The 65,186-nt window shown below is 48.8% G+C and overlaps 3 protein-coding genes across 4 annotated transcripts; 1 reads left to right on the plus strand and 2 right to left on the minus strand.

Annotated features, from left to right (window-relative positions):
* Positions 1-17,547: 17,547 nt before the first annotated feature.
* RAB25 (RAB25, member RAS oncogene family) lies at positions 17,548-28,807 on the minus strand. Of its 2 annotated transcripts, none has more exons than XM_083167480.1 (5): positions 28,496-28,807; positions 23,834-24,029; positions 22,872-23,068; positions 22,592-22,672; positions 17,548-18,032 (listed from the first exon to the last, which is right to left on the minus strand). In XM_083167480.1, exons 1-5 carry the CDS (start codon positions 28,533-28,535, stop codon positions 17,896-17,898), a joined length of 651 nt encoding a protein of 216 aa, XP_083023606.1. In that variant the 5' UTR covers positions 28,536-28,807; the 3' UTR covers positions 17,548-17,895. The 2 variants fall into 2 exon arrangements, with proteins under 2 accessions (XP_083023606.1, XP_083023605.1); XM_083167479.1 differs by lacking the exon at positions 28,496-28,807 and adding an exon at positions 26,256-26,755.
* Positions 28,808-37,972: 9,165 nt separating this feature from the next.
* LAMTOR2 (late endosomal/lysosomal adaptor, MAPK and MTOR activator 2) lies at positions 37,973-42,684 on the minus strand. Its single transcript, XM_083167122.1, has 4 exons — positions 42,457-42,684; positions 40,044-40,206; positions 39,547-39,636; positions 37,973-38,666 (listed from the first exon to the last, which is right to left on the minus strand). The coding sequence occupies exons 1-4, from the start codon at positions 42,522-42,524 to the stop codon at positions 38,610-38,612; spliced, it is 378 nt and encodes a 125-aa protein (XP_083023248.1). The 5' UTR covers positions 42,525-42,684; the 3' UTR covers positions 37,973-38,609.
* A 339-nt stretch (positions 42,685-43,023) lies between these two features.
* Positions 43,024-57,563, plus strand: UBQLN4 (ubiquilin 4). Its single transcript, XM_083167121.1, is given in 12 exon segments — positions 43,024-43,133; positions 43,136-43,218; positions 48,370-48,521; positions 49,353-49,576; positions 49,653-49,915; positions 51,598-51,756; positions 53,170-53,392; positions 53,922-54,061; positions 54,666-54,749; positions 55,306-55,421; positions 55,948-56,119; positions 56,894-57,563. Coding segments are annotated over 12 exon segments (1,821 nt in total). The 5' UTR covers positions 43,024-43,081; the 3' UTR covers positions 57,047-57,563.
* Positions 57,564-65,186: the final 7,623 nt, after the last annotated feature.

Here is a 65,186-nt window from a genome sequence, read left to right on the forward strand (position 1 = left end):
CCGCAGGGAAGAAAGTCTGACTGATCGTCTAGTAAAGGCTACATGTCTAGAAACCAAGGACTCTGTGCCAGGATTCTCTTGTAGAACTTGGCTTGCGCCCAAGGACATACAGTATCATGAGTCGCCACGTGCACTCGCTGGGAACAAAAGGAGGTGACAACTGCCGAAAGAACAGAGGTGTGACTGGCGTGCCTCACGGCTGTACCTTACCATTCCATGTGACAGGTAAGTGTGTGATTGGTCTGTAATCAGTCCAATCAGCTTCTACCATCATTTTATAGAATGTACTTCCTACACGTGGTGTGGTGTAGCAACAACATTCTGAATGTCAGCATTATGTCAATTCAATTGTTGGGTGCCGGTCTTTTCAGCTTGCTACCCCCAAGGGTCTTAAAGATGGGAAAAGTCACCGTGTTTGGGTGCCAAATGTGACTTTTTCTTGCCATGTCCTTTAGTTTTGTCACCTAAACCCGATCTTAACTGGGAGATATGTGTGATCAATTTCACCATGTGAATATTGCTCCAGGATCTCCCATCGCTTTAGATATAAAATCAGGCGCGATAAAACATTTGAATTCCCCCCCCCCCCCCCTATGAATCTTACGACACTACACTGAAAGTCAACATGGCAACTACATAACGATTAATGCAAGCTACAAGAAATGCACGACTGTAACCTAAATCAACCAATCAGATAGTCGGTTGCATTTTTTTCACTCACACAACATTCCATTTGCTCCAATCGCTGAAGGTCCTTTTACCGTTTCTCTGCAGGCTGCTGTGTTGCACAGTGGCTCCCGCCAGCGTGACACTGTGGCCCGTGGGTGGCACAGCAGGACTGTGCCCGAAATACGGGACTGTCTTGCTGAAATAAGGATGGTTGGGTGGTACAGAATGGAAAACATAGCTGCTGTGAAGTGGTCTCACTGTAAGTAAGCGCTCTGGTGAACTGAAGAAGTGTATCTTTACTGGCTGCAGGCAGACTGCCATTGAATAATGACTGCAGAGAAGCACTTCCTGTATAATATGCAGCTGGGGTAGCCAACTCCAGTCCTTGAGCACTACCAACAGTTAATGTTTTCCAGATCTCCTCACAGAATCACAAGTGAAGTAATTAGCTCCACCTGTGGATCTTTTAAAATGTGTCAGTGAGTAATGAGTGCACCTGTGCAGCAGCTAGGTTGTCTGGAAAATGTGAACTGTTGGTAGCTCTTGTTGGCTATTATTTATTTATTAACAGTTTCTTATATAGCGCAGCATATTCCGTTGCACTTTACATAGGGGACAGTGATACAACAAACAGACATATTTACAGTCAAAAGGTAGGAGGGCCCTGCTCGCAAGCTTACAGTCTGTAGGGAAATAGACATTGATACATCAGGATAGATACTGTATTCTTTATTGCATCGATTCCACCAGAACGCAAGGTTCTATGACTGTTTCTGGAATTTGATAAGCTTGCCTGAAGAGATGAGTTTTTAGGGAACGCTTATAGGTTTGGAGACTGGAGGAGAGTCTTATTGTGCTTGGGAGGGCATTCCACAGAGTGGGTGCAGCCCGACGAAAGTCCTGCAGTCGGTATTGGGAGCGAGTAATGAGTGTGGATGAGAGACGCAGATCTTGGGATGAGCGTAGAGGTCGGGTTGGAAGATATTTTGAGTTAAAAAAAGATATGTATGTTGGTGTAGTTTGGTTTATGGTTTTGTGTATAAGTTATACCCCTTTTATACCAAAACCCGGGTCGCTGGGTGCAACCCGGCGTTTGTTACCTTTTACACTGGAGCTCCCTCCCACCCGGCGCAGGCGGTTTCTGAGCCGCCGCTTGGAGATCGCCGCCCCGAGACCCAGACCGCTGAGGTGGGGGCAAGCCCAGTACTAAGGTAATCTGCTGGGTAGCAACCGTGCACCCCTTGTCCGGGAAGTGAATGGATACCGCACACAGGCATCCATTCACCTCCTCCACTGCCACCGCTGCTGTCTGCAGAGTATAACAGACAGCAGCGCAGGCTGTGTGTGCCCCCTGTCCAAGCTGCGGTCCGCAGGTTGTACGTCCCCGATTGATGTAAACGGGAGCTGGGTCAGATGACTCGGCGTACCTGTTTACACTGCCCTCTACCCAGGTCCTAGCTGAGTTCAGGACCTGGGTAAAAGTCCTGTGTAAAGGGACACGGCGTGACCCATTTACACTGCCGCTGACCCGCCGATGACCCAGGTTTTTGTGGCGGTGTAAAAGGGGTATAAGTAAGTGTGGCTACCCCTGGTATACAGCATACATCTGCAACTGGAGCTCTGTGTGTAAATGTCAGTCGTGCAGTAAATGTATTTACATGGCTACGAAACTGAATGCTGTATGAAAAGACACCGCATTTATGCATTTGGAGACGTGTCTGAGTCCGTGCGCATAAAACAAGTTATGTAAGTCTACAGCAGGGGTGGCCAAACCAGTCCTCGAGATCAACAGTTCACGTTTTACAGACCACCCAGCTGGTGCACAGGTGCAGTCATTACTATCTGTCACATTTCTCAGACCACCTAGCTGGTGCACAGGTGCAGTCATTACTATCTGTCACATTTCTCAGACCACCTAGCTGGTGCACAGGTGCAGTCATTACTATCTGTCACATTACCAGACCACCTAGCTGGTGCACATGTGCAGTCATTACTATCTGTCACATTACCAGACTCCCTAGCTGGTGCACATGTGTAGTCATTACTATCTGTCACATTACCAGACCCCCTAGCTGGTGCACATGTGCAGTCATTACTATCTGTCACATTACCAGACCCCCTAGCTGGTGCACATGTGTAGTCATTACTAACTGTCACATATCCCAGACCACCTAGCTGGTGCACATGTGCAGTCATTACTATCTGTCACATTACCAGACCACCTAGCTGGTGCACATGTGCAGTCATTACTATCTGTCACATTACCAGACCACCTAGCTGGTGCACAGGTGCAGTCATCACTATCTGTCACATTTCCCAGACCACCTAGCTGGTGCACATGTGCAGTCATTACTATCTGTCACATTACCAGACCCCCTAGCTGGTGCACATGTGCAGTCATTACTATCTGTCACATTACCAGACCCCCTAGCTGGTGCACATGTGTAGTCATTACTAACTGTCATGGTTCCCGGACCACCTAGCTGGTGCACATGTGCAGTCATCACTATGTGTCACATTTCCCAGACCCCCTAGCTGGTGCACAGGTGCAGTCATCACTATCTGTCACATTTCCCAGACCACCTAGCTGGTGCACATGTGCAGTCATTACTATCTGTCACATTACCAGACCCCCTAGCTGGTGCACATGTGCAGTCATTACTATCTGTCACATTACCAGACCCCCTAGCTGGTGCACATGTGTAGTCATTACTAACTGTCATGGTTCCCGGACCACCTAGCTGGTGCACATGTGCAGTCATCACTATGTGTCACATTTCCCAGACCCCCTAGCTGGTGCACATGTGCAGTCATTACTATCTGTCACATTACCAGACCCCCTAGCTGGTGCACAGGTGCAGTCATTACTATCTGTCACATTACCAGACCCCCTAGCTGGTGCACATGTGCAGTCATTACTATCTGTCACATTGCCAGACCCCCTAGCTGGTGCACAGGTGCAGTCATTACTATCTGTCACATATCCCAGACCACCTAGCTGGTGCACATGTGCAGTCATTACTATCTGTCATATTACCAGACCACCTAGCTGGTGCACATGTGCAGTCATTACTATCTGTCACAATACCAGACCCCCTAGCTGGTGCACATGTGTAGTCATTACTAACTGTCATGGTTTCCGGACCACCTAGCTGGTGCACATGTGCAGTCATCACTATCTGTCACATTTCCCAGACCACCTAGCTGGTGCACAGGTGCAGTCATCACTAACTGTCACATTTCCCAGACCACCTAGCTGGTGCACATGTGCAGTCATTACTATCTGTCACATTACCAGACCCCCTAGCTGGTGCACATGTGCAGTCATTACTATCTGTCACATTACCAGACCCCCTAGCTGGTGCACATGTGCAGTCATTACTATCTGTCACATTACCAGACCCCCTAGCTGGTGCACATGTGCAGTCATTACTATCTGTCACAATACCAGACCCCCTAGCTGGTGCACATGTGTAGTCATTACTAACTGTCATGGTTCCCGGACCACCTAGCTGGTGCACATGTGCAGTCATCACTATGTGTCACATTTCCCAGACCCCCTAGCTGGTGCACAGGTGCAGTCATCACTATCTGTCACATTTCCCAGACCACCTAGCTGGTGCACATGTGCAGTCATTACTATCTGTCACATTACCAGACCCCCTAGCTGGTGCACATGTGCAGTCATTACTATCTGTCACATTACCAGACCCCCTAGCTGGTGCACATGTGTAGTCATTACTAACTGTCATGGTTCCCGGACCACCTAGCTGGTGCACATGTGCAGTCATCACTATGTGTCACATTTCCCAGACCCCCTAGCTGGTGCACATGTGCAGTCATTACTATCTGTCACATTACCAGACCCCCTAGCTGGTGCACAGGTGCAGTCATTACTATCTGTCACATTACCAGACCCCCTAGCTGGTGCACATGTGCAGTCATTACTATCTGTCACATTGCCAGACCCCCTAGCTGGTGCACAGGTGCAGTCATTACTATCTGTCACATATCCCAGACCACCTAGCTGGTGCACATGTGCAGTCATTACTATCTGTCATATTACCAGACCACCTAGCTGGTGCACATGTGCAGTCATTACTATCTGTCACAATACCAGACCCCCTAGCTGGTGCACATGTGTAGTCATTACTAACTGTCATGGTTTCCGGACCACCTAGCTGGTGCACATGTGCAGTCATCACTATCTGTCACATTTCCCAGACCACCTAGCTGGTGCACAGGTGCAGTCATCACTAACTGTCACATTTCCCAGACCACCTAGCTGGTGCACATGTGCAGTCATTACTATCTGTCACATTACCAGACCCCCTAGCTGGTGCACATGTGCAGTCATTACTATCTGTCACATTACCAGACCCCCTAGCTGGTGCACATGTGCAGTCATTACTATCTGTCACATTACCAGACCCCCTAGCTGGTGCACATGTGCAGTCATTACTATCTGTCACAATACCAGACCCCCTAGCTGGTGCACATGTGTAGTCATTACTAACTGTCATGGTTTCCGGACCACCTAGCTGGTGCACATGTGCAGTCATCACTATCTGTCACATTTCACAGACCACCTAGCTGGTGCACAGGTGCAGTCATTACTATCTGTCACATTACCAGACCCCCTAGCTGGTGCACATGTGCAGTCATTACTATCTGTCACATTACCAGACCCCCTAGCTGGTGCACAGGTGCAGTCATTACTATCTGTCACATTACCAGACCCCCTAGCTGGTGCACATGTGCAGTCATTACTATCTGTCACATTACCAGACCCCCTAGCTGGTGCACATGTGCAGTCATCACTATCTGTCACATTTCCCAGACCACCTAGCTGGTGCACATGTGTAGTCATTACTATCTGTCACATTACCAGACCCCCTAGCTGGTGCACATGTGCAGTCATTACTATCTGTCACAATACCAGACCCCCTAGCTGGTGCACATGTGTAGTCATTACTAACTGTCATGGTTTCCGGACCACCTAGCTGGTGCACATGTGCAGTCATCACTATCTGTCACATTTCCCAGACCACCTAGCTGGTGCACAGGTGCAGTCATCACTAACTGTCACATTTCCCAGACCACCTAGCTGGTGCACATGTGCAGTCATTACTATCTGTCACATTACCAGACCCCCTAGCTGGTGCACATGTGCAGTCATTACTATCTGTCACATTACCAGACCCCCTAGCTGGTGCACATGTGCAGTCATTACTATCTGTCACATTACCAGACCCCCTAGCTGGTGCACATGTGCAGTCATTACTATCTGTCACAATACCAGACCCCCTAGCTGGTGCACATGTGTAGTCATTACTAACTGTCATGGTTTCCGGACCACCTAGCTGGTGCACATGTGCAGTCATCACTATCTGTCACATTTCCCAGACCACCTAGCTGGTGCACAGGTGCAGTCATTACTATCTGTCACATTACCAGACCCCCTAGCTGGTGCACATGTGCAGTCATTACTATCTGTCACATTACCAGACCCCCTAGCTGGTGCACAGGTGCAGTCATTACTATCTGTCACATTACCAGACCCCCTAGCTGGTGCACATGTGCAGTCATTACTATCTGTCACATTACCAGACCCCCTAGCTGGTGCACATGTGCAGTCATCACTATCTGTCACATTTCCCAGACCACCTAGCTGGTGCAAAGGTGCAGTCATTACTATCTGTCACATTATCAGACCACCTAGCTGGTGCACATGTGCAGTCATTACTATCTGTCACATTACCAGACCCCCTAGCTGGTGCACATGTGCAGTCATTACTATCTGTCACATTACCAGACCCCCTAGCTGGTGCACATGTGCAGTCATTACTATCTGTCACATTACCAGACCCCCTAGCTGGTGCACATGTGCAGTCATTACTATCTGTCACATTACCAGACCCCCTAGCTGGTGCACATGTGCAGTCATTACTATCTGTCACATTTCCCAGACCACCTAGCTGGTGCACATGTGCAGTCATTACTATCTGTCACATTACCAGACCCCCTAGCTGGTGCACATGTGCAGTCATTACTATCTGTCACATTACCAGACCCCCTAGCTGGTGCACATGTGCAGTCATTACTATCTGTCACATTACCAGACCCCCTAGCTGGTGCACATGTGCAGTCATTACTATCTGTCACATTACCAGACCACCTAGCTGGTGCACATGTGCAGTCATTACTATCTGTCACATTACCAGACCCCCTAGCTGGTGCACATGTGCAGTCATTAATATCTATCACATTACCAGACCACCTAGCTGGTGCACATGTGTAGTCATTACTGTCACATTACCAGACCCCTAGCTGTTGTACAGGTGCAGTCATTACTAACTGTCACATTTTCAAACCTGCTGCATTCATTCCACAGGTGGCCTGAAAAACATGAACCATTGGTAGATCTCAAGGAGCGGTTTGGTCACCCTTGGTTGACATTGGCAAAGATCGTTGAAAAGAAAACGGTGGACGTGACGGTGTTCCACGTGAGTTTTTCTCGATTTGTTTCCGTTTTGTAGACTTTTCATACTTTAACATCCACGCAAACGGTGAAGTGAAGCGAGCCATGCAAGGGTACGCACTGCACTTATTGGGGTCCATGCCGACAAGTGTCAACATTGGAAAAAAAGTGCAATAGTCATGTCAACCTTTTGTCAATATCCACTTAGCGCATGTTAGCGGTATGCAGTCCCTGTGTCAACAATGTCTAGGTCGACAGTCACTAGGTCGACCACTAATGGTTGTCTGGATGTCAGTGACTAGGTCGGCACCTAAGAATGGTGGACATACCCTATGTCGACTGTGCAGGGTAAATACTGTTTGCTTTATTTTTACACTGTCATTTAGATTTTAGTGTGAACACCCCCCACCCAAATCTAACTCTCTCTGCACCTGTTTCATCTGCCCCAACTGCAGTGCAGCATGGTTTTGCCCATTTGAGTACAAATTTGCCCCGCGATTAGGTCTGAATTGGGCCCCAGGTGTGGGTGGTTCAGGACCTAATCAAATTATTTATGGTCAGTGTGATAGGTAAAACCCGAGCTGGTGATGGCCAATCATACAATATGTGGTCAGACGGCCAACCCTGTCCCCAGCACATAACTGACAGAGAAGCACCATTGACTTTATCTATAGACTGTGTCGTGTTAGTGGCGATGTCTCCATTATCCAGTGATCCTGCGCTATTGTCTCCAGGCTGTGTACATTATATTGCTGCATGCTGGCTGCCTCCCAGTGGTGGCCTAGGACAGAAGCCGGGCGTGGTGCAGCGTGTGCAGATCACAGAGAGCAGGTGGCGGGTTGTTCTGCTCATATGTTTATGTGTACTCTGTATAATCACATGGCGTGGTACACACAGACTGCTGTATGTAAATATCTGTTTATGTGCTCAGAAAACATGGCACGCATGCTAGATTCTCACGCACTATAACCTGCATATAAGGTGCTGTCACACTATAACCTGCATATAAGGTGCTGTCACACTATAACCTGCATATAAGGTGCTGTCACACCATAACCTGTATATAAGGTGCTCTCACACTATAACCTGCATATAAGGTGCTCTCACACTATAACCTGCATATAAGGTGCTCTCACGCACTATAACCTGCATATAAGGTGCTCTCACACTAAAACCTGCATATAAGGTGCTGTCACACCATAACCTGTATATAAGGTGCTCTTACACTATAACCTGCATATAAGGTGCTCTCACACTATAACCTGCATATAAGGTGCTCTCACGCACTATAACCTGCATATAAGGTGCTCTCACACTATAACCTGCATATAAGGTGCTCTCACGCACTATGACCTGCATATAAGGTGCTCTCACACTATAACCTGCATATAAGGTGCTCTCACACTATAACCTGCATATAAGGTGCTCTCACCCCGTAACCTGCATATAAGGTGCTCTCCCACCGTAACCTGCATATAAGGTGCCCTCACACTATAACCTGCATATAAGGTGCCCTCACATTAAAACCTGCATATAAGGTGCCCTCACACTATAACCTGCATATAAGGTGCCCTCACACTATAACCTGCATATAAGGTGCCCTTACACTATAACCTGCATATAAGGTGCTCTCACACTATAACCTGCATATAAGGTGCTCTCACACTATAACCTGCATATAAGGTGCTCTCACACTATAACCTGCATATAAGGTGCCCTCACACTATAACCTGCATATAAGGTGCCCTCACACTATAACCTGCATATAAGGTGCCCTCACACTATAACCTGCATATAAGGTGCCCTCACACTATAACCTGCATATAAGGTGCTCTCACACTATAACCTGCATATAAGGCGCTCTCACACTATAACCTGCATATAAGGTGCTCTCACACTATAACCTGCATATAAGGTGCTCTCACACCATAACCTGCATATAAGGCGCTCTCACACTATAAGGTGCTCTCACACTATAACCTGCATATAAGGTGCTCTCACCTCATAACCTTCATATAAGGTGCCCTCACACTATAACCTGAATATAAGGTGCTGTCACACTATAACCTGCATATAAGGCGCTCTCACACTATAACCTGCATATAAATTGCTCTCACATTATAACCTGCATATAAGGTGCCCTCACACTATAACCTGCATATAAGGTGCCCTCACACTATAACCTGCATATAAGGTGCCCTCACACTATAACCTGCATATAAGGTGCTCTCACACTATAACCTGCATATAAGGTGCTCTCACACTATAACCTGCATATAAGGTGCTCTCACACTATAACCTGTATATAAGGTGCTCTCACACTATAACCTGCATATAAGGTGCTCTCACACCATAACCTGCATATAAGGTGCTCTCACACCATAACCTGCATATAAGGTGCCCTCACACTATAACCTGCATATAAGGTGCCCTCACACTATAACCTGCATATAAGGTGCCCTCACACTATAACCTGCATATAAGGTGCCCTCACACTATAACCTGCATATAAGGTGCCCTCACACTATAACCTGCATATAAGGTGCCCTTACACTATAACCTGCATATAAGGTGCCCTTACACTATAACCTGCATATAAGGTGCCCTTACACTATAACCTGCATATAAGGTGCTCTCACACTATAACCTGCATATAAGGCGCTCTCACACTATAACCTGCATATAAGGTGCTGTCACACTATAACCTGTATATAAGGTGCTCTCACACTATAACCTGCATATAAGGTGCTCTCACACTATAACCTGCATATAAGTTGCTCTCACACTATAACCTGCATATAAGGTGCCCTCACACTATAACCTGAATATAAGATGCTGTCACACTATAACCTGTATATAAGGTGCTCTCACACTATAACCTGCATATAAATTGCTCTCACACTATAACCTTCATATAAGGTGCCCTCACACTATAACCTGCATATAAGGTGCTCTCACACTATAACCTGTATATAAGGTGCTCTCACACTATAACCAGCATATAAGGTGCTCTCACACTATAACCTGCATATAAGGTGCTCTCACACCATAACCTGCATATAAGGCGCTCTCACACTATAAGGTGCTCTCACACTATAACCTGCATATAAGGTGCTCTCACACTATAACCTGCATATAAGGTGCCCTCACACTATAACCTGAATATAAGGTGCTGTCACACTATAACCTGCATATAAGGCGCTCTCACACTATAACCTGCATATAAATTGCTCTCACACTATAACCTGCCTATAAGGTGCTCTCACACTATAACCTGCATATAAGGTGCTCTCACACTATAACCTGCATATAAGATGCTCTCACACTATAACCTGTATATAAGGTGCTCTCACACTATAACCTGTATATAAGGTGCTCTCACACTATAACCTGTATATAAGGTGCTCTCACACTATAACCTGCATATAAGGCGCTCTCACACTATAACCTGCATATAAGGCGCTCTCACACTATAACCTGCATATAAATTGCTCTCACACTATAACCTGAATATAAGGTGCTCTCACACTATAACCTGCATATAAGGTGCTCTCACCCCGTAACCTGCATATAAGGTGCCCTCACACTATAACCTGCATATAAGGTGCTCTCACACTATAACCTGCATATAAGGCGCTCTCACACTATAACCTGTATATAAGGTGCTCTCACACTATAACCTGTATATAAGGTGCTCTCACACTATAACCTGCATATAAGGTGCTCTCACACTATAACCTGCATATAAGATGCTCTCACACTATAACCTGTATATAAGGTGCTCTCACACTATAACCTGCATATAAGGTGCTCTCACACTATAACCTGCATATAAGGTGCTCTCACACTATAACCTGCATATAAGATGCTCTCACACTATAACCTGTATATAAGGTGCTCTCACACTATAACCTGTATATAAGGTGCTCTCACACTATAACCTGCATATAAGGTGCTCTCACACTATAACCTGCATATAAGGTGCTCTCATACCATAACCTGCACATAAGGGGAAAGAAGAAAAAACAACAACACATATTTTGCACTAGTTGTTGGCAGTTTCTGATCTGTAGTATAACCCTGCGTCTTCCATTGCAGGTGTGGAAACAGGGACCAAACGCCGTCTCACACGCGCACTAGCTATTGGTGAACTACGAGTCGTAGAGATACCGCCGCAGGTAGATCACCTGGAGGACCCGTTCTGGCAAGGTCAGTCCTACTCTGGTTGCTGTGCCCGCATGTTCTCTCCTGGTGTCTTTCATAGACAGGATTGATCGGATTATGTTATCCAACCATGATCAAATCGCTGGCGACGCATGCGGACTGAGGTCTCTTTCATCTGTTTAAAATGCAGTTGTCCATTTCTATTGGAGCAGATGTAAAACGCATCAGATGAATCTTCACCCCATTATAGTTTGCTGTAATGCTGGGTACACACCAGCACCATGCAGCTCGTGAGCCCCGAAAAGAAAATGCACCTGATGTGATCGCGATCCGATCGCGACTCGCACCCACTACAATGGATGTTTCTAAGGTCCTACCTGCTGCAGGTAGGATCTCAGAAAAGACCTAACGACCTATGGGGCCGCGCATCAGAACGGCAGTGAAGTGGCCCAAAACATGGCCAATTTACATACAATCGGTCGAGATTGTATCTAAATTGGCTCATTTTGGGCCAAATCGTCTTGGTGTGTGCCCCACATTAGTCTGCAATACAGAACAAAACAAAAAAGTATAAACCTGTACACCAGTAATGACCAACAGGGGTCCACATTATATATCGGACAATGAGTTTGCAGTGTAAAATAAAGCAGTCAGTATTTACCCTGCACTGAAAACAAAATAACTCACCCAAATCTAATGCTGGGTACACACCAAAACGATTTTGGCACAATCCCATCAATCTGGATCCAATTCAGACTGATTGAATGCAGATTTGGTCAAAATCGTTTGGTTGGATCTGAATTGGATCTGAATCCGATCCTACCTGCTGCAGGTAGGATCTGTAAAAGATCCATTCATCTGAATACAGAGGGGATCGGATCGTATGCAAATCGTATGCAAATCGTACGATCCAATTTGCATACGATTTGCATCCAATCCAAATCGTTTTGGTGTGTACCCAGCAACTCTCTCTGCACATGTTACATCTGCCCCATCTGCAGTACAGCATGGTTTTGACAGTTTTGAGAATACATTTGCCCTGCGATCAGGTGTGATAGAGAACTCTAGGATGAGGCCTGAATTAGCCCCAATATACGTGGTAAATGGTAGGAAAATTGTAGTGCGTGTTAAATGAACATGTAGGGGGTGCACTGGTGTCACTGTGCAGGGGGTGTCCCTAATGGTACAGGGGCGGAATGGGGGGGGGGGTTGGCAGCCGTAATGGTACTGGGGGGGTCAGTCCCGGGCCCCGCGATTCCTAGTGGTGGCCCTGTATGCAGCAATAGGTGCATCCTAATGTTTTCTCTTCTTAATCACAGTCAAGGGTATTGTCAGTGGGGGTATCTGTAGTAATTGGAGTCTTACAAAAAGATCGTCCCCTGTGTATTGATTATTATAAAACGATATAGCCATAGTATCAGTATTAGCCCACTGGGAGCCAGGGTACAGACAGAGGTAGGATGGCAGGCCACTGCCCCCTAGTGGACAGTACTAAAGTAAGTTCATATGACTGGATGTAGTCTGTGTATTTAAATGGTGGGAATCCTGTGTTTTCATTTGTTATTAGATAAAAGGCGTCAAATGATTCCGTGAGTGAGGTTTATTCATTTCACTTTTTATTTTGTATTCATGTTAAACTTTATTTTATCCTATATACTCTGCTGCCGGCCCCCCTATTTTCCTGGGTTGGCATTGGCATACCTCCCAACAGTCCCGATTATCAGGGCCTGTCCCGCTGTCCCTCCCGCGGCCTGCAGTGTCCCACGGTGTGGGGGGGGGGGGGGCTGTTGGGAGTCCCCCCTGTCGGCTGCTAAGCAGCTGGGAATAAACGCTGTGCGCATGCGCACAGCGTCTATTCCCGCAGCCAGGGGGCTGGAGGCATGGCTAGAGGCTCACAGAGCCTCTGGGTCATGCCCCCATAGCGGCAAAATGGGGGCGTGGCCTCGCAGGAGAGCCGCGAGTATAGGCCACGCTACGGCGCGCAGCAGCTGCGTCCCGCCTCCAGCTCATCGAAAGTTGGGAGGTATGCATTGGGAACAACCCGGGACTAGGGCTGGTGTGAAAGGGTCCCGGGATCGATGTCCCAGGAGTTCAACCCTGCTAGCTAGCAGGGTTGCTCCCGGGACCTTCCCAGGATACAGGCCAGTGTGAAAGCTACTGACCTGGTTTCCCGGATTCTACTCCCCAGGTGACTGCTGGTGATGAAGCTGGTGGGTCCTGGGGACAAAGCTGGGATACAAAGCTGGTGGGTGCTGGGGACAAAGCTGGGAGACGGCAGGTGCTGAGGACAAAGCTGGTGGGTGCTGGGGACAAAGCTGGGAGACGGCAGGTGCTGAGGACAAAGCTGGTGGGTGCTGGGGACAAAGCTGGGAGAAGGTGGCAGCCAGGGTGCCGGACACAGGGCATCCTTTCCATGTTAGGGTGGGACTGGTGCCATTCTGGGAGGTCAGGCCTGTGGGGGGCAGGTGCCAGTACGGCCAATCATAAGGTGCATGATCCCTGGACTATATTCCTGGGTAAGTCCCTGCATTTTTTGGTGTGAAAGGGTTATAAGTGTGAACCCAGTGCTAGTAACCTGTTATTATATAGGATGTCCTGGTCTCAAGGGAGCAATGCGGGTGGTGTGAGAATGTGGGTAACTGTCTGATGCTGAGCCTGGACCTGGTGCTCATTTTTGGAATGGTCCTGCCAGCAGTGTCCCACTGTGTGTGTTGGGGGGGGGGGCAGTTTGGAGTTCGCCCTGCTACCTGCTGCGTACGACGCCTATTCCGGCAAACAGATGGTCTGGGGGCCTGGCCGTGCGCCCACAGCAGCGAAAAACCCTTGTTGCTAGGCCACGCCCCTAAAATTTTGGGAGTGCGCAGTCGTCCCTCCTTCTGTGCATTCAAAGTTGGGAGGTAAGCTTTGAAATCCATGGCACTTAGCACAGTACACAGTTCAAATTCAATGGGGAGCTACCAACTGCCATTACTAACTCATTCACTGGCAGTTGGTGTTTCTCCCCTTTTTGAACTGTGATTCAGCCCCTCCCCCTCTGGAGACGCCACTGCCTGGGTGCTGTTTACAGAGCGACATAACTGAATGAAATCTGCTGTATTTCTGTAGGTTTTCTGCCAGTGGAACAAAGACAGAAAAACACAATGTGTCATGTATCTCGTCACATGCAGGACTGCAGCAGCCTCTGTAGGCTAGGGATGCTAATCCCGGGGTATTTTTTCAATCCCGGGATTGAAAAATGCTCGATACCGGGATTGAAAAAAAAAAAGTGCGCCTGACCACCCAATCAAGCCGCCCCGCACATTTACTTACAATGTCGTGCGTCCGGGAGTGGGGCGGACAGCAGCAGTGCAGGGGATGCCTGGTGAGGAGAGCGGCGATGTGCGACCGGGAGGAGAGCTGCGATGCTGCATGCCAGGTCAGGGCAGCAGCAGAGGGCGTGGGCAGAGCGGCGATGTGGGAGTGTGACCGTGTGTCCTGCGCAGCGTGACCATTTACTGAGGGTGCTCAGATACTGCCCGGCATTAGACTAATCCCGAAATCCCAGGATTGGATACTCCAATCCCGGGATTGAAATCCTGTACATTTTGGGGCCAAATCCCAGGATCTCGCCGATCCCAGGATTGGCCACCCTACTACTAACCCAGGGCTAAGGCCCATACACACTAGATCAGTGCTTCCCACACTGTGTGCTGCAGGGCTCTTCCAGGGGTGGTCCAGTACTGATTGAAATTGTTTATATTTATTATAATTAGCAAAATCAGTGCTGGTGGCTACCAATGATAGAATATGTAGACAAGCAGAAGTGAATCTTCTCCCTCACCACATAACTGAACCTATGGATGACATCAAAACACAATGTACTTCATTTAATAGTTTAATGGCTTTCTGAGCAATATTGTGATATTGCCTAGTGTGTACACTGCCTGTCGTTAACAATCCGGACGATGGAGGTCCTCGTTAACGACGGCCATGCTGCAGTGTCAGCACAGCCGTAACTCCCCCCACCGCCCCCCTGCCATCGCTCACCTCGGAGCCGGCATCGGCAAGTGTGTATGGGTCTTAGAACAGTAGTGATGCAAAGATCTCACCAGCTGGAGATATCTGCTAATCTGCAGCCTGGAGGTCCCTGAGAGCAGGATTCTATAACTCATGATGTCGGCGGCCAATTAAAATGCAGCACTGGCTGGTGAGCCAATCAGAGCTCGCTCACCGGCAGCCGCTCTGATTGGCTGCTGGTACGTGTGTTCTGATTGGCTCAAAAGGCAGTGCAGCATTTTAATTGGCCACCGGCTTCCTGGGTTGAATAAGCCTACTCCCCGGGGCCTGCTTTTTTTTAGCGCACTGAGCGCAGCGCAGCGGAGGCAGTCGGGGGGGTTGCGGTGGGCAAAATTAGCTGCCGGGGCCCGGGAAAGCTGTACCCATAGCAACCCCCTGTTGGCGGCCCTGGTTGTGTATAATTGCGATTAGAACAGTGTACTCTGGTGAATATGGAGATACATGTTATGAGCCTGATTCATTGGTGGTTGTAAATAAGACAGCCGCTGCACAACATACATATTGGCTATGGAAAATTGCGCTAATGCTACAGAGGTCTTAAAGATAGAGAAGCCCCTCTCACCCACTGCTGCATCCAAAGGCAATGATTCACCATCGGATCATCATCATCAGACAGCCATCGGTCATCTGAGTAAGCCTAAGCTTACTCAGTACCCCCACCACAAACGGACCTCAGCACGGACAGGAAATGGGGCTCACACATCACAGACAGGCCTGTGAAGCATAATCCCCGATAAATTGGGATTTATTCCCGATTCCATGTGATTTCGCCAAATCGCCGGTCCATTTTCGTTCGGCCGCCAATTGTATGCTGTGATAATGACCATCGGTTGAAAATACATTGGGCCTGATAGGATATAATTCAAAGTATCAAAATAAAAATGGAAAGAAGCTTTTGAAAAAAGCAACGATAATAAACCGGAAAACTTCTTATTTTTCAACAATAAAATAGTTTTTTGTTTTTTTATTATTGAAACAAGTAGGTTGTAACGTAATTATATTTCAGGAAACATAATAAAAATCAGTGCAAATGTTTTATATACTGAGAGCCTGAAATGTGCAGTAAGAATGGATGCACTTACAGTGATATTTAAGTTTCGCATACATCGAGAGCAACCCTATCCAGTGTCTATCTTCATGGAAGCTCTCAATAGGAGTAGTTGCATATAGTAAACACAAGAGGTCACTAGAGAGAGACAACTTACAGCAATAGAGAACAGTTGAGAATACTTCCGGGTCAGGCTCATGTATGAAACAAAACGTTCATATACGAAAATTTAAAGGAAATCTTCCCCAAAAAATGCAGTAATATAAGCATGCGTATAGGTAGAATTAATAGGGACATTTCTTTTTATATGCCATAAATCAATTGGTTTGTAGAGATTCTCCTGCAGCTTTTTCTGATTTCATATGCTTGTCAGCTAGTTAGTCATCGGGGAGTGAATCCTGTTGTCGTCGTGCTGCGATCTTTGCATTAAATACTACACAGGTTCTCAAACTCGGTCCTCAGGACCCCACACACCCGTGCACCTGCCAGGTAACCTGAAAAACGTGAATTGCGTGATATCCTTAGGACCGAGTTTGAGAACCACTGAAATACTATATCCATTAGACTGACAAATGCAGGTCCTCGTTCTCTTCTTATGAATCATCAAATATGGCACATATCCTTTATTGGGTATATTACACGCCCTATTAAATGTCACCCTTGTTATAGATCGCCGAACGGGGTCACCCTGGTATTAAGTTAATAACACTTCTGTTCCAGAATGATATTAAAGGTCTGTTCACTGAGGTCCCCTTTTACCCCAACTCCTCTGTTGTTCCCTGATGAGGTCTCCGTGACGGAACGCGTTGGTGACCTCCAGTATCCTGTCTAGTCTATTGAGGGTGTTCGTACAAAAGGTCCGCTGCTGTGTCTTTGGACACAGCAGCGGACATCAGAAGCCGAAGCGTCTATGTACAACGTTCATCTCTCAGGGCCTAAAATTGTTATACATGCATGCTGTAAATGGAAAAGAAGTGTGTGTGTGTATATATATATATATATATATATATTTGTATAGATTTGCAGATAATTCTTGAATGAGGTGTCAGTGGTGGGAGTACCCTTATTTTTATTCAGACTGAACTGAACTGACTCTATGACCTTTGCGGTTGCATTAAAAACAGCGATACAGCGATGCAAACGATTTATGTATATGGCTAAGGTTTAGTCCTTTCTGGGCAACCAGTCAACCAAACCAATTGTACGTTCATCTTTCAAATTTGCTCTTATCAGTAGAGTTGATGGTGGAGTTGCCAGTCCTAATTGGTAGACCACCTAATCCCAAGCGTCCATTAACTTAATAAATGGTTTCAAATTGGTGAAAGACCACCTGGCGTATGATTATAGGGATTTGGCATCCGCACCTGATCCTCCATCTCTCCATCCTCATGAAAGACCACAATGATGGTTTTATGTGGTCTGCTTGTCCTCAGTCCTCTCTTAGGCTTTTTTAGGAGTAGATGGTTCCCCCTTACGTTTAGATGTTCTGACAGCAGGATCTCTTGGTTTCTGTAGTTGGGGCTTGCGACTGACCAGCGGGAGCTTCTCCGGAGATGACCACGGTGTTGTCCTTTGGGCTCACTCCTTTGTTCTTCAGGATCCTCTTGTGGATTTCTACAAAGAAGGAAGGGATTGGGGGGGGTAACTTCAGTGATGTTTTGATCTATCGGGTGACAACTGACCAGTCTTACATGGGGCATGAGTCTATAGAGAACATAGAGAGATGGGGAGACACAGATAAGATGTGCTGTATGCACAGGCTTATGGGAATTTGGTGGTGGTGCAGAATTTATTTTTGAAGTAAACAATTGTTTTTCGTTGTTGTTGTTGTTGTTGTACTGGTGGCATTCTAGGCTCCTGTGTCCCTACCTCTAACCCACTACTTATCCTATGTGCCCATAGATTACACAATGTGGTACTGGTGGAATTTATTTATTTCAGGGTTACCAACCCTCCCGGAATCTGGGGGACCCCCCTGAGCCCCCCGAATCGCGGCATGTAAATGCCGCAATCCACGGGTCTCAGAGGAGGGGGCGGAGCTAAAATGGCACAATCGTGTCATTTTAGCCCCGCCCCCTCCACGGAGATCAGTCATTTCGCCTATTTCCCGTAATGGGGCGGGGCTTAATGATGTCACAGTCAAGCCCCGCCCCCGGGTAAGGAAAGACTCCTCTCCGGGCTTCTCCCGGAGAGGAGCATTTAAAAGTCGGCAACCCTGATTTATTTACAGTTTCTTATATAGCGCAGCAGATTCCGTTGCGCTTTACAATAGTAGACAGTGATAAAACTGGGTAACAACAGACAGACTTGGAGGTAGGAGGGCCCTGCTGCAAGCTTACAATCTATAGGGATGTTGGAGGGAAACACAAGGACAGGCACCAGTAATAGCATAGCAGCCCCACCAAGTTACATGTCCAGAAGGGAAGCTATATAATACATAAGTGCCTCAGAGGGTTATGCGTGTAGAACTTAAATATGAATTTAAATAAATAAACTGATGTCATTCTAGGCTCCTGTGTCCCCACCTCTAACCCGCTACTTGTCCTATGTACCCATAGATTACACATTGTGGAACTGGTGGCATTCTAGGCTCCTGTGTCCCCACCTCTAACCTGCTACTTGTCCTATGTGCCATAGATTACACATTGTGGAACGGGTGGCATTCTAGGCTCCTGTGTCCCCACCTCTAACCCGCTACTTGTCCTATGTGCCCATAGATTACACATTGTGGTACTAGTGGCATTCTAGGCTCCTGTGTCCCCACCTCTAACCCGCTACTTGTCCTATGTACCATAGATTACACATTGTGGAACGGGTGGCATTCTAGGCTCCTGTGTCCCTACCTCTAACCCGCTACTTGTCCTATGGGCCCATAGATTACACATTGTGGTACTGGTGACATTCAATGCTCCTGTGTCCCCACCTCTAACCCGCTACTTGTCCTATATACCCATAGATTACACATTGTGGAACTGGTGGCATTCTAGGCTCCTGTGTCCCCACCTCTAACCCGCTACTTGTCCTAAGTGCCCATAGATTACACATTGTGGAACTGGTGGCATTCTAGGCTCCTGTGCCCCACCTCTAACCCGCTACTTGTCCTAAGTGCCCATAGATTACACATTGTGGTACTGGTGGCATTCTAGGCTCCTGTGTCCCCATCTCTAACCCGCTACTTGTCCTATGTGCCCATAGATTACACATTGTGGTACTGGTGGCATTCTAGGCTCCTGTGTCCCCACCTCTAACCCGCTACTTGTCCTAAGTGCCCATAGATTACACATTGTGGTACTGGTGACATTCTAGGCTCCTTTGTCCCCACCTCTAACCCGCTACTTGTCCTATGTGCCCATAGATTACACATTGTGGTACTAGTGGCATTCTAGGCTCCTGTGTCCCCACCTCTAACCCGCTACTTGTCCTATGTGCCCATAGATTACACATTGTGGAACTGGTGACATTCTAGGCTCCTGTGTCCCCACCTCTAAACTGCTACTTGTCCTATGTGCCCAAAGATTACACATTGTGGTACTGGTGGCATTCTAGGCTCCTGTGTCCCCACCTCTAACCCGCTACTTGTCGTATGTACCCATAGATTACACATTGTGGTACTGGTGACATTCTAGGCTCCTGTGTCCCCACCTCTAACCCACTACTTGTCCTATGTACCCATAGATTACACATTGTGGTACTGGTGACATTCTAGGCTCCTGTGTCCCCACCTCTAACCCGCTTCTTGTCCTATGTACCCAGAGATTACACATTGTGGTACGGGTGGCATTCTAGGCTCCTGTGTCCCGACCTCTAACCCGCTACTTGTCCTATGTGCCCATAGATTACACATTGTGGAACTGGTGGCATTCAAGGCTCCTGTGTCCCCACCTCTAACCCGTTACTTGTCCTATGTGCCCATAGATTACACATTGTGGTACGGGTGGCATTCTAGGCTCCTGTGTCCCCACCTCTAACCCGCTACTTGTCCTAAGTGCCCATAGATTACACATTGTGGTACTGGTGACATTCTAGGCTCCTGTGTCCCCACCTCTAACTCGCTTCTTGTCCTAAGTGCCCATAGATTACACATTGTGGTACTCGTGGCATTCTAGGCTCCTGTGTCCCCACCTCTAACCCGCTACTTGTCCTATGTGCCCATAGATTACACATTGTGGAACTGGTGACATTCTAGGCTCCTGTGTCCCCACCTCTAAACTGCTACTTGTCCTATGTGCCCAAAGATTACACATTGTGGTACTGGTGGCATTCTAGGCTCCTGTGTCCCCACCTCTAACCCGCTACTTGTCGTATGTACCCATAGATTACACATTGTGGTACTGGTGACATTCTAGGCTCCTGTGTCCCCACCTCTTACCCGATACTTGTCCTATGTACCCATAGATTACACATTGTGGTACTGGTGACATTCTAGGCTCCTGTGTCCCCACCTCTAACCCGCTTCTTGTCCTATGTACCCAGAGATTACACATTGTGGTACGGGTGGCATTCTAGGCTCCTGTGTCCCCACCTCTAACCCGCTACTTGTCCTATGTGCCCATAGATTACACATTGTGGAACTGGTGGCATTCTAGGCTCCTGTGTCCCCACCTCTAACCCGCTACTTGTCCTATGTGCCCATAGATTACACATTGTGGTACGGGTGGCATTCTAGGCTCCTGTGTCCCCACCTCTAACCCGCTACTTGTCCTAAGTGCCCATAGATTACACATTGTGGTACTGGTGACATTCTAGGCTCCTGTGTCCCCACCTCTAACTCGCTTCTTGTCTTAAGTGCCCATAGATTACACATTGTGGTACTCGTGGCATTCTAGGCTCCTGTGTCCCCACCTCTAACCCGCTACTTGTCCTATGTGCCCATAGATTACACATTGTGGAACTGGTGACATTCTAGGCTCCTGTGTCCCCACCTCTAACCCGCTACTTGTCCTATGTGCCCATAGATTACACATTGTGGAACTGGTGGCATTCTAGGCTCCTGTGTCCCCACCTCTAACCCGCTACTTGTCCTATGTACCATAGATTACACATTGTGGTACTAGTGGCATTCTAGGCTCCTGTGTCCCCACCTCTAACCCGCTACTTGTCCTATGTGCCCATAGATTACACATTGTGGAACTGGTGGCATTCTAGGCTCCTGTGTCCCCACCTCTATCCCACTACTTGTCCTATGTACCCATAGATTACACATTGTGGTACTGATGGCATTCTAGGCTCCTGTGCCCCACCTCTAACCCGCTACTTGTCCTATGTACCATAGATTACACATTGTGGTACGGTGGCATTCTAGGCTCCTGAGTCCCCACCTCTAACCCGCTACTTGTCCTATGTGCCCATAGATTACACATTGTGGAACTGGTGGCATTCTAGGCTCCTGTGTCCCCACCTCTAACCCGCTACTTGTCCTAAGTGCCCATAGATTACACATTGTGGAACTGGTGGCATTCTAGGCTCCTGTGTCCCCACCTCTAACCCGCTACTTGTCCTAAGTGCCCATAGATTACACATTGTGGTACTGATGGCATTCTAGGCTCCTGTGTCCCCACCTCTAACCCGCTACTTGTCCTATGTGCCCATAGATTACACATTGTGGAACTGGTGGCATTCTAGGCTCCTGTGTCCCCACCTCTAACCCGCTACTTGTCCTAAGTGCCCATAGATTACACATTGTGGAACTGGTGGCATTCTAGGCTCCTGTGTCCCCACCTCTAACCCGCTACTTGTCCTAAGTGCCCATAGATTACACATTGTGGTACTGGTGGCATTCTAGGCTCCTGTGTCCCCACCTATAACCCGCTACTTGTCCTATGTGCCCATAGATTACACATTGTGGTACGGATGGCATTCTAGGCTCCTGTGTCCCCACCTCTAACCCGCTACTTGTCCTATGTGCCCATAGATTACACATTGTGGTACGGATGGCATTCTAGGCTCCTGTGTCCCCACCTCTAACCCGCTTACTTGTCCTATGTGCCCATAGATTACACATTGTGGAACTGGTGGCATTCTAGGCTCCTGTGCCCCACCTCTAACCCGCTACTTGTTCTATGTGCCCATAGATTACACATTGTGGTACGGGTGGCATTCTAGGCTCCTGTGTCCCTACCTCTAACCCGCTACTTGTCCTATGGGCCCATAGATTACAAATTCTATTTTCTCACCTCTGAGAACCGTTTCGAACGCCAGCTCCACGTTGGTCGAGTCTAGCGCAGACGTTTCCATAAACAACAGTCCATTATTTTCTGTGATACATGGGAAAAGATGATTATTAAACCTCAGTATTTCTGTCCTAAAGTATTTTGATATTGTACAAAGACAAAATCTAAATCTGATCACATGATATTTTAGAACCAGTTAGTATATCCCCAATAAGTCTGTATACAGGCCATGGCGGGCAGCAGCTTTGGGTGGCCCCATGTTTCAGTGCCCTCAGCTGGTTACCTGCATACATCTTGGCTTCCTCGGTCGGAACCTCTCGGGCTTCATCCGTCAGGTCAGTTTTGTTTCCAATCAGCATAACGACAATGCTGGCATCGGCGTGGTCGTACAGCTCCTTCAGCCACCGGTCCACGCTGTCATAGGACTGGTGCTTCGTGATGTCATACACCAAGAGAGCACCAACAGCCCCCCTGTAGTAACTGAGAACAAGACCCCAAGTTACGACACCTCTCCGCAGAGGACACGTCACCTACAAACACTGGAAGCTGCAATTGTGGTTTGAGACAATAATAATCACAATGCAGGCTGACAATTCTAGTTTATCGCTAGCAGGGCATGCACGGACTTGTAGTTCCACAACAGGTAGCAGGCCACATAATGTGATCCTTTATGGACATTATAACATTGCCTAATTTATGATGCATACTTGCATCCTTGCCCGAAGAGTCCTGCAAGGATACTTCAGGGGATGGAGCCAGGCTGTCTTGTCTCTAAGCCCCACCCCATCAGTGCAAAATGCAATGATTTGTGTGTCCAAGCAGAGGAGGTGGGGCTAAATGATGCGGGGGTGGGGAGGTGCGGAGGGGAAGGGTGTCAGGACCACCCATTTCGATTGACAGAAGGGTAAATCTTGCGTAGCTCCAATAGAAACAAACCAAGCACTCAAGTTTGTTCATGATACCGACCCCTAGAGAAAGAGGTGGGGACCTCGGGTAGTTTGGCCCACCAGGGATTACCACAGTGCACCGGTGGGCCAGTCCATCCTCCATTGAGCCCTAATACCTCGTTAGAACACACCGGTGGTATTATCACTATTGTGTTAGAAATGTGACCTTTATCATATTGCTCTCACAGGGGAACCTAATTAGATTCTAAGGGGGCAATTTACTAAAAGGGGAGTTCTTCTATTTCACCCGGGATGTTACTAGTTTAGAACCAGACATATATTTATCGATGTTACTTACGCAGATGTAATGGCTCGATAGCGCTCTAGTCCGGCCGTGTCCCAAATCTGTGCCTTCACCGTGTGACCGTCCAGCGTCAGCGTGCGGGTGGAGAACTCCACACCTATCGTGGTACGGCTGTCATGGTTGAACTCGTTCCTGGTAAATCGGGAGAGGAGGTTGGTTTTACCCACCCCGGATTCTCCAATCTCCACCACTGTGGGCAGATGGTAAAACCAATGAGTAAATAATGATATATCAAATCCAACAGAGACAGCACTATAGTATACCTGTGGTATACCTCCCAACCTGTCCGAAAGGTGTAACTGGAAGCATTAGAATTTATCTGTGATTATTTCTATATGCGACCAGCAGGTGGCGCCGCAACTGGATACACATTTAAGAGAGCAGGTGTACAGGACTCATTGTGCTGTTACCCTTAGCAACCAGATTCTAGTGCTCATGTATATTGTACATTAGAAAATGAAAGCAAGCTTCCGATCGGATGGTGTGGTTACTTTACAACCTTTTTCTGGAATATTAATCACAACTAAAGTCTTGTTGTCTAGACTACACCAATTATTTGCACATTCCCATGCAGTACAGCAATTTCATTGGTTTATTTTGCAATGACTGATGACAATTATGTTATTTATCAAGCAGATAAAGAATTGCATTGTGTGCAAAGGAAAAGGAGGCAGTGATTGAGTCACCTGTGGTTACTCATTAATAACCACGGATTCTGTAGCAATCTCTGGCCCCACCTGAGTCTGAATCTTACAGGTAATAAGGAATCTGTTCCATTCCCTATAGAGGTTACTTCCCACACTAGTATAGCTTGTGCAATGCACCCTCCTTATCACCAGCAACCCGGGTCCGACCCGGGTAAAACCCTCCTGGGTCCGATTGCCTGGTTGCTGGACCCAGGCAGGGACGCCGACAGGGGGGTGCTGTTGGTACAGCTGTCCCGGCCCCAGGAACGGCCCAGGCAGCTCATTTTGCCCACAGCAACCCTCCGCTGTACTGCCTGCGCTGGTCTCGGTCCGCAGCAGGTCCCGAAGCACAGGCTTCTTCGATGCAAGACGCTGGCAGCCAATTAAAATGCTGCAACAGCTTTTGAGCCAATCATAGTTCGTGTACCGTTAGCCAATCAGAGCAGCTGCCGGTATACAAGCTCTGATTGGCTCACCAGCCGGTGCTGCATTTTAATTGGCCGCCGGCGTCCTGCATTGAAGAAACTTGTGCTTCGGGACCTGCTGAGTCGGGCAGTAAGTGAAGGGGGGGGGAGATGGGAGCGCACTGGCAGCTCATCCGCCATGGGCAACTTCACGGTGCCCGGCATGGCTGCTTCTGTCCTGGGGGAGATAAGACTACTGGAAATCAGTCCCAGGCCCCAAAATTGTTAGTGGCATCCCTGAACCCAGGACTAATTAAATGGCCCTTTCACACCACACAGTGACCCGGGTCGGACCCTGGCTATTTGTGCGGTGTGGAAGGGGTATTAATCATCAGTTTCCAGGCTGGCATAGTCTGTGGGATGGACATTTGTCTTGTGGGTACCATGGGAGACCCGGGGAAGGACAAGTTAGCCAAACGTCGCCAATTGCCATCCCTGATAAATCATCGATTTACCAATGGGTAAATTCACTCAAGCTTGTAAATATGAAAAGAGGTGATGTTGTCTATTGCAACCAATCAGAATTTGTCTCTTATTATGGTACTCTTTTCCTAGCATGGCGCCCATCGCATTGTATACCATAAGACTAAATATGGTATGCGACGCGATGTTGTACAATAAAAAATTGTATGGCATTGTATGCCATACAATGGCATACAATGCGATTGTATACGATTTTTTTATTGTACAACCACCCAGATGGGTCCTTACAATGTTAAATGCCCCCCCACCATCAACGCCAACCCGAAACGTGGCGAGCACAGCGAGCCCGCGAGGGGCGGCGGTATGCGTCCTTCGATCTTTTCATACCACCACTATCCACGTCGGCTTGGAGCTGATTTTATAGAGTGTGGCGAGCGCAGCGAGCCACCGAGCCCGAAGCGTCGCGAGCGGACGTGGAATACATGTAAAGTAATACGCATCCCCTCGTGGGGCTCGCTGCACTCGCCACACTATCTGAAATCAACTCCACACCGACGTGGATAGTGGGGGTATGAAAAGGTCGGAGGACGCGTACCGCCGCCCCTCGCGGGCTCGCTGTGCTCGCCACGCTTCGGGTTCGCGTTGATAGTGGGGGTGGCGTGGGGGTGCATTTAACATTGTAAGCACCCATTAGGGTGCTTATACAATAAAAAAATTGCATTGCATCGTATGTGGCTATATGGCATGAGATGCGATGGCATAAGATGCCATAGGGTGAAAAAATTGGGCGCTGTGCTAGGAAACAAGTACCCTTATTATTTTTAAAGGCTTAAGTAAATTTACCACAAAGCAGTGGGCGGAGATAAAGGACCACCCAATCGGCTCCTGCCATGTGGTTATTGTATTCAGTCCTCAAACGCGGATGAGCCGGAGATGAAGCGGTCCGCCACAGTAACTTTATCTGCACTTATATTTACAGGACCGGTTTTATAGGTAAAGGTGCGTTGATGGGTAAATAGATTTCGTCAGCAAACTCCTGATAAGGATCACAGTTTTGGGGCAGGGTAGAAAGGTCACGTCCGTCCTCCTATACTGGGACAAAGCGCGCTGTGCACATCGACCAAGCTTACGTGGGAGACCAGCTTCTACTGCAGACCTGGCACTGCCGGGCAGGTATCTGGCCTCCCAGTACAAACAGTCTCAGGTTAGATCTGGGAATGGAAGTCAAAGATCAAACACTGTATTTACCTGCAGGGACAGAAGGGCTGGGTCAGGTGTGACCAGTAATCTGCGTCTGTACGCTGCGCTCACCCCTAGACAGGCCTCACACCTTCTTTTCTTTTTACCAACCTGAATAACTTGATCCAATTTACTGAACATGAGGCCTAATTTGGGTTCGTAAGAGTTGTACAGCCGCAAGGAAGTGTGCGTACGATTCGTGCTGTAGGACATAGACGCCGCCTGTTTGCACTGGCCAGATCCGAGTGCTACTTTGCCATTCGCCATTGCCATTGGCACCAGTCACCATGCGCAGTAGTGTATGGCCATCCGATCCCCCACGAATCACCCGGGACCTATTTGTGTTAGTCTATCTGCGACTATGCAAATGTGGCTACAAACACCTTCCCCATTGCACATCCATTCGGACAAATGTGCAAGGACTTTTAGCATCCGTCCCGTCCTTATGTGTCACTATCGGTCGCTCCATCTAAACTTGCAGCATCCCTGTGACCGCTGCAGTGTCTTCTACTGACCAGGGTGTTGTATACTTGCAGATGGGCATCCAGGACACGCCCCTGACACTCCCACAGCGCACCCACTGAATTTACCATTTTTGTGGGCATTTAAATTCTATCCACCTCCCCAGCCTGGACACTCTGCGTAGTGCGTGGGCTGGAATGCTCCCAAAAATCGCTTGCTGCCCCCCCCTCCTCACAGGGCTGGAATCTGTGTTGGGCACAATAACTGGGTGGACGGAGCAGCGTGAATGTTAGTTATGTTATCTAGAGGCAGGGGTGGAGCTGCCTGTACAAGTTGCCGCACTCTTACGCCATAACACCATGTGTGGGTGCACAGCCACGTTTGCTCTGTGCGGCAGATGCTTTGCACAACCAGAGCACCGTGATTTTGCATCATTACAACCACATGCTACTGCTTGGTGATGCACAACCTTCAGCCACCATGCAGTAGTGGAAGCCCATAGCAACATGTATCATGCCGACATACCCAACGGTGCTTGATGACGCAATGCACAATCATTACACAACAGTGGGTTTGATATTCACCGCCAGGCCTGGGGCCAGATTCTCTAAGCTTCAGAAGTGATAAAATGGAGAGTGATAAACAGCCAGCCAATCAGCTCCTATCTGACATTTTTCAAACACAGTGTGTGGCATGGAAGGCAGGAGCTGATTGGCTGGCTGTTTATCACTCTCCATTTTATCACTTTTGAAGCTTAGAGAATCTGGCCCCTGATCACAATCTCCGTGCTACTCTGCATAGCTGTGTTAGGCCTGGTTTCCACACCACACACACAAATCATATCAGCCATGTTGCTAGGGTGTCTCCTTTCAGCTTGTCACAAAAGCCCTATATGGTGCGCTTTTCAGGTGTTGTGGAACTACAAATCCCAGCATGCCGCAGCTCTAAGCTCCAGGTGCTGTGAGAGGCAGAGGAGTGGCAAGGTGTTTGGGCAGTGGCCCATGCAGAATGTAAAAGTCTGCCTGCACCCACCCATGACATCTTGGCTCCGTAGCAATGTCCTCTGATGCAGGACAGACACTCAGGATCTCAGCCTCTGCTACTCTATGGCTGTGGATGAATCCAGCATACTCTGTATTGGAGTTGTGTGCCCAAGGTACTACATAATGCCGTCTCCTAGTCCTGGTATACACAAGACTTTAGGCCATGGTCACCATGAACGTACGGGATTAAGGCATCTGTTTTGACCTGGGTCCTAACTTCTCTACACCCAGATTAACCAATGGTTTAAAACTGGAGACTTCAGATCCTTCCCCGTAGCCCTCAGCTGCAGTGAGAGGGTTAACAGCAGGTGCTCTACGTGGGATGGCAGACGGCCTTACCTTTGAACACCAGGTTATAATCCTCTTCTTCCGATTTCATGGCTGTTCCTGCACATCAAACCCTTGTCCGAGTATTGTCCCTTCTGCCGCGACGACCGGTCACTTGGTTTATCCACGGGGTGTCGTATGGTCCCCCTTCTGCGCTCGGTCACCAGCACCCTCGCTCAGAGTTTGCTACAGGTGTTGGAGGGGATTCCTCGCATACCTGGGGCACTGAGCGAAGGGCTGGTGGAGGGAGGTCCTGCTGGGGACGTGAGTCAGTGGGCGTGCTGGTGGCTGCCTTTAATAAGGTGTCACCTTTCAGGCTGAACAGGTAATGCTAAATCCTCTGGGCTTGTAATTACCTGAGCGGAGCTGCCGCCCCTACATTAACCACATCCCTGCTGGATCCTACAGCAACAATACAGGACTGCGGGGTGGAGCATTTCAGTCCGACAGAAAACACTACTTGTGGACTGTCAGGATCCGAGGTATAATCACAGGGTAAAAGAGTGCAGCCACCGCGTCTATACACAATGGACCTTATTCTGGTTCACACTCAGTTCGCAGCGCTGCGTGTGATTTTAAGCTCGCCTGCCATTCGCACGGCGTATTCGCCCACCCCCGGCAGCCACGTCACTGCCTCATTTCTCAGGGAATGCCCAGCGTTCTCATGGGAACATCAATGGGCGTTCCCATGGCGCAATTATACGCCGCCACCCCACACCCACCACCCGCACTGTGGGTGCGAATGGGACAGTGAACTTGCAGTTCGTAGCGCCCGTTTCACCCGATGTATATGCGTATATGTAAATGCGTATATGCGCAGGCGCAAAACATCGCTCCTTTGCGTAGAAGACTGATTCTGAGAAAGGAGCAAATAAACATAAAAAAGTCATTTTAACCTTGGTGTAACTGTGCAAATGTGCAGCTGATAAAAGTTTGTTCTCGCTTGTAAATGTCAGTAAATAACAACAAAGCAGACAGTGTTTTTATTTTCTGCATGCAAAAAAATGCAATAGCGCCCGCTACATTGCAATATGGTGTATTCCAGGAACAACTACCCGGCATTTGCTCTGCTCTTAAATTTACTCCTAAATTGGCATTATTTAAATGAATCAGATATTAAATAAAAAAAACATTATGAATAAAGGTTTCGGGGATGTGGACGGATGTGAGTCCGGATAATGGCAGAACTTTCAAGTGGTGGTGGTATATATTGTTCCACCTCCATTCTCTAGGCCTAAAGCTGAGTTTTAATATACTGTACCGCACGGTAGTGCTCCATGTGACTGCCAAGCAATACAGACAGCATCCCAGTTTCTTATAATAATCTGTGCTCCCTTTAAACTCTGATCATCAATTCTGCTTGGATATTATGCAGAAGAACCTGTTGGCAGAGGCAATGGGGAGAGGCAGAGAATAATAGCCAGAGGCTGATGGGAAGAGGGGGACGGGAGAGTCTGAGGCTGATGGGAAGAGGGGGACGGAGAGTCTGAGGCTGATGGGAAGAGGGGGACGGGAGAGTCTGAGGCTGATGGGAAGAGGGGGACGGGAGAGTCTGAGGCTGATGGGAAGAGGGGGATGGGAGAGTCTGAGGCTGATGGGAAGAGGGGGACGGGAGAGTCTGAGGCTGATGGGAAGAGGGGGACGGGAGAGCCTGAGGCTGATGGGAAGAGGGGGACGGGAGAGCCTGAGGCTGATGGGAAGAGGGGGACGGGAGAGTCTGAGGCTGATGGGAAGAGGGGGACGGGAGAGTCTGAGGCTGATGGGAAGAGGGGAACGGGAGAGACAGAGAATCAGGGCCGGATTAACAATGGGCCTGATGGAGCTACAGCTCCAGGCCCACTCTCCAAATAGGTCCTAGCTGAGGGCTAGGGCTTTCCAACAAGCCCAGCCCTGCGTCGCTAGCCCCCCAGGATACGGAGATACCGCCAGGCAAAGCTGGAACGTTTTCCCCATAGGATAACCTGCTAATTCCGACCCCGCCCGGTTCCAACGGCTGCCAGTTCCCCTCCGGAATCACAGAAGCTCGAGTTTGAGCTCAGTCAAACCAAGTCGCCGGGCCTTCAATCTGATACCAGGCTGGTCCATATGGGTTAATTTTTTTCCAGAGATATTGCTGGTAAACTGAAAGCGATTCATTTCTGAAATGTAATTTAATGGCTGTTCATTCATTTGAAGCCCACTCAAAAGTTCTTCAATATGATACTGGTCTCATGTAAATGGGTCAGTTGGTTCGAAGATATAGCTGGTTGGTTAAAAAGGGGGGTGCTTTTCTCTCCCCCTCACACCAGAAAATGCAGGGACTAGGCTGGTGTAAAAGGAGTCAACCCGGGAATGTCCCTGCATGATCCTGGGTCCATATTCCCTGGTAAATCCCTGTATTTTCTGGTGTGAAAGGGGTATTATTATTTCAAATACTTAGCCGGGACCTGCAGTGCTCTGAATACAGCCGGGTAGCCTCCCTCTCTCTGTCCGGCTGTCAATGGCTGTCATTTTTGCTCGGCGGCTGTCCCCCAGTTACCGCGAGTTGGCAATGAGCTTGTAATCCCACATGGCAACGAGCATGGAACCCTTAGCAATGAGCATGGAACCCCTGGCAACGAGCATGTAGTTCAGCAGCACTTATGTAGCATAATTTTTAATAGGCATTATGGTGTTTGGCATAATACGGCATGAACATTTTGGTGTGTGGCTTAACATGAAATGGGCATTGGTTGTAAATTTATAATGCGGACCTTTGGCCGCACAGTGCCCCTGTTTATGAAGCATATTCTGCATTATTGCTCAATCCGTTTGGTATACTGTAATGTGTATTTTGGCTCATTCCATGTTGCATAATGTGTAAGAGACAAGTACAGTATAAGGGGGTTACTATTGTGTTGCATGATTTGTATAAGGGGTATATGGTGTGGTAAAGTTAGTTGACCACCTAAAAGGTGCTTAAATGTTGTCTACCAAGTTTTGGCTTTCAGTATTTTTTTTATGACTGGAGTGCCGCCTCACCCCGCAAGTATCTTAGGACATCAGCATCCTGCGGGTGCACATTTGGAGTGCACCCGCCAATATATCTCCCTGCATTTTTCTTATGCCAGCCCCCTGCCTTTTCCAGGCATATATAATTAGTTGAAAGTATATACACAAATACAGACACACCCATGAGAAGACCACCCAACCAGAACACTGGTCACGCCCCCCACATTATTAGGTGCTGGCCACAACCCCTATTATTGCACATAATAGGCCCTTGATCATTTTCAGCTCCAGGCCCATTTATACCTTAATCTGGCATTGCAGAGAATGATAGCCAGAGTCTGATGGGAAGAGGGGGGACAGTTGAGGCTGAGGGTAATTGGGAGAGGCAGAAAATGATAGCTAGAGGCTGATGGAAGAGGGGGATGGTAGTGGCCGAGGGTGATGGGGAGAGACAGAGAATGATAGCCAGAGGCTGATGGGAAGGGAAGGGGGGGGGGGGGGAGCAGAGAATGAAGGATAGAGATGAGAAGAGGCAGAGGATGAAGGGAAGAGGAGAAAAGTTGATGCTGAGGGTGATTGGGAGAGGCAGAGAATAATAGTCAGAGGCTGTTGGGAGAGGGGGGGTGGTAGAAGCTGAGGGTGATGGGAAGGGTAGCGAATAATAGCCAGAGGGCTGATGGAAAGGGGGGATGGGAGAGTCTGAGGCTGTTTGGAAGAGGGGAACGGGAGAGACAGAGAATGATAGCCAGAGTCTGATGGGAAAAGGGGGACAGTTGAGGTTGAGGGTAATTGGGAGAGGCAGAAAATGATTGTCAGAGGCTGATGGTAGAGGCAGAGGGTGATGGGGAGAGGCAGAGAATGATAGCCAGAGGCTGATGGGAAGGGTGGGGGGGGGGGGGCAGAGAATGAGGGATAGAGATGAGAAGAGGCAGAGGATGAAGGGTAGAGGAGAAAAGTTGAAGCTGAGGGTGATTGGGAGAGGCAGAGAATAATAGTCAGAGGCTGTTGGGAGAGGGGGGGGGGTGGTAGAAGCTGAGGGTAATGGGGAAGGGTAGTGAATAATAGCCAGAGGCTGATGAAAAGGGGAGGGCAGAGGGAGATTGGGAGAGACAGAGAATGATAGCCAGAGGCTGATGGGAAGAGGGGGACGGGAGAGGGAGAGGATGATAAACAGAGCCTGATGGGAAAAGGGGGAAGGGAGAGGCAGAGGGTGATTGGGAGAGGCAGAGAATGATAGAAGAGGTTATTGGGCAGAGGGAGATGGAGAGAGGCAATGAGAACAATACTACACTGGTATTATCGGGTGGCAAGTCTCTGTCTATGAGCCCAGTTCTGACACCCAATGTGTCAGTGAGTAATGAGTGCACCTGTGCTACTGCCACGTGACCTGGGAAATGTGTCAGTGAGTAATGAGTACACATGTGCTCCTGCACGTGACCTGGGAAATGTGTCAGTGAGTAATGAGTACACCTGTGCTCCCACTGTGTGACCTGGGGCATGTGTCAGTAAGTAATGAGTACACCTGTGCACCTGCTGGGTAACTTGGGAAATGTGTCAGTGAGTAATGAGTACACCTGTGCTACTGCCACGTGACCTGGGAAATGTGTCAGTGAGTAATGAGTACACCTGTGCTACTGCCACGTGACCTGGGAAATGTGTCAGTGAGTAATGAGTACACCTGTGCTCCTGCCACGTAACCTGGGAAAGTGAACCCTAGCAGCCCAGCCGGGGAGAATCACTAGGGTTCATTTGCAGTCCAGTCAGCAAAAGAATGTGTTTGTCAAGATGATGCCTTCCACTACCTGGGCTCAGCACAAATAATTCATTAACATGCAGTATCCGGTGTGACAGTAAACATCCTGTGGGGGCCCTGCCTCAGTACCACAATATATAATAATATACACAAAGTGCACGACATCAATAATACAAATACATTTATACAGGTGCCGGATGATGTCGTGATTCCAACTTACAGGGGCTATTCTCCCTCGTCGGAGTCTACGACCCCCATAGAGGGAAAATAGTGGTTCTGCTCACAGCCAGATGAAGGGGGGGGGGGGGGGGGGGAGTGTGCTGGGGGGCATGCACAGGGGATACTGTACACTGGACCACCCCTCTGTCCAGGGGCCCCAGGGTGTGCTAGAGCACACTGACTTCACTAACCCTCCCTCTTGTGTAGCAGCACAATAAGGCAGCCAGAATGCGATCAGGACAGTGTGCAGTGCAGGCAGAGAGAGTAAGATTTACCACTAGGTAACCCAGGCAGGCGCTTAGGGCTAGGTGGGTCCCAGGGGGCCTGGCGGTGACCGCTGCCGGGGATGGAGCAGAGCTGCAAAGTTAATTGAATGTGGTGGCCACGCCCCTGCAGGCTGTCAGCGCACTTGGTTGATTGGACAGCTGCTGCCGGGAGCCTGATAAATAAATAAGTAGAATCTTGTTGCTCTGGGCAACATCCCATCTTCAATAGAAATCCTACTGTCCCCACGTGTTATTAGTACAGAGGAGCTCTTGCATGTGACAAGATAAATGAGAGATTATTATAGGTTAAGTCGTCTTTGTTCCGCTACAGGAAAACGTTATAAAAAATCATTGTGTCTCAACTAGGTGGCACTATAAACAGCACCCAGCCAATGTATGATTACCATCACCTGTGCTGTAACACCTTTCTTATTAATTACATAGTACAACACAAGTGGCGGCAATCATATATTACCAGGGAAGTCCGGGTAGAGATGATTTGGTATCTCCTGGAAAGGGGCATGTTGGGAGGTAAGTACAATCTAATCTCTTATATATTTGGCTACATCTGTCACTCAAAGTGTGTGAGTGTGTCTCTAACGCTGGGTGGAGCCTCTGACTCACATGACTGACTCACATGACAGAGAACCAGCCCAGTGAGCCCACAGTGCCAGACACCCTCTGCCTCCCCATGTTGCCCAGGAACCTACTCCACAGCCACCAGTGGAGCGCCCCCCCCCCCCCCCGCGATTCACAAACCCCCCGCGTGCCCGCCCCACCTCCCCTCCAGCGATTCATGGCACCCCTCCCTGCGACACCCCCCCCCTCCCGCGATTCGCGACACCCCCCCCCCCCCACCACCACACCCCCTTCCAAATCATATGCTCTCTATGTAACACATTTCACCTATAACTCAAGTTGCAATACAGGCATCTTACATACAATTCTAACCATATTTCTCATATACAAACGTTCACAAATTAAGGGGGCGCAGCCTCTTACGCCGGTGTGAAGAGCGCCCATAGGGCGCGATAAATCACCTAGTATACAATAATAGTCTGCTAATCAAGGCGTTCCTGATTACATGGCTCTGTTTAACCAATAAGACCAAGGGCGGTCTGCACGCCAGTCCTGTATTCTAGCACAGGTTAATTAACACTACTGCACCACATTCAGCCTCTTGGATTACTTGCAAGGTCAATGGATTTGTTTCTTGTGCGGAGCAAACTGTTTACATACAGATTTTATTGGTGCATTTGGTATTTTTGCAGTTGATATTGTTAGTTTTCTCTATTTGTACATTGATGTTGGTAATATATTGATATTAATATTGTTATTCTAGCATTATCTGGTATTGTTCATTAATCTTTCATATATACACTGAATACACCCCTGTTATATATGTTTTTGGCTACTGGGTAACAGCAGCTTGGTCCGGGTCTCGTATTGATCACTGTGAATATCTCCTGTTCTGAAACTTGGCTTAAGCTACTTATACATCAGCTTATTACACCTTTAAACTGGGACATTCATGGATTACACCGGTTCTGTGGGCTGATTACAACCAGGTGACATGCAGGCATGAAGTCAGCCAGCCCCAGAACGTGTGTACCGTCTAATAGGCCAGATGTACCAAGCTTCAAAAGGAGATAGAGTGGAGAGTGATAAACTACCAGCCAATCAGCCCCTAACTGCCATATTGCTGTTTAAAAATTAGTTAGCAGCTGATTGGTGCTTTTATCACTCTCCACTTTATCGCTTTTTGAAGCTTGATACATCTGGACCTCCTGTGGGTGGTTAGGGTATGGGATGCCAGCAGTCAGAACACAGACAGTGGCATCCCAATGTGCATAATCTGGAACATGCTAGGTACTGTAAGTATTCTAACCCTCCTTCCCTACCCACCCCATCACCTAACCCTAACAGTACCCCCTTAATGCCTTACTCCCACAGTATCGCAATAGTTGACCCCACCCATAGTGACACCACTGTAAACAGGCAACCAAAACATTGAGCGATGACAGTGATTCGCACAAATCTTAAGCTGTGTACACACTGGTAGATATATCTGCAGATCATCGGTTTGCAATTATATCTACAATGGATTATCCATACATGTTGCCCAATCTGTCGGGATTGACATCACAAATGAAGGGGGGGGGGGGGGGGGGGTATTGCGTGTGTCAGTTCTTGTATCCTAGATCTGCATCGCAGGATCTCACCCAGACGGGCAGAGCTGTTGCAGATATATTTAGGACATTGGGCCAGATGCACTAGTTTTAAAGTGGAGAGTGATAAACCACCAGCCAATCAGATCCTACCTACCATGTCACAGACTGTGTTTGAAAAATGTCAGACAGGAGCTGATTGGTTGGTGGTTTATCACTCTCCATTTTCTCACTTTTGAAGCTTAGCGCATCTGGCCCATAATGTTTAGGTAGATATGTTTTAATGTAACCAAGTATTCCAGTTTTTGCTTTGACAGTATTTCCCCTGCTATCCCATCCTCTCCCCTGAGGGCCTGGATTATATCATGGAATAGCTAGGAGACTACGCAAGCAGCCTGTGAACACATCTCTTATAGATCCAGTGCACTGGCGCAGGCTGTAATTGACACCCGCAGCCTGCCGTTAGCACAATCCCTCAGCACTTTGATTTCCACCAGTAGGAACGCAGCTTAACACATTTCAGGGGATCTGATCAGCAAATAGACAGACCCACAAGTACCTTCCATGTGCAGTTGTTGAACTACACATCCCAGAATGCTCTGCTTCAGTTTTGCTATTTGGCCATGCTAAATCTGATGCAGAGCATGCTGGTATGTTTAGTTCAACAACAGCTGGAGTGTCAAGGTTAGCCATCAAGGACCCAGGGGCCAGGTACTTGCACCAGTCACTAGCTCGCTGTTAACACTAGGGCTTGCTGGCAAGAAATCTTATCATTGTGTCCCCAGACAGAGGGAGTGTGGATGGATACATCTACATTTTTGTGTCTGTCAACACCCAAGCAAGTGGATCCCCAATTAGTGTAGTGCTTCACACTGCACATTTAATCATTACCAGAGTTGAAGTTTGAAGTATACCCCCCCTCCAACAAAATAAAATAAAAAAAAACATGAAAAACCTATCATCAAATACAGACGGGGCATTCAAAAGCCACCAGCAAATTTTAAAACCACTAATACAGAACTAAGGCTGGCCTTACATCAGGACAACCAGCATCCGATCCAGCTAACAACTTCCCCGTCAGCTTCTCAGACACATGATTTGTGTCATTTCACATAAGATCTGCAACTCCCAGCATACTGGTCATTAGCAGCATCTGCAGATCATACGTACACGACATAAGATCTGAGGATACACCTCAGGATGTGCAGTAATCAGCCAGCGGACGATGGGTCAAAATAGTGCATACAGACCTGAAATGTATGGCCAGCTTTAGTTTATTTAATTATGTTTATGTAGCAGAGGGCTCCACCTTGTGACCAGTCAGCTTATTGCAGGCTTCTGTCACTGCCATTTAAAAACTGTATTTGTATTTTTAACAACTATTTTGACTGTGGGAAAATATCCCAAGTTGGGTTTCCATTATGGGTGAACTCTAACTTCTCAACCTAGGGATATAGTCTAGTTAGCATAATAATGTTCCAGGTAATTAGTGGGCAGATGTGTGGTTTTCAGTATTTAGTTGCTGGTACTAGTAATTAGTTATTTAACAACTTAAGTGGTATGCCCGGAAATTTTCTGGGCTGAGTTGCGCTGCCGCAGCTGGCTGTCCCGGAAATTTTCCAGGCATACCACTATGTAGGTGCACTGCACTGTTTAGATCACTTAGAAATGAAGAAAGAATCACCGTGTGTGTATGCCGTTTTAGAGCACAAACTACTAGTACTGTACCAACTACATTCTGATTACCACCATAGCAAGGTGCAGCCACTAACAGTGGCTCAGATCTTCGTGTGCATGCAGTCTATGTCCCAATTTGTTTAACCACTGTTGTTTCCAACTGTAAAGCGCAACGGAATATGCTGCGCTATATAACAAACTGTAAATAAATAATGCAGTCAAAATCTAGTTGGAGCACTTACCAAGTGAGTTCAGATCACTACAGGTGTACAAAACCCTAGATCACATCGCTCTGTGTAGGGGCCTTCTAGACACCTTAAATCGCTAGGCGCAAATCTCGTTGTGTATACATATTATTAATACCTCTATGACCTCTGGACTGAGGCGGTTTTAAATACACAGAATTGAAAACCTTGTTAATAAATAAAAAAAGACGAAGCTTTATTGGATTTTATTATTGCTGTCCTTTTTAGGTTGTACATTTTTTTTCTACAACAAGGAGTCAATAGTCTTCTCTGTCACAGGAACATACACTTAAACAATTTTGACCCATCTGTCCAATAGACAGTGTGAAGAGTGCCATAGAGTATGTGTTCTACCTCCGGATCCGATATGCAGTCCTGGGCGCATCGGAGCCAGAGATCGCCATGGCTGCCACAAGGCTTTGTCAGATTCTGTGGCAGCACATTCCATACATGGTACGCAAGGCTGCATACGATATCTCACCAACGTGTTTAAAGGCCTTTAGCTCACTGGCAGCTGAAAGCGAACCAGTGATACTATATAAGGGTCATCACATAACAGTGTACACAATCACTGTTAATGCACTGGGTGGCAATGCTCAATCTAAAAGTAATTTGGTGACTACTTTCCCAAACCAGTGCCACCTTTCATCATACTGGTGACTTCACTTTGTGCACAGAGTTCTAGAACACAGGAACCGTGGCAGTATGGAACAGTAACTTGCAGACGCATTACAGCACTACATCGCTGGGAAGGGAGAATCCTCGCTGCACTAATGTGGGCTTGCTGGCATGTTACAGCCCAGAGATTCCCAGACAGTCCTGGTTTTCTTAACATGCAGAGACCTGGTTCAGAGGTTCCTCCAGGTAATGCACTAGAGCTTGGGCCTGGTTAAAGAGACAGAAAGAACCATTACATACGAGTATTCCTTTACACATAGGATTATTCTGTCATAAGGAATAAACATGTTCTATATTGCATGTTTATTAAAGCACTGAGCACACGGGGCCTGATTCAGGGTTGTAAGTAAATCAAAAGGCCAGTAACTTTCTGGCACAAACCATGCCATAATACAAAGACCAAAAATAAATCTGTGCCGGTAAATACTGGCTGCTTTTGCATGCAGCCCACACATGTAAGGAAGCTTTATTTTTACACTGCAAATGTAGCTTTCAGTACGAACACACTACTTACTGGAGTTGCCTTACTTACAAACATGAATCTAGCTCATTAAATGACTTGACACCAGGGATGGGGAACCTTTCGGCCCTCCAGCTGTTGTTGAACTACACATCCCGGCATGCCCTGCAAGTTTTAAACTAACAAGGCATGCTGGGATTTGTAGTTCCACAACAGCTGGAGGGCCGAAGGTTCCCCATCCCTTGACAAGTCATCAGTGTGGTGGTTGAAAAGCTAAAAAATTAACACCCTACAAACAAGAAGAATGCATTTACAATGGCATTAGCTCAGCAACTTCTAGAATCCGGTTGGTTGCGATGAGCAATGTCCCATCTTTAGTACAACTTCCATCTTGGTAAATGTACCCCTATAGGGTGCTTTTTTATGAAGGCTTTGGGAGAAAGGGATTAGAGAGAAGAGGGTAGAAGGTGACACTTTCCTACATCAGTTATACACCCGGTTTCCTAATATCCACTGAAGTGATGACGGCGGCGCTTGCAGATTATACAGGTATTACGGACATGTATACATCAGCTGTGTTATCTGCATGATTGTACGTGGATGCATTTAGTATTGCTGAGCACTTACCTTAGCCTTCAGCATGCCAAATCCAACAGTCTCTTTGGCATACATACACAGCAACAGGTTTGACACTCTTGTGATCGCAACGCGGCCTTCCTGTAACACAACAGGCACATTATGGGCATCAGAGTAACGTCCTAAGGAGCCTGGCATCATATTTACACGTTTCCCGTATTTACCAACCACCTAATGACTTCCCACTGACAAAATGTAGTTCTAAAGAGATCCTGTAACCCTGCACTGCAGAGTGTAACGTGAACGTGTGATAGCCATATATTGTAGATGGAACTAATAATGATCATTGTCCATAAAACACGAACAAAACTTTGGTCCCTTTAAACCAGAACAAAGTTCCAATATTGTTTACGGACATGGAGAGCGAGGCTCCTGGGGGGGGTCACTGGCTGGCACAATGTATACATCAACAGGGGCAAGAAAACGGCCAGTCACCCTAAGCCAGGTCTGAGCTGGAGTCACCAGAAGACCCCGTGTGAGTTACCTACCATACAGTCCATAAGGATGAATTTAAGATGGTCCTCGTTGAAGGCCTGATGTCCATTTTTATCATAGGCAGCCCAAATGTTGCTAGCAATAGCAGCTGTAACTCGGGCATCTGTGTCACCATAGCCAGAATATGCAAGTAGAGAGCCTTCATTGTTTAGGAGCCTGCGGGATAGAGAAGGACAGGACTGAGCAGACTGCTCCTGGAACTCAGGATCAAACATCACAACTTTAGGCACGGACAGTGTAATGGTTAGCATTACTGCCTCACAGCGCTGAGGTCATGGGTTAGATTCCCACCATGGCCCTAACTGTGCAGAGTTTGTATATTCTCCCCGTGCTTGCGTGGGTTTCCTCCGGGTACTCCGGTTTCCTCCCACAATCCAAAAATATACTGGCCGGCTAATTGGCTCCCAACAAAATTAACCCTAGAATGTCTGTGTGTGCATGTACATGTGGTAGGGAATATAGATTGCAATCTCCACTGGGCAGGGACTGATGTGACCAACTATACTCTGTAAAGCGCTGCAGAATTTGAGTGCTCAATATAAATAACTGGTAATAAATAAAATAAATAAGCGTCCACATCTCCCAAAACATAATATATTGAATAAAAACTAGTAATGCTGGGTACATACCAGCACGATGCAGCTCATGAGCTGGTCGTCACAGGAACGTACAACCCACTCACGAAATGATGGAGCCCACAACCCGCTCAGAAAATGCACCTGATGCGATCGCGACCCGCACCCACTTCAATGGTCATTTCTCAGATCCCACCTGCTGCAGGTAGGATCTCAGAAAAGACCTAACGACCCACGCATCGGATCGGGATTGCATCAGAACGGCAGTGAAGTGGCCCAAAACATGGCCAATTTACAATCGGCCGAGATTGTATGTAAATTGGCTCATTTTGGGCCAAACCGTCCTGGTGTGTACCCCACATAACACTTAAAACTCTGTCACTTCCTCCCAGGCCTTCTGTTGTAGTACTCCATTGCAATGGTTCCCAAATCAATAGGTGCAAACCTGGCCCTTGTTCCACCGGTCTCAGTCATTCTCTGCTTTTCCTAATTTTACCATCGCAGCCTGACCTAGATTAATTGTCAAATCACCTGTCACTTAAGTAAGAGTACGTGGGGAAAAGCAGAGCCCAACACAAGACTGTAGGAGTCATATAAATGGAAGACAGAGCCCAGCTAAGGTTTGTAGAAGGAGAATAAGTGGACAGAGGACAGGGCAGGGTGACAGCAGGAGAGTCAGTGGGGAAAGCAGAGGCCAGGACAGGGTGACAGCAGGAGAGTCAGTGGGGGGAAGCAGAGGCCAGGACAGGGTGACAGCAGGAGAGTCAGTGGGGGGAAGCAGAGTCCAGGACAGGGGACAGCAGAGAGTCAGTGGGGGGAAGCAGAGGCCAGGACAGGGTGACAGCAAGAGAGTCAGTGGGGGGAAGCAGAGTCCAGGACAGGGGACAGCAAGAGAGTCAGTGGGGGGAAGCAGAGGCCAGGACAGGGTGACAGCAAGAGAGTCAGTGGGGGGAAGCAGAAGCCAGGAACAGGGTGACAGCAAGAGAGTCAGTGGGGGAAAGCAGAAGCCAGGACCGGGTGACAGCAAGAGAGTCAGTGGGGAAAGCAGAGGCCAGGACCGGGAGACAGCAAGAGAGTCAGTGGGGAAAGCAGAGGCCAGGACAGGGTGACAGCAAGAGTCAGTGGGGGGAAGCAGAAGCCAGGACAGGGTGACAGCAAGAGAGTCAGTGGGGAAAGCAGAGGCCAGGACCGGGAGACAGCAAGAGAGTCAGTGGGGAAAGCAAGAGAGTCAGTGGGGAAAGCAGAGGCCAGGACCGGGAGACAGCAAGAGAGTCAGTGGGGAAAGCAGAGGCCAGGACAGGGTGACAGCAAGAGAGTCAGTGGGGAAAGCAGAGGCCAGGACAGGGTGACAGCAAGAGAGTCAGTGGGGAAAGCAGAGGCCAGGACAGGGTGACAGCAAGAGTCAGTGGGGGGGAAGCAGAAGCCAGGACAGGGTGACAGCAAGAGAGTCAGTGGGGAAAGCAGAGGCCAGGACCGGGTGACAGCAAGAGAGTCAGTGGGGAAAGCAGAGGCCAGGACCGGGTGACAGCAAGAGAGTCAGTGGGGGAAAGCAGAGGCCAGGGACAGGGTGACAGCAAGAGAGTCAGTGGGGAAAGCAGAGGCCAGGACAGGGTGACAGCAAGAGTCAGTGGGGAAAGCAGAGGCCAGGACAGGGTGACAGCAAGAGTCAGTGGGGAAAGCAGAGGCCAGGAGAGTCAGTGGGGAAAGCAGAGGCCAGGACAGGGTGACAGCAAGAGTCAGTGGGGAAAGCAGAGGCCAGGAGAGTCAGTGGGGAAAGCAGAGGCCCGGACAACGATGCATAAGAGGGTAAGGGCCGGGGCTGGATACTCACAAGGTGCTCTGGACACCACCGGTGTTGGCCTGGCTCAGGACCTGGGTCAGCGCTTTGGGCCGCAACATAATAATACTCCTGCTGCACCACAACCAAGTTAGCAGCCTGTCCTACTTATTCTCATCATGTGACCCAACTCCGCCCAATATGGCCGCGACGCAGAGCACGCTGGGAAATGTAGTCCGAATGACCAGAAAGCACGGCAATACATTAAAGGGTCTCATCATCCCCACAACAACGACTGCTGAGAGTAGTGTAATAGCCAATAATAATACTACAAAAAATTACCGCAGACTCGTATTGTCATGGTAGCAGACTAGGCCCTGGAACGCATGGTGCGTGCCACGCCTCGTTTCCGGTCGAATGCGGGCTGCCATTGGTAAGTTTAGTTTCCATGGTGACAGGTATACGCCTCTGCGAGCTAATTGGTGGCGAGAGGTCAGGTGGTGAGGGGAATGACGCAGCACTGCCGGGCGCGCAGTAACGTGATCTGGGTCATCCGGGCCGCAGGGAGGCGCTGCACGTCACATCGGCGGAGACAAAAGCGCGAAGGTGTCGTTCTACTCTCAGCCGGCGACACTCCCCCTTTCTGTTCCTTCTCGCGGGGTGGGCGGGTGCAAAGAAGATGGCGGAGAGCGGCGCTGACGGTGCGGCCTCCAGCACCCCCGTGCCGGCACCGGGAAAGGCCTCATTCGGGTCACAGTGAAGACGCCAAAGGACAAGGAGGAGATCGTGATCGCGGAGACGGCGTGTGTGCGGGAGGTGAGAGCGGGGGAATGACTCGGGCGGGCTCCTCAGGTGCTGCGGGTTCAGTGATTGGGGAGGGGGCTGTTGCCAATGTGTTTGTAACCCCCTTCTCTCCGCATCCTCGCCAGTGTATTAGAACCCCTCCCCCCTTACACACAAACACCAGTGACCAGAGGGCAGTGTGTTAGGAACCCCCCACACCTTAGGGAGGCCGCCCCCCCCCCCCAAACACACGCCCGCGCTAGGGGGTGGCAAAATGCACACCAGGGGCTAGTGGGTGCCAGTGTATTAGTGCTCCCCCTACACACGCACACCAGGCGCCAGTGTACTAGTAGCCCCCCTCACACGACAGGGTTCAGTGCAGTGTGCCAGTTTTAGCCCCCCCCCCCCCCCCCCCCCAAACACCTTAGGGTGCCAGTGTAATGGAACCCCTCACACACACCAGGGGCTAGTGGGTGCCAGTGTATTAGTGCTCCCCCTACACACGCACACCAGGCGCCAGTGTACTAGCAGCCCCCCTCACACGACATGGTTCAGTGCAGTGTGCCAATTTTAGCCCCCCCAAACACCTTAGGGTGCCAGTGTAATGGAACCCCTCACACACCCCAGGGGCTAGGGTGCCTCCCCCCCCCCCCCTCGGGAAACCAGTGCACTGGAACCCCCACATAAACATACAGGCGTAGACACACCAGGGGGCAGCATGCCAGTGTATTAGGAACCTCCCACACCAGGGGACAGGGTGCCATTGTGCCCAGGTATCGGTGTTCCGTAGTATTAGGACAGCCACCTAACTGTCCAGCTGCTGTTCCTCTGACTAGATCATAAGGTGCCCACACACGGTGATATGTGCTCCATGTACTACATCAATCGCATCTACTGTACATAAAGCATGCAATATGCTACAGCTGCGTCCATTTTGTATTTGATGCACACTGCTGTGCCCACTTTTGGAAGCAAAAACTATGAATAAGTAGCTTAAAATTATTAGAATGTACAATTCAACTATTAAATTCTAACACTGTTTAAAATGATGTAAATGTTAAACCTTTAAATGTATAAGGGTTGCCCATCTCATGTGGACTGGAGCAGCATTCCGGAGGGGAAGAGGTCCCATGACAGAATGAGTGATCTTGTCCTGCCTAGGGTACACTGAGCGCTGCCTGTATAGGAGAACAGGCGTGTGGACATTGGCCGCATGACTCAGGCAGGGACTAGACAGTATTTGCTTATTCATCTCCTCTCCTAGGACATATGTTGGACCCAGTCAAGTGATGATGTAAATATTTCATGTTATAAGACATGGCATTTGATGAGACACTTGGGACATGGAGTCTGTTCCCCTTTCCTGATATCCTCGCACCTGATTTGTATTCTTTTTACAGATTGTAGGACAGCCTATTGTTGAATTCCCCTTCTGTATAATGCACTTGGCTGGGAGGTCATTCCACCCAACCACTGCCCTTTTATGATGATGAAATGTCCTGTAACCTGCTGCTGTCTAGTTGCTGTGCTTGTCTATCAGATCTGCCTGTTAATTCTCTGTGGGTCCCCGCCAATGTCTTATCCATCCTTGGTCTATGGATTCCTCACCTTAAGCTATCTAGGATTAGGCTGGGGCTCCCCATTGCTTTGCTACATGTGCATCTTAATTGCAGACCCATAGTGCATGTTCCTCCTCAGCAAACTGTGATCTACAGCTCTGTTCTGGCTTAAGAAACCCAAGTATGATTTTAGCATTAAAAGGTCACAAACTTGACGTCCTCTGATCTGCCTAGAGCTTCACTGGTATGTGGTCCCTGGGTCGACACCTGGAAATGGTTGACATACATATGTCGGCATTGACAGAAAGACGACCATAGCTTAAGATCAAAACGGTGATGGTTGACCCAAGTTTTTCACGTTGTTTTTTCTTTAGACCAACTTGGTTCGAACTTTACTATTTAAATGAGCATAGTGAGCCTGAAGCATGGTGAGCGCACACGCGCTACTTATACGTGTCTATGTCGACAGACACCAAAATCTTAGTGGTTGCCCTAGACATTGTCGACCTGCTATACCGTATTCAACATGGCTACCCAGTTATAGGTCCATACACACTATGCGATTATGTCCAGCGTGTATGGACAGTGATGGCCGCTGTTATCGCTGGGGGGAAAGCCGCTTTCCCCCTGCCCGATGCTCTCAGCGGGAGGCTTTGCATAGTGCAGCGCTATGTAAAGCCGCTCATCTACTGGTAGTTCCAGCAGATAAGCGGCTTTCCTGGTGATGATGCGGGAGCGCGCAGCAGCACTCACCGCCGGGCCATACACACTGTGCGGCTTTGAGCTGTAAGTAAACTTGCGACTTTCAGCTCAGTCGCCCAGTGTGTATGGGCCTTATGTCCTCTGCGAGCACAACATCTTCCTCTTACTACCAGTAGTAATATCACCAGTATAGAGATTAAGGATGTGCGTTGCTCAGTTTGGGTGCGAACAACTGCAGGAGCGTGCATCTACTTGCTGGCTTCCGTGGCGCAGTTTAGACGCCCAAAGCAGTACTTAAGAACAGGCTTAGTTGCTTTTTGCGGCTAAACCCGGTACTTCCCTACCGGAGGGGGGGACAATTGAATTACTCTGATGGATGCCATTTAGGTGCCCCCAAAACAATTGATTCACCTTCTTAAAGTGACTTGTAAGGCAGGAGCAGGGCTGTAATGCAGAGAGGCTTCCCTCTGGCAGTTTTTTGGGTTTGATATTATTCATGTACCCCATGATAGAGAATCTGTTTGAAATGTGTAACCGGGACCAAAAGCTGCTAGTTTAGGGGGCAGAGCAGGGCCGGTCTGTAAATGAGGTCCCGGGAAGTGAGAAGATAATACCCCTTTCACACTGGCATACCTGGGAATGTACCCTTTCACACTGGCCAGCTGACCCGGAATAAAGTCAGGCGGGTGGCGTTATGTAAATGCTTGGCTGGGGCAGCGCTGGGAGGTTCACACTGACCGCATCCCGTGTCGCTTCTGGGTTCTACCCAGGCCAGGGACTTGGGTAGAGATACTGGAATGCTGAACACGGGATATTCGTCCAAGACCATTTCACACTGAGCTAAATCCTAGGTTGATGCGCGTTCATGTGCAAAAACCCGGGATATTTTTGCAAGTGTGAAAGGGGTATTGGTTACAACAATTTCCCTCAGAGGGATATGGAATATGTGTGGTCTGGAGATCTTCATAGCCTGCAATGCTGCCTGTGTATTACTTCATTCTCTTCTTGCCGGTGACTGAGAGACGTCCCCTTGCTACAGCTGTATTCGGTTTAGGACTATCTGGAGATCTGTAGCAATATTTTTTTTCTTCCCCCCGACAACAGATGAAATATGGTCCATTGCTGACACATTGTTGCTATCCCACCATCTATAATTTTTTTTTTTTTTTTTTTTTTTGGGGGGGGGGGGGGGGGGGGAAGCAGCAGTGTCTTGCTGAAGTTGTGAAACGTGTGCTCTCCCGCTGGGAGTTCATTAATTAGTCTCTTGCCAATTGCTGGATGGTTTTTTTGAAGTGACGCAAGAGTTTCTCTTAGTGTTTACCAATATACAATCTATGCTCTTCATGCTCTGTGTCCTACTGACCTCAACGAGACACAAGGTATTTCATGCTGCTTTCAGACCGCAAACCCTGCTTTAGACCAGGTATTTAAAATGGGTTAGAGGAAGTTTACCCCCTTCACACCGCATCTAAATACCTGTCTAAGCAGGTTTGCGGTGTGAGAGTGATCGTGAAACCGGCTCCTGCTCACCTGTGGCCGGTACAGGCTCCAGGGGGTCCTCCCGCAAAGCTGATTAATTTATTGGGGGGAGGCAGGGGGACAGGACTCGTGCGCCGTCCTGCACTGGCCCCAGCAGCACAGAGTATATCAGGAGATGAGGGACGTGTCAGTGAGGACAGGGCTGCATGTGACAGGGGCTGTGACATCATGTGAAGAGGAGAATGTAGGAATGCAGACCGTTAAAGCAGGGTGCCCCTGCAGCACAGAGTATATGGTGAGGACAGGACTACATGTGATGAGTAGTGTCTAATATAATTGGGAATTGATGGCGCTGCAGGCTGTTATATACTAGAAGGAGCAGGGTCCCTCAGCAGCACAGATCAGTGGTTTTCAGTCTGGTTGAACCAATGTAAAGTTTAGTTAAGCTTGGCTTCTATATGACACACGTTATATATCCAAACATTTTTACATCTCCTGTATGTAACTAAACTGCTCCAGGTAGAAACATCCCAAATGACACTAGCCCCCAGTACTAGACCATCTACTACCACTGTCTGACAACAGTAGTCTCGGTCAGAGGTTCCCAAAATGCAGGCCTCAAGGCACCCAACAGTCCAGGATTAAAGTATATCCATGCTTTTCAACAGGTAACTTAATTTATTTGCAGTTTCTTATATAGTGCAGCAGATTCCGTTACAGTGTTCTTATATAGTGCAGCAGTTCCGTTGCGCTTCACATATTAGACAGTGATAAGAACTAACTGGGTAACAACAGACAGACTTGGATGTAGGAGAGCCCTGCTGCAAGCTTACAATCTATAGGGGCATAGGGAGTAATTTAGTACCGCCATCAATTTGATTTAACAATCTGTGCTGAGCCATAGAGATACCTAATACCTGGACTGTTGGGTGCCTTGAGGTCTGCTGTTAGGAACCTTTGGTCTAGAGCACAACTTCATGTATCCTGTTTGAGGGGTGTTCCGTGCCCCTGATGGGGAGTGATGGACGGTGAAAAGTGCTGACAGCTCGCCATCAGTATGCAACTCCCTCCCTTAACTCGCAGTTTCCACCTCAGCTGTTCTCTGAGGTGAGGCGGCAAAGGCAAGTGTAGCCATTACAAGGGTGAGGCTCAGTACAAAATGCTGCGGACTTGCGTCAAACCTCGCCTGTTTAAGGGAATCCTCACTGTTACATAGGAGACTGCAAGCCGCATTCTGATCATATAGGAAAAATAAATGACTCGTTTATAGAAAGCCGGGATTTGTTATGTGGTCAAAGGTTCCTTTGCAATCTGGCTTCCCTGTCCTAAAATTGTGAGGAATTGTATGTTGGATCCCACTGTGTTGACAGTTAGGTGTAATCAGGAATATTTGGGCCGTGTGTGTGTATTTTCATGACTATTTGCTTTTTATTTTTCAATGCAGTTTAAGGAGGAGATTTCCAGGCGGTTTAAAGCCAAAAAGGATCAGCTGGTACTGATCTTTGCCGGAAAGATTTTGAAAGACGGCGACACGCTGAACCAGCACGGCATCAAAGACGGACTCACTGTACATCTAGTGATCAAAACGGCACAGAAGTGAGTTGTGAAAATCTTACACAAGTGTGACTCCACGTGAAGTACCCAGACCACCGCGGGGCAGGGGCATTGGGGTTCTGGCCTGATTGACAGTGTATAGATCTCGTGACACATTCCGGGACTGTCCCAGCTCATTCAGGGGGGTGCTCGCTGCAGCAACCATGTATCCAGACCTGTCATTGTGTGACTGAGGTTTATATAGTCAGTCCGTGTGCCGTAGGCTAGAACCCAGTGCGTGCTGTCACACCGGCAGCCAGGGAGTGACCCCCCCCCCCCTATTCTGTGCTGTGTATTATACCTGCCCCCACACTCCAGAGTAATACACATTAGATGGAAAGGCAGGGACAGATTGGTATATATGGGGCACAGCTATGTACATTTGTAGACCGATCACAAGCTTGGCAGAAGTAAGGGCAGGCTCTTTCAGCAGGCTACGGGAACTAGGATCTGAAGGGTGCCCCTGAATCGCATAATTAGGGGTGACTCTGAGAGAGACAGCAGGTGTTTACCTTCTTCTAGGCCACCACCACACGTTGACCTGAGGTTCTAGAAAGGTGTTATCAGTGTGGGGCTGATGGTGGTCAGTAAGCTGAAGCTCTGCCTAGGGTGCTGCACCAGTCTGAGCATGATCCTGCAGGACATGGGGTGCTGCGTGTTCATTAATACTCATGGTTGGCCGGATGACGGTCGTGTATATAATGTGATTGTAGAACCTTCTCTATGGCTGTGATAGTGAATGATATGTGTGTGTGTGTCGCTTCTTATTTCAATGATGAACTTAATACAGAACCCCAGATGTGTTAATGACCTGGTAATGGTGGTTGCTTTCAGGTCACAGGACCCATCAGCCTTGTCCCCCTCAGCAGCTGCTACTGCTGCCGCCGTTGCAGCATCTACCGCCTCCATTGCCTCCTCTTCGCCTACAGGAAACTCCTCGCCTCCACAGCCCAGCTCCTCGGGCACCACAACACCAGACAGCTCTGCGGGGACCACGCGGGGGAGTACAGGGAATGGCACAGCCCCTCCAGAGGGCACGGCTTCTACCAACATCCTGTGTAAGTACCAGCCTGTGACTGTACGGCGGGCGTGCCCAGATAGATCTGTGGTATTGATGTGTGCTGTTTCCTCCAGCTGGCTTCGGAGGTCTGTCTGGGCTGGGTAATCTGGGCATGGGCTCTGCCAACTTCATGGAACTTCAGCAGCAGATGCAGCGCCAGCTCATGTCCAACCCAGAGATGCTGTCCCAGATCATGGAGAACCCGCTGGTGCAGAACATGATGTCCAACCCGGACCTGATGAGGCAGATGATCATGGCTAACCCCCAGATGCAGCAGCTGATGGAGAGGAACCCAGAGATTAGCCACATGCTGAACAACCCCGAGCTCATGAGGCAGGTCTGTGATCTACTGTCTGTCCTGTGCGTGCTCTGCTTATTGTCTAGTACAGCGGGAGGGGTTAGCACCTATAGTTACTGTAAGGGTTCCCATACACGTGAGATGGTATGGATCCATTGAAGTGCGATAAATCGCATGCATAACCCGACTTGTTGCACTGGCCTGCCGGTCGAATGTCGCGTTGATAGATATGTGCTGCGCATAGCCTTGATCACATGGTTTTTAACCACATGTGATTGCTTGCAATGCGATCTGTCAGCAAGGGTGGACAGCAGGAGGGTTGGTGGAGCGGACGGTGGCGGCCCTCTGGCTGAGAGCTCTCAGCCAATCAGCAGCTGCCTGGTAGTGAGGCCTCTGGCTGAGTTTTTTTTTTTTTTTTTTTTTTTTTTTTTTTTTTTTTATTTGCTGCCAGCTCTCCTGTCTGCTCCACTACACTGATGGAACAGACCTCTTTCAGTGCCCAATGTGGCATGCGACATGGCATGCAGGGGGAAAAAAGCCAGATACTTGTGTATTATCAGGGCGCCCATTACATAGTTTACGTAGTGCTGTATTGAGAATACCAATACAGCACTATGCTGACTACGTAAGTGGCTCTGGAGCCCTAAAAATACACAATGCTTAATATCCCCACTATCCCTGTCATACCCCCAGTATCCACGTCGGTGTGGAGTTGATTTTATAAAGTGTAGCGAGCGGCAATGGATACACGTCCCCTCGAGGGGACACTTAATAAAATCAACTCAGCGCCGACGTGGATAGTGGGGGTAAAATGGCTGGTCTATGCTTAACCTCCTCCGGCCCAGGCACCGCGGCGATCCCCGGCAGTCGCCTTCAGTCCCCCTGCTCAGACACTCGCCACGGACGCTGTACGCAATTAGCGTAGTGCCACTGGGGGAGCAGGGAAACCAGGTGATGCGCTGCCAGCGGCACTACGCTGAATTACGTACAACGTCCGCTGCAAGTGCCGGAGCAGGGTGTGGATCACGGGTATCGATGCGGTGACCAGGCCGGAGGAGGGTAAGTATAAACCACACCATCCTGCTGCCTCCTGTATTCTCACGGTGCCACAACTTGGCAAAGCCTATGTTGAAACCGTAGCTGGGCACCCTTATAATACACAAGTACCAAAAGCACTTCAGATGTGATCAAACCGCATTGCGATGTCTCATTTGATCACACGCATGTAAGGTGTATGAGATGGGCACCATTAGGGGCACTGCTACATGCAGGCATGGTGGCTTAGCGCCTCCTAGACACTGTAAGGGCGCTACTTTTTTTTTTTTGTGATATTACTTTTTTAGAATACGGTTTGTTCTTGCGTCTCCATGTCAGAGGGAGAATTGTGTTTCTAGCATGGTGACGTTACATTAATTGATGATAACAAAAACAGTTGACCTTTTGACCCTGTTTACAGTCTATCTAGTCCAAGCATGGCCACACCATGTCCCTCCAGGTGTTATGAAACTACACATCCCAGCATGCCTTTTCGTAGTTTTAGCAATCCCTAATGGCAAAACTGTGCCAAGGCATGATGGGACTTGTAGTATCAGAACAGCTGGCGTGCCACAGTTTGGACATTTCTGGTCTAATTATCCACATCCCTCTTGACCAATACCATGTACCAGTTTCCACTTGGAGAGGGACAGAAGTCTTACAATACAAAACCTTAAATGTTTCAGACAATGGAGCTGGCCCGTAACCCAGCCATGATGCAGGAAATGATGAGGAACCAGGATCGGGCCCTCAGTAACTTGGAAAGCATCCCTGGGGGATACAACGCCTTACGCCGGATGTACACCGATATCCAGGAACCCATGTTCAGTGCAGCCAGAGAGCAGGTAACAGCTGGGTGTTCTTCTGCCTTCTCACCAGCAGAGGGCAGTTATGTACAAGTCTAATTCATTCTAACCAACACTCCTATTGGAATATGGTGTATGTAAGCACATGAGGCATTTATTATTTATGGTAATTACTAGTCAGCAGGCAGCTAATTAGGCTTAATAAAAACATTATCCAACAATGAAAACAGTAAACTATACATGCTACAATGAGGAGAGATGTGTGTTCTGTCTGGGCTGTAGTATGAGCATTTCAGCAAAGCTATGATGGCATCTGGCTAATTCTGACATTACCCGACTTAGATTTGGCTGCAAATGATGATAAAATAACATGAGGGGGAAATGGGCAGTTCCGCATCGCTAGTGTGGGGTAGGGGGGCGCCTGTGCACGCATGGTAACCTCTCCCGCATCGCTAGTGTGGGGTAGGAGGCACCTGTGCGCGCACGGTAACCGCTCCCGCATCGCTAATGTGGGGTAGGAGGCACCTGTGCGCGCACGGTAACCGCTCCCGCATCGCTAGTGTGGGGTAGGGGGCGTCTGTGCGCGCGGTAACCTCTCCCGCATCACTAGTGTGGGGTAGGAGGCGCCTGTGCGCGCACGGTAACCGCTCCCGCATCGCTAGTGTGGGGTAGGAGGCACCTGTGCGCGCACGGTAACCTCTCCCGCATCGCTAGTGTGGGGTAGGGGGTGCCTGTGTGCGCACGGTAACCGCTCCCGCATCGCTAATGTGGGGTAGGAGGGCGCCTGTGTGCGCGGTAACCTCTCCCGCATCACTAGTGTGGGGTAGGAGGCGCCTGTGCTCGCACGGTAACCGCTCCCGCATCGCTAGTGTGGGGTAGGGGGTGCCTGTGTGCGCACGATAACCTCTCCCGCATCGCTAGTGTGGGGTAGGGGGGCGCCTGTGTGCGCACGGTAAGCTCTCCCGCATCGCTAGTGTGGGGTAGGGGGCGCCTGTGCGCGCACGGTAACCGCTCCTGCAGATGGTATCAGTAACTGCTGTACTCCCATCCCTCAGGTCTGCACACTGTACATGCTGGTCTATTCCTACCATGGTCCACAAAGCACACCAGCAATTCAGGTTCTAAATATATCAATGCTTGAGCACAGATGACGTACTACCTCCAGTTATGTTGAGCCATCTGTGCTGAACCACGAATATCCGCAAAACGTCTGTGTGATGTGACTACTGTGGTTAGGGAACTCCTACTCTTACCTCCTGTGTATATCTGCTGGTGAAGAATGGTCAGTAATTTGGAGTGTTGGCAGTTACTAGGGCTTTGCTTGTGTGGATTTTGTATGTTCTCGCTGGTGCCATACTGTCAGTGACTAAGTGCTCTTTGTACAGCACTCCAACGTACGCCTGTGACTTGTCCCATTTGTATTCTCTAACCCCCACTTTCTGCTTTCCATAGTTTGGGAGTAACCCATTTTCCTCAGCTGGCGGCTCTGAGGGTTCAGCCTCGCAGCCTTTGCGCACAGAGAACCGTGAACCCCTTCCGAACCCTTGGAATCCTTCATCTCCATCCGCCCCAGGGCAGACACCCACCAGCGAGGGGAACAATGGCTCTACCACCAGTCAGACTGCTCCAACTGTGTCAAACCCATTCGGGATCAATGCTGCCAGCCTTGGAACAGGTACGAGCTCTCTTTAGGGGATGATAGGCCCTGTAAAGGGACAGGCTAGTTCTGATTGGACAGTTAGAATATACGCTTAATCTGGCCAGTTCTGCTGACCTAATATTTTGAAGGGAACAGCCTCGCAGATAAGTGAGGTGGATCTAAATTGCGCTTTTTATTTAATATAATATCTATGTATACCGTAGGAATCAATGATCCCTGTACAAGCTTCAGACTCTTTTTAAGCTCAACGAGGAATACGCTCAGGTCTGAAAGCAACTTCCTGCTAGTATCTGACACTTGCTGACACCTGCAACATTGGTTCTCCTGATGCCAGTTGAGTGCACTGCCGGGTCCTAAAGGGAACCACGGTTCTGTTTCTTTAAGGGGGAGAAGAATAAGGGCCTAGACTTCTTGCAGGTGTCACCAAGTGCAGCCTGAGGACTTGTCCATGGACGCGTCTATCCATGCATTGTGCCCTCTGCGGATTTACAATCTCCTGTTCCTCCAATGTCAGATGCTGACGTCTGTTATCCGCTTTTCCCAGGCCTGTACAGCAACCCGGAGATGCAGGGTCTACTGCAGCAGATCTCCGAGAACCCCCAGCTAATGCAGAGCATGATCTCGGCCCCTTACATGCGCAGTATGATGCAGTCGCTCTCCCAGAATCCAGACTTCGCCGCCCAGGTGGGTTTCTGCTCGTGTCTGCTCAAAGAAAAACCCATGGAACTCATGTCGACCTTTTGACTTTCGACCTAATGCTTGTCAACATCTTCCAACTTTGTTCAGCTTAACTATGGCTACCTTCAGTGGTCAATGTAATGCAGCTGACTCCTACCTGTATCTAATGGTCTCACCCAACACTTGTAGCTAAGTCCAGGAATGCTAACACTGAGAGCTGCAGTATGACCTGTTGGCTGGGGCTGCCGGGCTCTGTTGGCTGGGGCTGCCGGGCTCTGTTGGCTGGGGCTGCCGGGCTCTGTTGGCTGGGGCTGCCGGGCTCTGTTGGCTGGGGCTGCCGGGCTCTGTTGGCTGGGGCTGCCGGGCTCTGTTGGCTGGGGCTGCCGGGCTCTGTTGGCCTGGGGCTGCCAAGCTTTGTTGGCCTGGGGCTGCCGGGCTCTGTTGGCTGAAGTGTTAGTAGATACTGCACCATATTCTGGAGTAGGTTTTATGGCCAAGTGGTAATATTTGTGTATAGCCAGAGTAGCTGCCTACGATGTACTTGCTTTATAAGGGTCCCCTCTGTGTACATTGGGATGGTATATAACATTAGCCTGTTCTCCCTTTCCAGATGATGGGTAACATTCCAATCTTTGCCGGTAACCCCCAGTTACAGGAGCAGCTGCGGCACCAGCTGCCGGTCTTTCTCCAGCAGGTAAGGACGCGCACATGGAGCAGCCCAGCTACTAAGCGGTGGCCAATGTGACTATTGCACCTGTTATTTGGCTGCTTTATCACCTCACCACGCTGATCTAGTAATCAGTTCCCTATACTTTCACATTGATAACATTCATTTGGTTCCCTCGGTGCACTCGCATTGTTTCCAGGTGTCCTGTGATGTCAGGCATATTTAATATCTCCCCCCACCCACCCACCCCTGTGTTAATGTATGTGTATAGAGTGGGGGATCCCCAATACCACCAGACCTTTTCTCTGCAGAGCTCTGGTTTCAGGTTCTGATGCTGTGAGAACAACTGGTCAGTCTGTAATAAAGTATTTTTATGATGTCTCTAACAGTATAGAGAAATACAAAATGAATATTAAATGATCAGTAAAATACTACACGGGCACCTGCCATATGCCGTGGAACAGCGAGGGGAACATATACCATTGTGCCTTGCCTGACTCTGATCCCTTTGTGTCCACATTATTGTAACGACTGGCGACAGCCCGTCCTTTCTCATTCCCAATAACCTTGTAATGATTTACAGATGCAGAATCCCGAGTCGCTCTCCGTAATGACCAATCCCCGAGCCATGCAGGCCCTGCTTCAGATCCAGCAAGGCCTTCAGACGCTCCAGACAGAAGCTCCCGGGCTGATATCCAGGTGAGAACCGTCCCTGGCTCTGTGGTGATCTGCAGTCTAGGTTCAGTGGCTGATTGCGTAAGTGTGTGAGAAGAGCGACCAAGCCCCCCCCCCCCCCCCTATTGTGTTCATCAAACGCCAAGAGCTTAATGAATATTCATCTATGTAACGCTAACGTCATTAATACGGCTCTGCGTGCTTCATGAGGAAGATAACGTCCTAATTGGGTGGATAAGCAGCTTAGCTCCTGTACTGTAGATGGAAATAGCTGTAAGTGCAGCATAGTGTACAGATGTGAGGAACTTGCAGATGTGCCATTTAACTACTGAACCTTTTAATAGGAAAGCGTTTCGTTATGAGCCATGGAGATGAAATGTTAGTGTCTCCCCTGTTATAGATGTAGCTCCTCCCTCTGGCGGCACTGGGTCCATGATCCGCCCAGGGTGCTTTTTGCCCTTGCACTAGATTATACATATGGGAGTGGGTGAGCGTTTTGGGTCACTAGAGAACCATATGTCCGTCCTATAACACTGACTTTCCTTTCCAGCCTCGGTTCCTTTGGTATTCCTGGGATGCCCCCTGCACCCAGTGGAAGCACAGCCCCTGAAACCCCCTCCCCTGCCACACCGACTAGTGCCTCTCCAACAGGGGACAGCAGCAGTCCTCAGCAACAGATGATGCAGCAGATGATCCAGCTCCTTGCAGGAGGGAGCTCTCCGGTATGTTTGGTGTACTTCTGTTTCTTACCCACTAGAGGGAGCACTGTCCACTTGTGGGCTCTCATGTAGAGCAGTGGTTCTCCACCTCAGTGCCTCAAGGAACCCTAAGGCCGGTTTCACACACTCCGGCTCCCTCCCAGCCGTGCCGCACACATTAGTTGTGAATGGACACTATTGTGTCCATTCAAATGGAACGGCCACGGTCCGGCCGCCCGGTTGCAGCCGGATCCTGCCACTGGAAGGGGCGGCTGCCGGGCTGTGGCCATCCCTTCCATGATAAACTAGTGTGTGCGGCACGGCTCCCTGGCCATGCGGGATTTCGCCGTCCGGCAGGAGCCGGAGTGTGTGAAACCGGCCTAACCGTGCATGTTTTCCAGGTCACCCGACAGATTCACTCCTTGTTCACTGATGTCTTCCAGATCCACAGGTGGAGCTAATTATTTCACCTGTGATTCTGTGTGCAGACCTACAAAGTGTGCAGTGTGTGGGGTCCTGAGGACTGAGGCTGAGAACTACTTATCTAGAGCAGTGGTTCTCAAACTCTGTCCTCAGGTGGTCTACTCACAGAATCAAGTGAAATAATTGGCTTAATCGGTGAATAATGAATGCACGTCGGGTGATCTGGAAAATAAACTGTGCGGTCCTGAGGTTGAGAACCACTGTTTTAGTGACGTAAGCTCTGTCCCTGCTTTGGCTGTGCCTGGCCATCTATCACCTGTAAGACTTCCAGGATGAGATTCTGTTACTGATAAGTCTTACACTTTCTGTGTACAGGGGCTGACTCCTGAAACTCGTTTCCAGTCCCAGTTGGACCAGTTAAATGCGATGGGATTTATCAACCGCGAAGCCAACCTACAAGCCCTGATCGCAACAGGCGGAGACATCAATGCTGCCATCGAGAGACTGTTGGGCTCGCAGCCCTCCTAATAACTGCTGCCAGAAATCACAGGAATACGCAAGCCCTGGCCCTACCATCTCGGTCCACGTATATGCCTCTACTGCAAAGCATCATGGGAAGGCACTGCGGTCTGCTGACATGTTTAACACCTTTTGCACTGGATAACTCCGGACTAACCATGACGCAATGCGGTGTGGGCTCCTACATACATTCATCATCTCCCTTGCATCCTGCAGGGTGCGAGCCGTCTGTCTCTTAATTTCAGCTCTCTCGGCACCGCTTTAACCTGGTGGCGGCAGCCGCCTGCCGCTATCCCACAGGACAGCCCGTAAAGCCAGCTAATAGCGCCGATTGCTCATAACTATTTAACTCACTAATCTACAGATGACCTTGCTCAGCGGATAATGTGCAGATACTCAAACGTGTAGGATTTTATTTTTTATTTTAAGTTTAACCCTCCCCCATTGCCCTAACTACGTGGAGTCTTATTTTCATTTAGATTTGATTTTAACAATAAACAAAAATGTTTTATTTTTCCTGAACTTACGCACATTGGTCAGACTATGCCTGTGTCCTTCCTGGTGAAGCTCGGTGAAACGCGTAGGTGTGGTCTCTGGGACCGGTAATCTGTCAACCACTCTAAAACGTGTCCTCTAGTCTTGTTAATGGGAGCGGTTTGCGTGTGTTCTGGAATGCTCTGTGTGCAAGATCATGGTTACTAAAACCATCTTCTGAAACTGGTGTCTGTCTGTCTCTGGGAGATGGGATAGTGGTCATATCATCCGTTATAACAAACTCCTGTTTGAGTGGACTTTTCATAGAATGGGCCGTGTCTACCTCTGCACCATGTGAAAGTTTAGTGACGGCTTCTGCTCTCTTCCTGTAATGCTAGAGGTAGCTGGGGCTTTGCTGGGGACAGGTGCTTGATATAAATCATAAGTACGCTCATGTCTACTGTATTTATAGGACGCTAAAGAGGTTATAATGGTAATCTGAGGGAGCTAAGAGCTCGCTGGTATCTGGGTGCTGTCCCATGGTTACAGCTATACACTGAGGTTCTCCCACCACTAGGGGGTTTGGGCTGATTTCTGTTTCCATGGTTGCCTGTTGCAGAGGACTGCGTACACTGAGGAGATTGCAAGAAAGAAACAACACAAGTTGGGAACCAGTTGCTTTTATTTATATAAATCATAAATGTCTATAAATACCAGCAAAATAGTTACACACACAAATTACTAAACTAGTCATACCTACAGCAGACAAGTAATGAGGAAATGTTAACGTGTGTCCTATTACATGCCAAAAATAATAGATTTATATATTAAGCTGTACATGAATGTGGATTGGTCACTGGGGACCTACTGCTTCCGACATACTGTGCATGGTGTGCGGTGGTGAATGCTGGGTTGGAGCTCAGGTGCTGGATCTGTTCTAGCCAGTGCTTTCCTAGGCTGAATACTAGCTAATCCTTCTGCTGGTGTCTGCTACATGTGATACGTTGGTCTAGTTAGAAGGTTACAAGGCTTTTGACACAACAGCTTACTTTATTGTTGCATTTTTTTTTTTTTTTTTTTTTAATGCAAGGTCCTAGAAGCATTTTAGTGATCTGAAAGCGATAGCAACAGGAACACATCCGCCAGTAGGTCTCGCCTGCCGTTGTACTTTGCCTTGTCCTGAAGATGTTTTCCGGGGCAGGGTGGAGACTAAGATTTGCTGTTTTCCTCATGGATCAGAAACAACAAAATCACTAGTCTTCCAGGCCGACCCAGAAACTGATGTTGGGCAGCACAGTAATTAGTCCGGGGTGAGCTAATGTGACTGAAGCCGGATGGTACAAGCAGTCTGCGGAAACATTAATAAAATGAAGGAAAAATATTTACACTATAATACATATCTGGGGAAACTCCGTTGACCGCGGAATAAGATCTGTGCACTGTGTGTGTTCTTGCACACGCAAATATTGTACTAGCGATTCGGAATATACCGTATCCAGCTCTCATAGACCTGACTGCTAACACTGATTACTGGGGCAGTGGGATTTATAGGGGTGAGGATCAGTTGGTCACCAGCAAGTTGGTAGACAGTTGTGGGGTCGACACCATTAGGTCTACATGGGGGTTTTTGACTTTTATATAGACATGGACACAGGTTAAAGTGCACCGCGTCCCCTCGCTACGCTCTCCATGCTGCGGGCTCAGTGCCTCGCTGTGCTTGGCACGCTATTTTATTCTCCCACCATGCACTAGTGCAGTGGTTCCCAAACTGTGCGCCTAGGCTCCCTAGGGTGGTCCAGAACCAATTTTCAATTATTTATGATCAATGAAATAGGAAAAATCAGTGCTTGTGGCTTCTAGTTATGAAATGTGTGGGGAAACAGAAGTGAATCCTGTTCCTCACCACATAGCTGGACCTACGGATAAAATTCAATCCTAATTTAATATTTATTTCTCTACCGTCCAATAGGATACTGGGTTATACTATGGACAGAGATCCTCCGCAGGAGAGACAGGCACATTAAAGCTTTCGGTGTGGGTGCACCGGCTCCTCCCCTCTATCTCCCTCCACTAGTCAGTTTAGAAAAATGTGTCTCAGGAGAGGCAGTGCTTTCTGGATGCTCCAGATTTTTTTCTTCAAATTTTATTTAGTTTATTATTTTGGGGCGCTGCTTTGACCAGGCAGCTGTCCTACTTCGAGGGTGTCAGGGGTAGGGTTAGTCCCCGACATCTTAAGGTGCAGAGCTGATCCTGCTGCAGGATAATCTGTCCTGAGTGGGGCCTGTCACCGCACAGCATTGCGCTGTAGCGAGCAGGCCCCACAGCTGCCGCACACCCCCTGACTGGTCCAAAGACGTCTGGGGTGAGTACAGGTTGGGGGTCCCATAAGGGGACACCCCAAACCGTTCCGTGCTGCAAGATGGCGGCCCTCTCGCAGGGACCGCGCGACCCCCCACCCCACACTGGCATAGGGTGATGCCGCTGGACCACCAGGGATGCCCAGGGCGTTTTTAAGCAATTTTATGTGAAAAGCGCTTCTTATGCCAGTTTAAATATACTGGAAGCGCCAGCTCCGTGTAAAGGGGGCGGAGCTTCGCTCAGAGCGGGACCAGGCTCTGCTGGGCGCGCCCTGTCTCTGCTTCCTGCTTCTCGCATACAGAGGTCGCCATTACAGCTCCTCAGCGGCGTGGTGGATTTGATCCTTTGCAGCAGCGTTGCTTAGCTGTGATATTTACACGGTGTATGACATATCACTGTGTTTTGTGCGTTACCAGCTCACTCAAATCCGTGAGTTAAGGTTTAGGGTGTACTGGTCTCCTCATATTGCTCTGAGTCTACCCCACTGGCTAGTTAACCACTTGTACACACACCATAGTCTCTAATACAGAGGTGTATTACACTTATACTGTGTAGAGTTACAGTACATCAAGTGTGGGTGTTGAGTGTGTGTGTGCGCTGCTGGGGGTGTCCTGTTGCTCCATCATGGTGAAAAAGTTAACATGCATGGTGTGCAGCACAAAGTTTATTCCAGCTTCACAGTCACAGGTTACCTGTGAGTCGTGTATACTGCCACAGCCCAGTGGTGTAACCACTCAGGTCAGTGGGGTGCCCCCACAACTTGTGGATGAGTCACAGGCTGATAGTCAAGAGCCTGCCTGGGCCAGCAGCATAAAAACGCTGATGGACTCTGTTGCTTCCCAGCTCTCTGCAAATACACAGCAGACGCAGAGGGTGCAAAGGGAATTAGCCATGTTGTCTGCCAGGGTTGATATTCTCACACCTTCCCCTGCTCAGCCCCCAAAGCGGCCTGCTACTGCAATGGCCCCTGACTGATGATGATGATGATGACGACGACGACGACATCCTTAAAGTGGGAGATGGGGCAAATGAACAGGATACTGTTCAGGAGCAGTCTTTAGTTTATGGTTCTGAGGTTTTAATTAAGGCCATTAGGGAAGTGTTAGAGCTTCCTATGGAGGAACCCTCTGAGGGAGATTTCTTGGTACTCTTTACCTAGAAGGGCGGGCATCGCATGCACTAAAAAATCGGGTGCGATGCGACCGACGCGATGCCCGCGATTTCCCATCGGGAACAATGTTAAATGCCTCAATTGACCCGATTTTTCCATAGGAAACAATGTTAAATGGCCCACAGAGGCCAAATAGGCACCCTGAAGTGTGACACGGCCCCCACAATTGTTAACGCCACCAACGATCAACGTCAATCCGAAGCGCGGCGAGCGGCGGCGGTACACGTCCTACGACCTTTTCATACCCCCACTATCCACGTCGGCGTGGAGTTGAGAATAGAAAGTGTGGCCAGCGAGGGGACGCGGATACCTTCACAGGTATCCGCGTCCCCTCGCGGGCTTCACAGCTGTCCGCGTCCCCTCGCTGCGCTCTCCATACTTTCTATTCTCAACTCCACACCGACGTGGATAGTGGGGGTATGAAAAGGTCGTAGGACGCGTACCGCCGCCCCTCGTGGGCTCGCTGCGCTCGCCATGCTTCGGGTTCATGTTGATCGTGGGGGCCATGTCACACTTCAGGGTGCCTATTTGGCCTCTGTGGCCCATTTAACATTGTTTCCTATGGAAAAATTGGGTCAATTGAGGCATTGAACAGGAAAATCTGGTCAATTGAGACATTTAACATTGTTCCCTGCGGGAAATCGCGGGCATCGCGTCGGTCGCAACGCACCTGATTTTTTTAGTGCATGCAATGCCCGCGATTTTTTACTAACGATGCCCACAATCAAAATCGTGGGCGCCGTTCTAGGTAAAGAGTACCGATTCCTTTTTCATGACCCAGAGAAAACAGCCGGTGTATTGGCCAGTTAGGGGGGCAGCGTGGCACAAGTCCACTGTCAACTCACCAGTAGTTACAAGCAGCAGCGGAGAGTGTAGGGTGGAGGCAGGGCATGCTGGGAGGTCCACGGTTCCCGGAGGCTAGCAGCAGCGCAGCACATCTATACAGCGGGTGGCGGGCTACAGGTTAATACTCGCGAGATGATGACATCATCTCGCGCATGCGTCTGTCAGGCTGCGGAGGCAGTCCTGGCAGGCGCTACGGCGAATAGGGCAGGGAGGCTTTTTCAGACACCCGGAATCCGGGAAACTGAAAAAGCCTCCTGGAGGGTTGCCACCAAAATCGGGAGATTCCCGGAAATCCGGGAGAGGTTAGCTACAGGGCAGAGCTAGGTGGTGGTAGTATTATTGCTAAATCAAACCAACAAAATCCTCTGTTTATATCATTGAGCAGAGAACAAACCACTGTGGGATTTGAACTCTAGTCTCCACCACCATGACATACCAAGTACCTGCCGACATACTGACTGAGCCATGGAGGTGTTACTGAGGGATGATTTGCCTCATTTTTATCATCTAGCCTAGTGCACTCAGCAATATTTAACGTTACAGCTAGCCTTGTCCTCTGCATCGCCAGGAATGTGTTTTATCCTGTGCTGTCTCACAGGGCTGGTAATCTGATACTGCATTGGTCAGTGATGAGGAGGCCCAGGTTCTAGCACCGTTGTGAATTTGGAGCGCAGGGGATTTCCATTAATTTATCTGTGGTCCCTAGTTTTAACCCCACTGCAAATTCCCTTTTTCTGTGGATTTAGCCCAGACTATATGATAAAACAGAAAAATATCACCACATATCCTGTAGCGTGCATAGTGCAGTGATCTAGGGCCTTTTTCTTTCATTTAGCAAAGATTTGGTTTTCCTCGGTTCTAATCCCACTGCAAATTCCCTGTCGATTTCCTTGGATTTAGCACTAGGCTAGATGATAACTCCGAGAATACACCTTCAGTTTACGGCAGCCTGCATAGCGCAAAGGGCTAGATCTCTGCTTTATTTTAGCTGTGGTCCCTGGTTCGAGTCCCACTGCAAATTCCCTTTTTCTATGGATTTAGCACTAGACTATATGATAACACTGAGATAATCACTTCAAGCTTCCTGTGGCCTACTCAGTGCGGTGGGCTAGGCTCTGCTCTCTACCTTAGCAATGACTCTATGGTTCTCGGTTCTAATCCCACTACAAATTCCCTTTTTCTGTGGATTTAGGCTATATGATAACACTGAGAAAAACAACGCTGTCTCATTATACCTTGTGTAGCTCAGTGGGCTAGTGGCTGCTCTACGTACTGGCAATGAATATCTGTTCCCTGGTTTGAATCTCATGGTGGTTTCCCTTTAGTTCTGTGGCTTTTGCACTACGCTAGATGATAGCATTACCAAAAAAAGCAGAGCTTACTGTAGTCTGCGTAGCTCAGTGGAAAAGCAGCTGGCAATGGTGGGCAAATCCCCAGTTCAAATCCCAGGCTAGCTTACCTTTAGCTAAATGGATTTTGCCCTAAACTAGATGATAACATTAAAAAAAAAATTTTTGGGCTTACTGTAGTCTGTATCCTGCATAGCTCAGTGGGCTAGTAGCTGCTCTCATATACTGGCAATGTGTTTGTGGTTCTAGTCCCATGGTGGTATCTTTTTAGCGTTACCTCTGCCATCGTGCTGGTTCACAGGCATACTTGCAAGCAGGGGGGTTTCTTAGTACCTAGACACCCCTGCCCGATGAGCCGCCCAATTTTAAACACAGCCCCCGGCAGCTGTCTCCTGTTTGAGAGACAGACTGCACTGCCGCTGGGCTGACAGCAGAGGGAGCTAGCTGCAGAGGCAGTGGGCAGCTCCTCCCAGTCAATGCTCATGTGGCTGTGTGAGAGACAGACAGACAGGCTGCACTGCCGCTGGGCTGACAGCAGGGGGAGCTAGCTGCAGAGGCAGTGGGCAGCTCCTCCCAGTCAATGCTCATGTGGCAGAGTTGGACAGGGAGCCAGTGATTCCTCTCCAGCAGCTAAACAGGTACACTCCACTTTGAGCGCGGGCGTGAGTGTGTGCTTTTGTGGATATGGTGTGTGTGTATATACAGTATGTGCTATGTATATGTGTGTCTGTGGGTACATGCTTTTGTGTCTATGTTGTGTGTGTATAGGTACAGAATGTGTGTGTGTGTGTAATGGTAACACCCCCACCATGAAAATCCTGCATTTGCCCCATATAGCCAGATATTGGCTGTTGATTGGGAGAACAAGGATCTGGACCCATAGCTCCCAACTGTACCGTTTTTTCACGGAACCATCCTGTTTTTTGGGACTGTCCTGCCCCCCAACCTGAAGGGAACAGATGCTGTGTGCATGTGCGCAGTGTCTATTCAGTGACACAGAGGGCAAAAACAGGGGCGTGGCCCTCATTTGCATATGATGCTACCTCGTTTTGCGCGCAGCCCTCGTGTGCAACTCTACAAGTTGGGAGGTATGTGGACCCGTGTGCATTCCTTTTTAGTACTAACACTTAAAAGTCGATATAAAATGCAACCTGTTAGTAAATAAGCATTAGCTCCACAGACACAACATGGAACAATTAGTCTATAGTAAATGCCCCCTTAGTGTTTATTGCTGCTGCCTTAGAGATAGGACACTGAGACATGTAGCTGAGGTGACCTAATGCCGGCTCTCTTGTATCCTGCCATGAAGCTCTGTCCCTGTGAGGAGCCTTCACTCAGGGTTCTTACTAATTACATGATCTGACCCAGCAAATCTGAACTAGAATTTTTCCATCATTGCCAGTAGGGGGCGCAGCGACAGGGTGTCTGGCCAGGGCTACACAGCTCTATGAGAAGTCAGCCCCTGTTGCAGGATAATGATGACATTTCCATTCACAATCTGGCCACTTCTCTCACAATCTGGCAAATCTTTCTCATTAATAATTTATACCAGATTTTTAGATTCTGTTCCCACCCCAGTAGCATCACAAGAAGGGTGCGGTCACACCTGGGTGTCACCCTTCCAACACAATCCTCTCCAGGAGGGATACAACGCTCTATTCCTGGACTTCTCTCTTAAATAATGATTGCCGTCACCTGTAGTGAAACGCCTTTCTTATTAATTACCCTGATAACTAACAGGTGATGGTAATCATACGTTAATAGAGAATTGTTTCCCTCCTGGAGAGGTATGCTTCCAATGGGTGACACCAGATGCTGGCTACCCCGCAGTGACAGAAGTCAGGTGCTGCAGTGTGACATTAACCTGCAGCACTAGGCTCCCGTCCCTGAGAAGGAGCCGGCAGTACTGTAAGAGTCTCGGGTGGGGCAGACCACACACCCCGGAGTGAGG

Source organism: Crinia signifera, chromosome 12 (assembly GCF_055691185.1).
Source record: "Crinia signifera chromosome 12, ASM5569118v1, whole genome shotgun sequence".
Classification (NCBI taxonomy): Eukaryota; Metazoa; Chordata; class Amphibia; order Anura; family Myobatrachidae; genus Crinia; species Crinia signifera.

Coding starts and splice junctions, on each gene's coding strand:
- RAB25 (XM_083167479.1), bottom strand. CDS start 26,304: ATGGCAGGAGCCGATTGGGTGGTCCTTTATCTCCGCCCACTGCTTTGT. Junction 23,069..23,833: donor TATCGAGCCATTACATCTGC/GTAAGTAACATC, acceptor TCTTGTTCTCAG/TTACTACAGGGGGGCTGTTG. Junction 18,033..22,591: donor GTTCGAAACGGTTCTCAGAG/GTGAGAAAATAG, acceptor CCTTCTTTGTAG/AAATCCACAAGAGGATCCTG.
- LAMTOR2 (XM_083167122.1), bottom strand. CDS start 42,524: ATGTTGCGGCCCAAAGCGCTGACCCAGGTCCTGAGCCAGGCCAACACC. Junction 39,637..40,043: donor TCATCCTTATGGACTGTATG/GTAGGTAACTCA, acceptor GTTGTGTTACAG/GAAGGCCGCGTTGCGATCAC. Junction 38,667..39,546: donor TTGGCATGCTGAAGGCTAAG/GTAAGTGCTCAG, acceptor CTCTTTAACCAG/GCCCAAGCTCTAGTGCATTA.